Source organism: Solanum tuberosum, unplaced genomic scaffold (genome assembly GCF_000226075.1).
Source record: "Solanum tuberosum cultivar DM 1-3 516 R44 unplaced genomic scaffold, SolTub_3.0 scf00097, whole genome shotgun sequence".
In the NCBI taxonomy this organism is placed as follows: domain Eukaryota; kingdom Viridiplantae; phylum Streptophyta; class Magnoliopsida; order Solanales; family Solanaceae; genus Solanum; species Solanum tuberosum.
Window position 1 is genome coordinate 1,624,936 of NW_006239022.1, and position 54,796 is coordinate 1,679,731.

Sequence of the window (54,796 nt, forward strand, 5' to 3'; positions counted from 1 at the left end):
ACCACTTTTTGCCAGTAAAGACTACTCATGCAGCAGAGGATTATGCCAAGTTATACCTTCAAGAGGTAGTTAAACTTCATGGAGTCCCAGTGTCGATTATTTCAAATAGAGGTGCACAATTTACTGCACAATTCTGGAAGTCTTTCCAAAAAGGTTTGGGTTCGAAAGTGAATTTGAGTACTGCTTTTCATCCTCAAACTGATGGTCAAGCAGAGCGCACCATTCACACTTTAGAAGATAAGTTGAGGTCTTGTGTGATTGATTTCAAGGGTAATTGGGATTATCACCTACCTCTCATTGAGTTTTCTTATAACAATAGTTACCACTCTAGCATCCAAATGGCTCTGTATGAGGATCTTTTTAAGAGAAGATGCAGATCTCCTATTGGATGGTTTGAGGTTGGTGGACCAGACTTAGTTCATCAAGCTATGGAGAAAGTGAAGGTTATTCAAGAGAGGTTGAAAATAGTGTAGAGTCGCCAGAAATCCTATACAAATGTTAGGAGAAGAGACTTAGAGTTTGAAGTAGATGATTGGGTTTATTTGAAGGTTTCACCCATTAAGCATGTTATGAGATTTGGCGAGAAGGAGAAGCTTAGTCCCCGGTATATTGGCCCTTACAGAATATCCAAGAGGATCGGTAATGTGGCTTATGAGTTGGAGCTACCGCAAGAGTTAGTTGCGGTCCATCCGATATTCCACATTTCAATGTTGAAGAAGTGTATGGGTGATCCTTAACTTATCATACCTACTGAAGATATTGGTATTAAGGATAGCTTATCTTATGAGGAGATTCCTGTTCATATTCTAGATCGCCAGATTCGCAAGTTGAGGACCAAAGGAAGTAGCATTAGTCAAGGTTCTGTGGAGAAATCAGTTTGTTAAGGAAGCTACTTGGGAAGCTAAGGAGGACAAGAAGAAGATATACCCACATCTCTTTGAGTCCGGAGAGATTCCAAATTAAGGTAATAATCCTTTCTTGACATTTATTTTAAGTTGACATGTTGTGTTATATATTGCTTGCTGGGTGTTTGAGCTGAATGTTAAATGTTACACCCTTAGCCTACTTAGAGTAATCTCATTCGAGGACAAATGATCCCAAGGGGGAAATATTATAACATCCCGCCTTAGAAAGTACTAGAATTAGAAAGAATAATTTTTGGAAAGAGTAAATTTTGAAATTTTGGCAAGTTATGCTAAGTATAAGTTTTGGGTCAACTTCAAACGACCATTACTTTTAGTACATGATGAGTTAGGTGGGCTATAAGTTATCAAATGAAAGGTCTTGGAATCCTCTTTCCAATGCCACTGAGTTTGCTAATTTTTGAGCTCGTATGAGGGAGATATTCCCGTTTGAAGTTGAACTGTCCGATTAAGGAAAGTTACCCAAATTTAAGAAGGGTATTTTGGTCTTTTCCTTACCGAATTATGTTATTTCGTGTTTAATAATTAATTAGGGGTCTAAACTGATTTGGTTCGGTTTACGCAATCCAAATTAATGCTTAGGGTTTGAGAACAGTTCAAGAAGAGGAGAAGAGGAGAAAAATCAAGGCGTTCTTGGAGATTTCTTGCGGAATCGAAGGTCATTTCGCCAAGGGTTGATCCCTAAAGAGGTATGTGAGTTCACATAGTATTGGTTCATTCACCCACATGTCAATCATGTTAATTTCAGTGTATAAATTGTTCTAGAAAGTTGAAGGTTCGATGTTCTTGAATTGTGTTCTTGAAATTGCCTTTCGTTCTTGAGTTAGAATGGGATTGATGAGTTCTTGAGGAAATTGTGTTGATTTTACAGTCGTTTATGGGTAGATTCTTTTATACATATATTGGTTATCTGAATCTAAAGAGAAATTGAGAAAAAGAATCAAATCTAGTCGAGTTAAGATCATAAAACGAGTTGAAAAATTCGTCAGGTTAACCTGGGAAGAGGCTGGCGCGGCGCTCCCAAGATGCGCCAGAGGGGCTGGGAGGCACACCAGAAGTGTGCCAAAATGTGTTCACTGAACTTCAAGGGCTGGCGCCCCGCACCAGCAGTGCGCCCGAGTCGTCTGGCCCTACTCTTTTTCCGTCATTTAGCACGTCTGAGTCTTTCTAAAGTGTACAAAAACTCCCTATTGATTCTTACTACTGTAAATGACTTCTAAACATCTAGAAATCATCCATAAACATGGATCATAACCGTGAATCCATAAACTCAAATTCAAGGTAGGGCTAAGAGTCAAGTCTTGAGAGTTCTTCGAGTCTTTTCAAAAAGTCTTTTACAATTGTTTTAAACTTGTTTTAAGACTTGAGCATTGAGTTGAGTAAGAGTAAGAGTGAAGTTCATTTTATTTAAAATGTTATATAGAGACTAAGTATTCCCAAAGAGTAAATATTTTGAACATTTAAGATGAGAGGAAACACCGATTTCCAAATGAGTTTTCATGAGCAGTTCTGAGTACCATCTCTTTGAAGAGATAGATTTTTGATTAATAATCTGAAACCACCGAGAAAATCATGTTTGTAAACATATGAGCTGAGTATATTTTTTGGAGTAGTATTGAGCACCGATATGGGGACGAGTTCATACAACTAAAAGTCTTCATAAACCATGTAGCCAACGTGGGTAGAAAGGGTCTTACTTTTTAGATGATTCCTTATTTCTTTTAAGCATAGCTTAGTGGATCCACTTAGTTGAGGCGTTCTATATCTCTACAAGTTATAGGATATTTCTGGCAGTGTGGGTGTAACACCTCAGAAATTAGTAGTTTAAACTAGAGCCTAAAGGTGAGGGTTAACGTCAAGAATGAAGGGCAAGGGCCAAAGGAATTGGGTGAGGACCATGACAAGGGGGCCAAGGCTGCCTAGACACTGCCCACCATAACAACTAACGTCTTCACGACCCGTGGTGTCCACCACGAGTCGTGGTGCTACCCATGGTAGGTGAGGCAGTAGGCTCATGAAACTGCACAAGGAAGGCTCCCCTTCACGAGCTACTTCATGACTCGTGGTGAAGAACACGGACCGTGGAAAGGCTCATGGGGTTGCCTTCACCTCATGGGAGGCTTGTCAAGTTGGGGAGGCTACTGGTCAAGGGACCACGGGCACCACCACGAGTCGTGGTGCCTTGTCGTGGTGCCTGGGAGGGGCTACCTAGTAAGGGTTTTTTGGTAAATTACTAATTAGGTAATTATTAAATGGGGTCGATTTATATTGTTTAAATAACCCTATATAAGCCCTTTTAACTCATTAACCAACCCATTTACTCTATTAATTTCCGAAACCCAAAAAAAATAAACCCAAAAGAGTTCATCTTCTCCAAAATTTGTCTCTAGAAAGTTCCAAGGAAGAAGAAGAACAAGAAGGTAAAGTTAAGGTTGAGGAATCAACATTTTCTCCTCAAATTTCGTGGTAAATCTTCAATAAGGTATGCTAGCTCTTCATATATGGGTAGCTTTCGCCAATAGATCCCTTCCAAACCCCCAATTTCAAAACTAGAAAACCCAAAAGTTAGGATTTGACTTCAATCTCATGGATTCCTTTAAAATTCGTTTTAAATGAGTGAATTATGTTTGTTTATGGATATATTGATGATTTTATGTGATTTTAAGTTGATTTCCTCAAGAATCCATGAATTACCCTATTTTCCCAAATTGGATCTTAAAGTTTGGGTATTGATTGATACAAGTTGAATGTTATAGAATTTATGAATGTTATGAATTGATTACTTGAATCATGTTATTATCCATGCCTAATGTAGTAATTCTCGGTGTGTTGATTAAATGTGATCTATGGTCCTTTGAAGGGAAAATTATGAGAATTATGTATGACCTTGATGTTTATGCACATGCTTTATGAATTCCTTGAGAATGAAGTTTCTATGATTATGATAACGATGATGTGTTGATTCAAAGACTATTCTCAATTATACACTTATGAATGATTATGGCATGTTGTGAAAGGATTTCCTCACCTAAATGAATCGGTAGGCTAAGGGCATCCCTTTCATGTGCGATTAAAAGTTATCTTGATTGATAAACCTTGAATAGGTAGGCTAAGGGAATCATTTTCATGAGTAATTAAAGAACTATCTTGATTTAATGAACCTTGAATCAATAGGCCAATGGCATCCCTCTCATCAGTGACTAATGAAGTATTCTAAGGCTTTGTCTTGAATCGGTAGACCAATGGTATCCCTTTCATGAGGAGTCAATGAACTATAATAATGATGAACCTTGAATCGGTAGACCAATGGTACCCATTTCATGAGGATTCACTGTGTTATTCTAATGATGTACCTTGAATCGGTAGGCCAATGGCATCCCTTTCATGTGTAATGATGTTAAAAGAGATTTAACTACTCCATGGGAATTTAATGCTTAGCACTGTGTCACGACCCAAGCCTACACCCCAGACATGGCACGGCGTACAAGACTCCAAAAAGCCTCATACAAGCCTCATAGCATTCTTAACATAAGACATATGATAAATGGTACGGAATTTAAAACTTTTAATCCATACAATTGAAAATCTTTATGTAAAAACATCGGAAGTCTAGACATAGTCTCACATGGCCATCTACTACAATCGAAGTCTCAAAATAGGGTCACAACCCTTACAATAGGAAATCTGAAAGTCTAATACTATAAAAGAAATGAAACAAAAACATAACACTTGTCCTCGGATCCATGATGACATACCACAAGCTTTGGAGAGAACCAATCCAAGCTTTGAACTAGAAGGAATCGCCTCAAATGCCGAAACCTACACTTGGTAGGAAAATAGAAGAAAATATGGGTTAGCACACAAAAATGTACTAAGTATGATAGCCATGCAAAAATCATGCTTAATAAGGATATTTTGGTTGAAAACCATGATTTATGTCAAGTCTAAGAGTCATCATGCATCTTTAGTATAAATATACACGACATAAGCATATTCATCATGTAAGTCATTTGAACAATAGAGGCATTATTAGAAGTAACCCTAAGTTATACTTGTGCAATGTATGAATGGCATCCCATAATACCATTCATACTAAGTACCATTTTGAGGTCATCATAACATACTTACCATTCTTCATTCTCCTCTTTAGTCAATAATCATAGACAAGGAACATTCATATTCAATAAGGCATGACAAGGAAAGCAACTCATATTAACATTTCCCAAGTTAAAGCATTCATCATTACATTAAGCCTTTTAAGTCAACATTCTCATTAGCTTCATTAAGAGCACATTCATTCATTAGACATTAGGACATTAGAGAAACACACCATAGCCCTCTCAAAGCGTACTCGTGCAATGCATGGATGGCATCCCATACTGCCACCCACACTTCATAGAACCTATTGAGTAACCATAACACATAACTCACATGATGGGAATAAGCATTAACTGACATAGACCATGTGAGCAAGCCATGGAATCCAGTGTCTATCCCAACACCGTAAAGGGTTGGTCTACTTGCCTAAGGTAGGACCGGTAACATTTTAGCTTAAGTGTATTCACTAGCTAATAACCTATGTAGGCACAAAGTTATGGGATAAGAAAGATGTTCATTGAAACCCGACCTAACGTGGGGAGAACTTCCATCTTACCATATCCACTCGGTGCTAAGCTTACATTCCCATTGAGTAGTTCATTTTCATTAACATTATTATACTTGAGAGGGCTACCACCATTAGTTCTACCGACCCAAGGTACATTATTACATATGAAAGGGCCACCACCATTAGGTTTACCGATTCAAAGTACATTATTAGGATAGTTCATAGAATCCTCAAGAAAGGGCCGCCAACATATGTCTACCGATTCAAGGTTCATCATTACATTAGTTCCTAAACTCATCATGAAGGGATACCACCATTAGGTCTACCGGTTCAAGACAAAGCCTTAGAATACTTTATTAATTATTTATGAAAGGGCTACCACCATTAGGTCTACCGATTCAATGTTCATTAAATCAAGATACATTAATTTCACAAGAAGAGGATACCCTAAGCTTACCAATTCAAGGTACATTAATCAAGATCACTTTCAATTACACAAGAATAGGATACCCTAAGCCTACCAATTCAATATGTACCATTACATTGAAGAAACCTTTCCCAATATATCATCATCATTCATAAGTGTAGAATTGAGAATAACCTTTCAATAATTACACAATTGCATTGTAGTCATGATCAATTCATGCATAATAATGTATAAGGGTCTAGGGGAGAATAACCTCTCCAATCAATACCACAATTACACCATAGTCATAGAATCTTCATTCTGAACATAAATCTTGAAGCACATGCATAATTCTTACATTCATGTATAAATTTCCATAATTTACCCATAAAAAATCATAAATTACATTCAACCCAACATCTATAATTTCTACATTAGATATGGGTAATAACACAATTTAATCAATTCAATTAATTCATACAAGACCCATTTACATGCTTCTAAAATCAATTAATTCAATTAAGATCACAATTTAGCAATAGAGGGGATCCATGAGTTCTTGGTGGAATTTCACCAAAATTCAACCATAAATCATCAATTCAATCATAACCTAAAATAATTAAACCATTTAAATCATTTTTAAAGAGAACCCATGAATTTCGAATGAAACACTTGAAATTGGGGAAAATTGAATGTTTTGAAATCAAGTTATGAAGGGGCTCTTTGTGTGGAATCAACCCAAAGATAAAAACTACCATACCTTGATGGTGAATCCTTGAAGAATTTTATGAGAAACCCTTTGATTTCTTGCAGCCCAAGCCTCAATTTTACTCTTCTTCTTCTTGGGTTTTTAGGGAGAGAAATATTGTGAGGAAGATGAACTTTTGATTTTGATTTGGGTCCTTGTGAAAGTGATTTAGTTTGGGTGTTTAATTACTCAAAATACCTTATATATTTATTTAAAAATAATATAAAATATACCTATTTAAAAATAGGACTTAAAAATAATATTTACAAAATTTCCCCTTGCCCACATAGACTTGCCAAAAAACTAAGGCAAAGTCCAAGGGAGCTTCCACGGGCAGTGGACTACTCCACCTTCCGTGGTCCCTCACATGGAGTATGCACTTGGCTTTTAAAGCTAAGGTATTTGTCCACGAGGGCTCCACACGGGCAGTGAGATTGTCTTTTTGTCATGGACCCTTGCGTGGAGTGTGCTCCCTATCTCCTATACGACTAAGGCAAGCTTCACGAGCCTCTCCACGGGCAATGAAGTACTTCACACCTTGTGGATCCTCGTGTGAACTGACTTGCTTGCCTAAAAATGGCTAAGGCATAGTTCACGGGAGCTTCTAACGGCAGTGAAGGCCATTCACGTGCCTTGAAGCCTTCCTTGAACAATGCCTCTTGCCTATACGGCTAAGGCATTGGTTCAAGGGTGCTTCTATAGGCAGTGAAGGCTTTCACCTTCCTTGAATCCGAACTTGAAAATATACATAGTCAAATTTTTGGGCTATTTTACAACTCCTAATTATGCATAAAATTTTAAGACTCAAACGTTAGGCTCTAGTTTCAACTATTAATTTTCCGAGTGTTACACACTGAGTGGATATTGTGAGGTGGAATCTCTCCCTATGTATGGTCAGGTTCCTAGTAAAAACCTCTTTATCCTATAACTATGTGCCCACATAGGTTATTAGCTAGTGGATCCACCTAAGCTAAAATGTTACTAGTTCTACCTTGGGCAAGTAGACCAATTCTTTTCGGTGTGGGACATGATACCGGATTCCATGATTTGCTCACATGATCTATGTCGGCTAAGGGTTATTCCCACTATGAACAAGAATATCATTTATGTACTATGGTTACTCAAGAAGCTCTATAAAGTGTGGGTGGGAGTATGGGACTTCATCCACGCATTGCACGAGTAGGCTTTGAAAGTAGTTATGGTGTGTTCCTTAATGCTATAATGATTTATGAAATAAATATGCTTATGATGATGCTACTAAGTATGTTGATATGAAGGCTAAATGTAATTATGAATGCTTAACTTGAATTGTTGCTATATGTTGCTTTCCTTGATATGACTTAGTAAATGTGAAGGTTTCCTTGTCTATGAATATTAACTAAAGATGAGATCAAAGAATGGTAAGTATGATTATGGTGACATAAAAGTGGTACTTAGTGTAGATGGGATTATGGGGATTTTTATCTATACATTGCACAAGTATAACTTAGTGTTACTTATGAAATGGTTTTATTATGCTATAATGATCTATATGTTGAATATGCTTATGTCTTATGCTTTTACGCTAATGTTCATGATGATTCTCAAACTGGGCATATAGCATGGTTTTCAACTAAAATGTCCTTTTTAGCATGTTTTTAAGGTTTTTTATGCATGGCTATCATACTTAGTGCATTCGTGTACTAACCCATATTTTCTACATTTTTCACAAAGTGTAGGTTCCAGTTCTTAAGATGATCTTCTATTAGTTCAAGCTTGGATCAACTATTCTCCTAGCTTGTGGTGAGTCCTCAAGATTCAAGGACGTAGGAGTCATTAGTAGTTTCTTTCTAGTCATTTTATTTTCAGATTATGTTGAAAGGGCTAGAGCCCATTTTTTATTCAAAGATTGTATTAGATGGCTATTTGAGACAAGTTAGACTTCCACTTGCTTTTCTAAGAGACTTCGATTGTATGGATAAAAATTTTAAATTCCACATCATTTCTTTGTCATGATATGCTAAGGGTCTTGTATGAGACCTTTCGGGGTTGAGTACGCCTTGTCACATCTAGGGGGTACTCCTGGGTAGCGACAAACTTGGTAATCAGAGTACAAGGTTTAGAATGATTTTTGGATGATGTCTCATAAGCCATATCTAGTAGAGTCTTGTTCATACTGTAAAGCGCACCACATTTATGAATGAGAGGCTATAAGATGTTAGGAAGCTACACTTCTTTCATTACTCTTAAGTCATGCCATAGAGTTTAACTCTATAAAGTCCCTCTCCTAATCCATCTTTTGTGTCTTCAGGAAATTAATACATGAAGGGCTAACGCAAGGAGAATGAAGGGTTACAATGTCAATGAAGAAGCTCCTCAAGTGAACCAAGATCCTCAAGCTAATCAAGCTCTGATTTATCTTTCGACTATGTCGGATGTGGAATTTAGGTCAGCTCTTCTAATGTTAGCCAAGTTATGACGGTCCAAGCCAATAGAGATGTTGAGACTCATGTGAACCCTAATGTGAATTCCACAACTTTTAGATTGAGGGATTTTGTTAGAATGAACCCTCCCGAGTTTCTTGGTTCCAAAGGGGGAGAGGATCCTCAAGAATTTATGGATGGGGTCTATAAAATGCATAATGCCATGGTGGTGACTTTGGTAGAAAAACCGGAACTAGCCGCTTACCGATTGAAAGATGTTGCTCAAGTTTGGTATGCTCAATAGAAGAAAAATAGGACGGTAGGAGTGGGTCCCATAGATTGGGAGGTGTTTAAGGAAGCATTTATTGATAGGTTCTTTCCCCGAGAGTTGAGGGAAGCTAAGGTGGAAGAATTCATTAACCTTAGGAAAAGTAGCATTAGTGTTCAAGAGTATGCCTTGAAATTTACCCAACCATCTAAGTATGCTCCATCTATGGTGGCGGATCCGAGGGATGAGATAAGTAGGTTTTTGACGGGTGTGTCTGACTTAGTTGGAGAAGAATGTCGTATGGCAAAACTCCATGATAACATGAATATCTCTAGGCTCAAGGTGTATGCCCAACAAATGGAGAGTCAAAACTCAAGAAAAAGATTAGAGAGGTAAAAAGAGCTACAACCGGTGATGGGAATTTCTCTAATGATAAGTCTGATGGGCAAGGTAGACCTAAGTTTAAACAAAGGTATTATGGTCAAGATCCTTCCAATACCCCTTGGTTTAACCAAGAGAAAGGTAGTGGGTCTCCATTGCCTAAGCCTACTTGCACCAAATGTGAGAAGAAGCACCATGGGAAGTGCCTAGTCGATACGGACGGTTGCTATGGTTGTGGAAAGAGTGATCATAAAGTGAAACATTTCCCTACACTCACGGCAAAAAGAAGAGAAACCAAGCAAGATTCCCTTAAAGATCTGGTCCCCATTCCTCCAAATTATGGTCACTTCTATGCATTCCGGTCTAGAGAGGACAAAGGAGTCTCTCCGTATGAAGGAACTGGTTTATTCATAGTTCCCTATAGATGTAAATGTTTTATTAAGATCCCTATGCTATTTGTTAGATTTTGATGTTAGCCTTAGTAAGGGTTTACTCCCAAGGAGGGGATGGTATGCTTAGATAGCTAGATTGTTGAGAGTTCTGATATCCTCATCTCTTTCGTCTCTTCCTGTTCTAGCTTGAGACAAAGAGTTCTTTGTGACTTTTATTATGATTTGGAGTCATGTGTGTTTTAGAAATTCCATGATCTCCTTATGTTATGCATGTTCTTGAGAAGTTCATGATTGTAAGAAAATGAATTTTCATGATTTATGTTCCTCATGTTGTTGTGTATTTAGTATGAGTTGCCTATATGCTTCGTGAGATGAATTGTCGAACATGTTTTATTGTGATTTAAGAGTAATTGCATAATTGGTTTCATGATAGTGAGTTGAGCATGCTTTTCGTTGGAGAAGGTAGTTCATGTTATGAATATGTTCAAATGTTGAGTTTTCATGCATAATGGGTTGTTAGATGTAGTTCATACTTCCTTGTGTTGCATTGATTATGTTAGATATGGAGTTAATGTATCTTCCTATGAATTGTGTACCATTTTGATGTTGCATGCATGACCGGCTGCTAGTCTCGAGTCTTTACTTCCGTAAGATGTCTAAATGTGTCATTCGAGGATGAATCTTCCCAAGGGGGAGATATTGTAACGCCTCAGAAATTAGTAGGTTAAACTAGAGCCTAAATGTGAGGGTTAACGTCAAGAGTGAGGGCAAGGGCCAAAAGAATTGGGTGAGAACCATGGAAAGGGGGTCAAGTCTGCCAAAACATGCCTAGCCACTTCCCACCATGACCACGAGTGTCTTCACAGCCCGTGGTGGAAACTACGAGTTTTGGTGCCACCCGTAGTAACTGAGGCAGTAGGCTCATGAAACTGCCCAAGGAAGGCTCCCCTTCACGAGCCACTTCACGGCTCGTGGTAAAGACCACGGACCATCGGAAGTCTCGTGGAATTTCCTTCACCTCATGGGAGGCTTTGCAAGTTGGGGAGGCTACTGATCAAGGGACCACGGGTACCACCACGAGCTGTGGTTCCCTTGGCGGGTCGTGGTGCCTGGGAGGGGCTGCCTAGTAAGGGGTTTTTTGGTAAATTCCTAATTAGGTAGTTATTAAATGGAGTCGATTTATATTGCTTTAATACACCTATATAACACCTTTTAAGTCATTACCCAACCCATTTACTCCATTAATTAAAAAACCCAAAAAAATCAAACCCAAAAGAGTTCATCTTCTCCAAAATTTCTCTCTCTAGAGAGTTCCAAGGAGGAAGAATAAGAAGGTGAATATAGAGTTGAGGAATTAACATTTTCTCCTCAAATTTCGTGGTAAATCTTCAATAAGGTATGGTAGCTCTTCATTTATGGGTAGCTTTCACCCATAGATCCCTTCCAAAACCCCCAATTTCAAAACTAGAAAACCCAAAAGTTAGGGTTTGACTTCAAGCTCATGGATTCCTTTAAATTTCGTTTTAAATGATTGAATTATGTTTTTTTATGGATATATTGATGATTTTATATGATTTTAAGATGATTTCTTCAATAATCCAGGAATTACCCTATTTTCCCAAATTATATGTTAAAGTGTGGGTATTGATTGATACAAGTTGAATGTTATAGAATTTATGAATGTTATGAATTGATTACTTGAATCATGCTATTATCGATGCCTAATATGGTAATTCTAGGTGTGTTGATTGAATGTGATCTATGGTCCTTGAAGGGCAAATTATGAGAATTATGTATGATCTTGATGTTTATGCACATGCCTTTTGAATACCTTGAGAATGAAGTTTCTATGATTATGATAACGATGATGTGTTGATTGAAAGACTATTTTCAATTATATACTTATGAATGATGATGGCATGTTGTGAAAGGATTTCCTCACCTAAATGAATCGGTAGGCTAAGGGAATCCCTTTCATGTGTGATTAAAAATTATCCTGATTGATAGACCTTGAATCGGTAGGCTAAGGGCATCATTTCCATGAGTAATTAAAGAACTATCTTGATTTAATGAACCTTGAATGGGTAGGCCAATGGAATCCCTTTCATGAGTGACTAATGAAGTATTCTAAGGCTTTGTCTTGAATCGTTAGACTAATGGTACTCCTTTGATAAGGAGTTAATGAACTATTATAATGATGAACCTTGAATTGGTAGACCGATGGTACCCCTTTCATGAGGATTCAATGAGCTATTCTAATGATGTACCTTGAACCGGTAGGCCAATGGCATCCCTTCCATGTGTAATGATGTTAAAAGAGAATCATAGGAATATAATGGTTAGCACCGAGGGGATATTGTGAGGTGGAAGCTCTCCCTATGTATGCCTGGGTTACTAGTAACAACCTCTTTATCATATAACTATGTGCCCACATAGGTAAATTTCTAGTGGATCCACCTAAGCTAAAATGTTACTGATTCTACCTTAGGCAAGTAGACCAACTCTTTTCGGGGTGGGACATGACAACGGATTCCATGAGTTGCTCTAGTGGTCTATGTCGGTTAAGGGTTATTCCCACTATGAACAAGAATATGAGTTATGTACTATGGTTACTCAAGAAGCTCTATAAAGTGTGGGTGGGGTTATGGGACTTCATCCATGCATTGCACGAGTAGTAGGCTTTGAAAGTAGTTATGGTTAGTTCCTTAATACTATAATGATTTATGAAATGAACATGCTTATGATGATATGCTAAGGGTCTTGTATGAGACCTTTCTGGGTTGAGTACGACTTGTCACATCTAAGGGGTACTCCTGGGTCGCGACAAACTTGGTAATCAGAGTACAAGGTTTAGAATGATTCTAGGATGATGTCTCGTAAGCCAAGTCTAGTAGAGTCTTGTTCAAAGTGTGAAGCGCGCAACATTTATGAATGAGAGGCTATAAGATGTTAGGAAGCTATACTTCTTTCATTACTCTTAAGTCGTGCCATAGAGTTTAACTCTATAAAGTCGCTCTCCTAATCCGTCTTTTGTGTCTTCAGGAAATGAATACACAAAGGGATAACTCAAGGAGAATGGAGGGTGACAATGTCAATGAAGAAGCTCCTCAAGTGAACCAAGCTTCTCAAGCTAATCAAGCTTCGATTAATCCTCCGGCTGTGTCGGATATGGAAGTAGATCGTCTATTTTAATGTTAGCCCAAGTTATGACGGCCCAAGCCAATAGAGATGTTGAGACTCATGTGAACCCTAATGTGAATTCCACGAATTATAGATTGAGGGGTTTTTTTAGAATGATCCCTCCCGAGTTTCTTTGTTCCAAAGTAGGAGAGGATCCTCAAGAATTTATGGATGAGGTTTATAAAATACTTGATGTGATGGGGGTGACTTCGGTAGAAAAAGCAAAACTAGCTGCTTACCAATTGAAGGATGTTGCTCAAGTTTGGTATGCTCAATGGAAGAAAAATAGGCCAGTAGGAGCGGGTACCATAAATTGGGAGGTGTTTAAGAAATAATTTATTGATAGGTTCTTTCCCTGAGAGTTGAGGGAAGCTAAGATGGAAGAATTCATTAACCTTAGGCAAGGTAGCATGAGTGTTCAAGAGTATGCCTTGAATTTTACCCAACCATCAAAGTATGCTCCATCTATGGTGGCGCATCTGAGTGATGAGATGCGTAGGTTTTTGTCAGGTGTGTCCGACTTAGTTGGAGCAGAATATTGTACGACAATGCTCCATGATAACATCAATATTTTGTAGGCTCATGGTGTATGCCCAACAAATGGAGGACTCAAAACTCAAAAAAAAATAATTAGAGAGGTAAAAAGAGCTAGAATCGGTGATGGGAATTTCTCTAATAATAAGTCTGATGGGCAAGGTAGACCTAAGTTTAAACAAAGGTATCCCGATCAATATCCTTCCAATACCCCTATGTTTAACCGAGAGAAAGGTAGTGGGTCTCCATTGCCTAAGCCTACATGCACCAAATATGGGAAAAATCACCATGGGAATTGCCTAGCCTATACGGACGGTTGCTATGGCTGTGGAAAGAGTGATCATCAAGTGAAACATTGCCCTACACTCACGGCAAAAGTAAGAGAGGCCAAGGAAGATTCTCTTAATGGTTCGGTCCCCATTCCTCTAAATTATAATCGCTTTTATGCACTCCGGTCTAGAGAGGATAAAGGAGTCTCTCCGGATGAAGGCTCTGGTATGTTCGTAGTTCCTTATAGATGTAAATGTTTTATTAAGATCCCTATACTATTTGTTAGATTTTGATGTTAGCCTTAGTAGGGGTTTACTCCCAAGGGGGTATGGTATGCTTAGATAGCAAGATTGTTGAGAGTTCTAATATCCTCATGTCTTTCATCTATTCCTATTCTAGCTTGAGACAAAGAGTTCCTTGTGACTTTTTTTACGATTTGGAGTCATGTGTGTTTTAGTAATTCCATTATCTCCTTAAGTTATGCATGTTCTTGGGAAGTTCATGATTGTAAGAAAATAATTTTTCATGATTTATGTTCCTCACGTTGTTATGCATTTAGTATGAGTTGCCTCTATGCTTCGTGAGATGAATTATGGAACATGTTTTATTGTGGTTTAAGAGTAATTGCATAATTGGTTTCGTGATAGTGAGTTGAGCATGCTTTTAGTTGGAGAAGGTAGTTCCTTTTATGAATATGTTGAAATGTTCAGTTTTCATGCATAATGGGTTGTTAGATGTGGTTCCCACTTCCTTGTGTTGCATTGATTATGTTAAAGATGGAGTTAATGTATCCTCCTCTGAATTGTGTACCATTTTGAAGTTGCATGCATGACGAGCTACTAGTCTTGAGTCTTTACTTCCGTAAGCTGTCTAAATGATTCATTCGACGACGAATGTTCCCAGGAGGAGATATTGTAACACCTCGGATATTAGTAGGCTAAACTAGAGCCTAAACGTGAGGGTTAACGTCAAGAGTGAAGGGCAAGGGCCAAAGGAATTGGGTGAGGACCATGGCAAGGGGGTCAAGGATGCCAAAACATGCCTAGCCACTACCCACCATGACCACGAGGGTCTTCACGACCCGTGTTGGCCACCACGAGTCATGGTGCCACCCGTAGTAGGTGAGGCAGTAGGCTCATGAAAGTGCCCAAGGAAGGCTCCCCTTCACGAGTCACTTCACCGTTCGTGGTGAAGACCAAGGACCGTGGGAAGGCTCATGGGGTTGCCTTCACCTCATGGTAAGGCTAGTCAAGTTGGGGAGGCTAATGGTCAAGGGACCACGGGAACCACCAAGAACCGTGGTGCCCTTGACGGGTCGTGGTGCCTGGGAGGGGCTGCCTAGTAAGGGGTTTTTTGGTAAATTTCTAATTAGGTAGTTATAAAATGGGGTCAATTTATATTGTTTTAATACACCTATATAAGACCTTTTAAGTCATTAACCAACCCATTTACTCCATTAATTCCCAAAACCCAAAAAAATCAAACCCAAAAGAGTTCATCTTCTCCAAAATTTCTCTCTCTAGAAAGTTCCAAGGAAGAAGAAGAAGAAGAGAAGAAGAAGAAGAAGAAGGTGAAGCTAGGATTAAGGAATCAACATCTTTCCTTAAATTTAGAGGTAAATCTTCAATAAAGTATGGTATCTCTTCATCTATGGGTAGCTTTCACCCATAGAGCCCTTCCAAAACCCCCAATTTCAAAACTAGAAAACCCAAAAGTTAGGGTTTTGACTTCAATCTCATGGATTCCTTTCAAATTCGTTTTAAATGATTGAATTATTGTTTTTTTATGGATATGCTGATGATTTTATATGATTTTAAGTTGATTTCCTCAAAAATACATGAATTACCCTATTTTCCCCAAAATTGGATCTTAAAGTGTGGGTATTGATTGATACAAGTTGAATGCTATAGTATTTATGAATGTTATGAATTGATTACTTGAATCATGTTATTATCAATGCCTAATTTAGTAATTCTAGGTGGATTGATTGAATGTGATCTATGGTCCTTGAAGGGCAAATTATGAGAATTATGTATGATCTTGATGTTTATGCACATGCTTTATGAATACCTTGAGAATGAAGTTTCTATGATTATGATAACGATGATGTGTTGATTCAAAAACTCTTCTCAATTATACACATATGAATAATGATGGCATGTTGTGAAAGGCTTTCCTCACCTAAATGAATCGGTAGGCTAAGGGCATCCCTTTCATGTGCGATTAAAAGTTATCTTGATTGATATTCCTTGAATCGGTAGGCTAAGGTCATCATTTTCATGAGTAATTAAAGAACTATCTTTATTTATGGAACCTTGAATCGGTAGGCCAATGGAATCCCTTTCATGAGTGACTAATGAAGCATCCTAAGGCTTTATCTTGAATCGGTAGACCAATGGTATCCCTTTCATGAGGAGTAAATGAACTATTATAATGATGAACCATGAATTGGTAGACCAATGGTACCTCTTTCATGAGGATTCAATGATATATTCTAATGATGTGCCTTGAACCTGTAGGCCAATGGCATCCCTTTCATGTGTAATGATGTTAAAAGAGAATTAACTACTCCATGGGAATTTAATGTTTAGCACCGAGTGGATATTGTGAGGTGGAAGCTTTCCCTATGAATGGTCGGGTTCCTAGTAATAACCTCATTATCCTATAACTATGTGCCAACATAGGTTATTAGCTAGTGGATCCACCGAAGCTAAAATGTTACTAGTTCTACCTTAGGCAAGTAGACCAACTCTTTTCAGTGTGGGACATGACATCGGATTCCATGATTTGCTCACATGGTCTATATCGGTTAAGGGTTATTCCCACTATGAACAAGAATATAAGTTATGTACTATGGTTACTCAAAAAGCTCTATAAAATGTGGGTGGGGGTATGGGACTTCATCCATGCATTGCACGAGTAGGCTTTGAAAGTAGTTATGGTGTGTTCCTTAATGCTATAATGATTTATGAAATAAATATGCTTATGATGATGCTACTAAGTATGTTGATATGAAGGCTAAATGTAATTATGAATGCTTAACTTGAATTGTTGCTATATGTTGCTTTCCTTGATATGACTTAGTAAATGTGAAGGTTTCCTTGTCTATGAATATTAACTAAAGATGAGATCAAAGAATGGTAAGTATGATTATGGTGACATAAAAGTGGTACTTAGTGTAGATGGGATTATGGGATTTTTATCTATACATTGCACAAGTATAACTTAGGGTTACTTAAGATCGTTTTATTATGCTATGATGATCTATATGTTGAATATGCTTATGTCTTATGCTTTTATGCCAATGTTCATGATGATTCTCAAACTTGGCATATAGCATGGTTTTCAACTAAAATGTCCTTTTTAGCATGTTTTTATGTTTTTTATGCATGGCTATCATACTTAGTGCATTCTTGTACTAACCCATATTTTCTACATTTTTCACAAAGTGTAGGTTCCGGTTCTTAAGGTGATCTTCTATTGGTTCAAGCTTGGATCGACTATTCTTCTAGCCTGTGGTGAGTCCTCAAGATTCGAGGATGTATGAGTGTTTAGTAGTTTTTTTCTAGTCATTTTATGTTTGGATTATGTTGAACGGGCAATGACCCCATTTTTTATTCAAAGATTGTATTAGATGGCTATTTGAGACAACTTAGACTTCCGCTTGCTTTTATAAAAGACTTCGATTGTATGGATAAAAATTTTAAATTCCGCATCATTTATTTTATATTATGTCATGATATGCTAAGGGGCTTGTATGAGACCTTTCGGAGTTGAGTACGCCTTGTCACATCTAGGGGGTACTCCTGGGTCGTGACAGTAGGCGAGACGTTGTATCATCACACAGCTCATAGTGATGGTTGTCAGTTAGAGAATCTCCCAAACAGAGTTTAATTTTTTATTTTTATATACAACTGAGATATTATTATATTTTCCAGTACTTCGAGATGTTATCTACAGTTCTAAATGTTTTATATAAACTGCATCTTTATTGTTGTTTTATTTCTACATTGAGTTGAGTATCCATAAGTTGAATAAATCTAAGGTAAGTGTTTCTTTTAGATTCCAGTTCAAGCTTACGTATTTTTTAGATTTCCCCTCACATGCTCGTAATTCAATGTACTGACGCCATTTATCCTGCATCATTTTATGATATCTTGTCCCGACATCCCTCATAGTATTAGAGGCTTAATAGTCAAATAGTTATAGTTTATTAGTCTTTTCATTTTCATTCTGTTTATGTTGAGACTTGAGTTGCCTTATTTGCCAGATGAATGTTTCCTTCACAACATTTAAGTTTATTTCATGAATTTATCTTGGTTAAGTTAAGTCTTCCACTGAGTAGTAAACCAGGCCAAGGGTTCGCTTGGGGCCAGCAATGGTTCTCGAGTGCCAGTCCCTCCCAGGGTGTAGGCTCGGGGTGTGACACTTAACCCAAATATCAATATGAATTCTCACTTACTATACTAACTTACAACTTCTAGATACAAATTAAGAAATACTCGCCCACTAAAATATCATTACAAGTGGTAAATCTTTAATTATCTCTTTGTCTACATACTTACGAATTATCGTCACATTCAATTTCACGACTTAAGTACTATTTACTCATTCACTATACATCATTGCCTAATTAGTTCTATAACCCTTTGAATATTATGGGTTTTCCCTTAAAGATCATAAGCGTAGCTTAGAGCTATCACCTCGTGAATACTCCTGCTCTTCTATTCAACACCTACACTTGGTCATTACTAACACAATGACACATCATCATAACCTCCTTTCTAGTTAAAGTATACTCTAATTCATCCTAACTAGTAATTCTTACTCAACTCCTATCATGAAATTTACGTAAACTCATCACTTCTTAGTCTACCCATAAGGGAAAACTACTCATTAATAACTCACTAGGTGCATGACTGTAACGATATAATTTACCTCATCACTATCTTCCTTTCTTAGATTACTATACCTTTTCATGCATTCTTCTAACTTTGGGAACTTTTACTACTACTGCTTATAACCTCGTAACTCATACTATCTTTTCAGGTGAAAAATACTACCCAAGCATTCTAAAACATACTATCCTCTTAAAGGTCTCAGCTGAAACAAGGTTTAGAGATCTGGGAGTACATCTCTCTTTTAGCACGAACACACGATTCATATGAATAAGAGTGCATTTTTTTGAATCTCAACACTTAAGCTCACTCATGGGCTTATATTAAGCCCCTCTGTAGTCTCATGAATTTCTCAAGACTTTTACTGAGAGTAACTCATCGATAATGAACTCACTTTGCTTTTCAACTACCTTGAGTATGAGGGGTAGTCAAATGGATTTGAGAACGCACAAGTTTGAATAAGTTCCTTATGACACATTTCCATTGAACGATATAGAGTATGAAAGAATGGAAACTTTTCTTAAATGTCTGTAGTCCCTTATTTATAGGAGTGAGGCCCTCACAACCATAAATAAGATCCTATAAACATAGCTTCATATACACCCTAGGACACTTGAACTTTGTGCTCTGATATAAAGATTGTCACGATCCGAGCCTATAACCTGAACGTGGCTGGCACTCGAGAACCATTGTTGGCCCTCAAGCGAACCCTCATCTTGGTTGACTACAATCGAAAGACTAACTCAAGTATACATAAGCATCAAATTGAAAGAAACCTTTAAAAATAGTTTACTAAATCTCAAAAGTGAACTGCATATACTGAGTATGAAACATAAGTTTTAAATAAATATCTTGGCTAACTACAAGAGAAAGACTAACTCAAGCATACATAAGCATCAAATTGAAAGAAACGTTTAAAAATAGTTTACTGAATCTCAAAACTGAACTGGATATACTGAGTATGAAATATAAGTTTTAAATAAATATCTGAAATTGAAAGACTCTCCAAAATTGTCTATATATGAAGCCTCTACTATTAAGGAAGGATGTCGGGACAAGAACCAAGACACCTCAAAACTACTAACTGGAAAGTAATTGTGAAGTCCTCTAGAATACAAGGAGGCTCACCAAAGCTAATTGGAGTGTAGAGTGATCTCAATGAAGCGCCTGTTGATAATATTGAACACCGATATCTGCATCATAAAAAGATACAGGTCGAGTGACATTTGTACATGGTATCAGAGTAACTCATTTTTTAGCCTTGTCGATGTGGGTCAGATTTAAACTGAAATTGGGCAAATCCCGATAAAGTAGGGCAAACCTCAGTGCGGAGTCTAGGAAAATCCCGTTCGATGGGGCAAACCTCAGTGAGGACACTGAGTCCATAGATGGGGTGTATGTTATGCCCTAATTTAATATTAGAAGTCCCACATCGGTAAAACATATGAGAGATGTTGGGTATATAAGTAAGTAGGCCTTACCAACTAGTGATGTGTTTTAAAGATGTGCGGGCCTAAGCCCAAAATGGACAATATAAGTAGTGGGTTGGGTGGTTACAACATATCTTCTAGAGACCCACTAGAGAGAGTACTAACATGGCATAATATTTTCGAAGCTGCTAAGGTGCAAGATATAGTGCGAACTTTGGCGACCGCAAGTGTTGTGAATAAAGGCAACTGGGTACCATTGAATAGTGTTGGGTTTTAAAGGTGTGAACAGGAAATGAGGGGTTGTGACTCTCCTGAAGGATTGTGACTATGCTGAAGGGTTGGACCTTTATGAAGGTTGTGTCCTTTCTAAAGGGTTGTGACCGTTTGAAAGGTTGTGCATTTGCCAAAGTGTTGTGACCTTTTTGAAAGGTTGTCTTCTTTCCAAAGAGTTGTGACCTTTACCATTTTTTGGCTATAAATAGAGAGGCTTTCTCTCATTTTACTGCATTGAATTCTTCCCTTCTTTTGCATACATTTATTACAAAACAAAATCGATTGATCGTGTATGTGTGTGTGATTTGTTGCTGTCATTTTGAGTTCGTTGAAATTATCGAAGTTTGAGGTACCGCTACTTCTTTAATGGTTAATACGTTTTATCTTTGGAGGAATTAATATGCAACCTCGTATACTTGAGGGAATTAAATTTCTTAAGGACGCACAGTGGGTTCTGTGGACTCGGATAGTTCTTTGTTTTTCTTTTCATCTTTTATTATTTCTGGTTTGCTAATCTAAATACATAATATCTTTGGAGAACTACTCTCTAGTGGAATTATCATAATTGACTATGTAAAGTCAAAGGATAATGTGTCGGATCCACTTATAAAAGGCCTAACTAAAGAGGGAGTTGATAGATTATCAAAGGGAATGGGAATATGGCTGAGGAGAAGTCATTGTGGTGGTAACTCTACCAAGAAGACTGGAGATCCCAAGATAGGTTCAAGGAGATCAAACAAAGTCATTGATGAGGGTTCAACATTGTCAAAATATTATTTTATGGTCCATTCTCATAATACGACAATGTTCAGTAACAAGGATAAAGGCATTAGGACTTTTTAATGATTTCTAAGTTTGATATAAGGTATATCAAATAGTGTATTTATGAGATAACACATTTAGAAATCACCTATGTAAGTGTGAAGTGTAAGTCGCTTCAAGGAGAATCCGGTAAGGCCGATTCTCTACGCACTTATAAACCAAGACGTGTTCATGGCTGAAACGAACAAAACAATGAGAACCAAAAATAGTTCAAGGGTTGATTGTGTGACTTATGTTGTCTAGGTATACACCAAAGCTCGACGGTTCAAAGATATCAAATCTACCGATTGACCGAGTATATCCGATATATGCTCACTATGGAAAGTTCAAAGGGAAACCCACTTATCCAGATGCAATCAATCCTTACTTATGAATCACACAGTTTTTCATACATATGTTTTAACAATAGCCATTCCATATTCATGTGGGGGATTGTTGGGTTTTAAAGGTGTGAACAGGAAATGAAGGGTTGTGACTCTCCTGAAGGGTTGTGACTATGCCGAAGGGTTGTGACCTTTATGGAAAGGTTGTGTCCTTTCTAAAGGGTTGTGACCGTTTGAAAGGTTGTGCCTTTTCCAAATTTTCCAAAGTGTTGTGACCTTTTTGAAAGGTTGTCTTCTTTCCAAAGAGTTGTGACCTTTACCCTTTGTTGTCTATAAATAGAGAGGCTTTCTCACATTTTACTGCATTGAATTCTTCCCTTCTTTTGCATACATTTATTACAAAACAAAATCGATCGATCGTGTCTGTGTGTGTGATTCGTTGCTGTCATTTTGAGTTCGTTGAAATTATCGAAGTTTGAGGTACCGCTACTTCTCTAAAGGTTAATCTGCTTTATCTTAGGAGGAATTAATCTGCAACTTCGGGTACTTGAGGGGATTAAATTTCTTAAGGACACACAGTGAGTTCTGTAGACTCGGATAGTTCTTTTTTTTTCTTTTCATCTTTTATTATTTCTGGTTTGCTAATCTGAATGCAGGAGATAACAAATAGAGTGTTGGGGGCTCCACCAAAACCATCAATTGAAGTAGCTCTTATATGACGCTTCTAAATGGTAATGGCTGAAAATGAGATATAAGTATTGGTTAAAATGATAAATATAAGGTAAGAACGTAGCTATTATACTTTTTAAATGAAAACAAATACTCACTCAGATGCCATGAGTGATAGAAGTCAATTTTACTTCTAACTTAAATGTTTCTTCAGAAAATACATTTAAGCAAAAAACACTGAAAAATATTTTTTTCAGGAAAGCATTGCCCTCTATACTAAACAAGTAGGGTATGATTTTATTATACCTTGTCTTTATTCAAGAAAGAAAAATATTTAAATAGGTAAAATAATATTATTTGTATCATAAACAAGTCCACTAGAAAATAGAGATACTATATAAAGCACCTACCAAAAGAGTAAGTGTTTCTCTATAAATTTAGTCTTTTATGTAAGAAAAATATTTTCTTGTACCTCCTCCTTGTTATATCTGAAAAGAAAAATTCCCATACAATTGAAGGATTTTTTTTTAATGGCAACTCCCTTTTTTGGCATGATAAAGGCAATTGATGTCTTGTTGGTTGATTCGGACCAAGAGTTCATTACAAATATCACTGATTTGCTGAAGTCTTATGATTACAATGGTAACATCTCTAAAAATTATGTTTAGAACTTGCAATCTTGGATTTTTTTATATAACTAAACTCTGTATGATTTCAATTTATATGAGATTTAACTGATAAGAAGTTTTTTTAATCTCATTTGTATTTTAACATCGATTTTTTTTTTATTTCATTCATACATCTTGTGAATCTTAGATTTCAATATTCCTTGTTGTCCTTGCACTATTTCTATGCCCATATATGATTTTTTACTAATTGATAAATGAGTTTTGTGTTGTTATAAAGAATCAAATTAGATTTTCTATTTTTAGTTCTTGTTATAAGATTGTCACATACTCAATTAGTTTTCTCCATAAAGATATCTATGATTTTCAAAAGAGTTTGCTAATTTCATATCAATATTTGCATTGTTGCAATTTTATTGGATGTCCCGTGAGGCACACAATTTATGGTGATTTTAATTATTTAATCAATTTTAACTTTGAGTTTTAGACTTGATTTTTTTCTGGAAAAGGGGGAAAAGTTTCCTTGTCAATTGGTCTGGAGTGACATAGAGCTGGGGCAGAAATTAATTAAATTCCACAAATTAATTTTTCAAGGTGTAAGTCTTTGATTTTTACCAATCTATCTCTAAATGTCTTAAAATTGATTTTTTGGGTGGTGGAAGCATAAGATTAGGGTAACCGGAGGAAAGAGAAAGAGAAGGACAAGATAAAAACTTATCTATCTATGAATATTTTTTACCTTGAGACTTTTTTTTGTCTATTCTTGGACATAGAATAAATATATTGGGGAGATTTGATTTTCATAAAATAAAAAAACATCTTATTTTTGTTTGTTTAATTAAAAAAAATTCTCTTAATTTCAAAGACTTTTTCCTTTTGTAATTCAACAAAACAAATTAGCATTTTTTTATAAAAAAAATACTATTGCTTTTGGAATTCTCTTAGAGGTTTATTCAATTACCTCCTCTACTTAAATTAGTGAAGACAATACACATTTTTCAAAATATTTGAATAAAATAAGCAATTGCTACAATTATTCTACGTGAAAACTACCTTAAAACGATGATTCTTTTGAACTATTTCACCCTGAAAAGGGGTATATAACTGACAATTTTAGTATCGGATTTCTTTTAGACAATACTACAACAACAAATTCTGTGTAATCCCATTGTTGGAGTCAAGGGAAGTTATTGTACGTGCGCATCTTACCCCTACCTTGAGAAGGCTTAGATATTGTTGTCGATAGATCTTCGATACAAACGAGATGAACAAGACGACAATATCAATAAATAAAAACAACAACTACAAAAGATACAACCGTTGAGACTAAAGAATCAACTAGTAGAAATAGAAATCTAAGATTATGAAAACAGTACCAAAGTAATACTAGTACCCCAGGAAAGAGAAAGTAAAGCACTCGACCACCTACTAAAATCATATGTTAATCCTTGACCTCCACACTCTCTTATCAGGGGTCATGTAGTTAATGAGATAAAGTTGTGTTATGTCCTACCTAATCATCACACCCCAATACTTGATATACCTACCTACCCCTTCTCAAGCCCTTTATGACCAACTTCCCTTACCGGGGTATCCACACATCTTCTCTCTTTACATGTACGAATCATGTCAACCTTACTTCTCGCATTTTGTCATCCATGAGAGTCACTCCGACTTTTGCTTGAATATATTCATTCCTAATATTATCTCTCATGGTACTCCCACTCATCCTTCTTATATTTTCTATAGTCTCATATTTTTGACATGGGAGTTGTTGGCTAGATAACACTCATCGCCATATAACATAGTTGATCTACAAACCACTCTAAAGAACTTACTTTAAGTATTGACGACACATTCTTATCACATTGAACATTAGATGAGAGCCTCTGTTTCATTTACTCCTCCCCAATATGATGTGTGACATCCTGTCATCTACTTTACCTTGAATTACTAACTCAATGTACATGGAAATTTTGATTTTGGGGATAACTACAGTGTTAAGCATCACGTACGCTTCATAGGGCACATCACTAAATTTTTGCTCCAAGTACTTAATTTACATCCTACTCAACATGAAACCTTTTGACTCTAGGATATGTGTCCAAATCCCAGCCTCACATTAATGTCACTTTATGTCTCGTCAATCAATACTATATCATCACAAATAACAAGCATTATGGCACCTCATGAATGTGTCGTGTTAGAAATCTATCACCGATGCAAATAAAAATACACCCTCTTTGTAATCTGTTAAGAACTATTCTACCCCTTCCATTTTAATTTGTTTAACTTATTTTCATTTTTTGTCCTTTTAGAAAAGAATGTCTCTTTCCTTTTTTGACAAATCTTTAATTTGAACTTCCCATATGATACACTTAATACCACAAGATTAAAGCGCATTTTAGTACATTTGACATATCTTTAATTTAAGACCAAGAGATTCAAAAGTCTTATTTACTTTCTTAAACTCCATGCCAAGAGAAAACAAAACAAATAAATAGAAACAAAGGGAGTAATAAGTAATACTTTTTTTACGAAAATGTATTTTGTGTATTGAAACTCAGTTTTCTATATTGATTTATGCCTCTTTTGTTAATTGATTGTCCTTTTGTCATTTATACAATTTAATGCTAAGTATTCTTGAAGTTCGAGTTTTCGATATCAATAATCATTTATTTACTAGATTTCGGCTATTACACTATTTTGTTGTTCCTCATACTCTTTGTTTTAGGCTTTATACTGCTTCTGTTTTTAGTTGTTATGTTGTTTTCATCATTTCTTTTTTCTATATACCTTAAATTGTTGCGTTTGAGAAAATGGTCTTTCAGAAACCTCTGTACGTCCGTTAGGTAGCGATAAGATTTGTGTACACTCTATCCTCTCTAGACTCCAATTATTGAATTTCAAGTATGTTATTATTGTTATTATATCATACATAGCTATGATTTTGAATTCATCTAAACATTAATACATTAATATATTAGACATGCAATTACACATGAATTTCATATAACTTTTTATTATTATCTTAGTATTCTATTGGATTAGTATCTTATAGATGTCAAGACTTAAATTTTATTGCAAGGACAATAGATAAGGCATGAGAATATTATAATTTATTGATATTTAATTTACTCTTTGCTAAATCTTCTAAACCTATTAGTTTCATATTCATGAAATAATAATATCTCAAATCTTTTGATCCTATAATATATGGGTGTCGATAGTTATGTTTATGCAGTATTTGTTTCTGATAAGTCATTTGAACAAACTGAAATCATAAAATTTACAACTGAATTTGTATATGAGACATAAATAAGTCCTCATGATAATTTTGAATACAATTTTCTTTACTTACTTCTCAAGAGCATTGATGCATGCAGTTACAGCGGTTGGTACAACTTCAATAGCAATGTCAATGCTCTCCAAAGGAAAACAAAAAATTGATGTGATGATAATCAATATCCATCCATCAAACATGATTTCTTTTAACCTCTTAACTCAAGCTGTGACATTGGATATCATTTCAATCGGTATGTCTTTTATTCTATTCTTTCACTTATGACATCTATTATGAGTAAAGTCGGTTATTTTAATTACTACATCATAAGAATTTAGATATAAAATGCACCATTATTATTTCATTAAAAATTTCATAGTTAAATGAATGTTCCATTATACATTATTGAATAGGATTAGTAAAGAATTGTGTTTTTTTAGCAATACAAATTGTTGATTACTAATTTTGATTCTTTTAGAATATGATAGATCTATTTTGTAATATTATTGTTATAATGGATAAAATTTAGTTTATATGCTTGAAATTAAGTACTCACATAATGTATAATATAATTCAATTCTAATTGATAGATTTTCAAAATAATCATGCAGTTGTATGTGATGAACATAATGAGCTCATAGCAAAGATGGCTTTGGATGAGGGAGCTTTTCTTTACCTTAAAAAGCCATTTAATGAGGAAATTATGGAATACTTGTGGCAATTTGTATTGAGGGAAAAAAATCAAAGAGAGAAATTGAGAAAAGGATCAGAGAAAAAAAGAGATCATATGAATGGTGATGATATTGGTAAAATTGATATTGTTGGAGAAAATGTAGAACAATCTGGAGAGAAGAAAAATGTAGCAAATGTCGAGGAACAGAAAAATAATACTGATGAAGTTGAAACTGATGTTGAATCAAATGAAAAATACAAGTTGAGGAGAAAGAGAGGTAGAAAAAACACGAAAGAGACTAGGGAAGGAGAAACTCAAAGCAGTGCTACTAATAAGGTTCTTCGGCGAAAGGATTGCAGAGAATGGACAAATGATCTTCATGCCAAATTCGTGAAAACGGTACAACAACTCGGTGAAGGAAGTAAGTTTACTTCACTATTAATTAATTTCTTGACAATTCATTTATATGGAACGATATGAAAAATGAGAATTTATACTTATAGTTAACATCAACTTATTTTACATTAAGCATAGTAATTATTGTATTTATATGTACCTCAGTTGATCTAACAATATTATAGTTATTAAATTTAGTTTATATTCTTATGGAACATGTAGGATGTTACCCAAAGGAGATTCTTGAAGTGATGAAGCATGATGTGCCTGATCTTACCAGGATGCAAGTGGCTAGCTACCTTCAGGTACATCTTTAAAATATATTAAGTGGTAAATTATAATTCATTGAGTGGTTGTTTGGTACACGAAAAGCTCTTTCGCCAAAAAAATAATTTATGAAGTTATTTTTCTCGTATTTGTTTGCTAGAAAATATTTTGCTTGTAAAGATTTTTTATCTTCTAACACTTCTATGAGAAGTTATTTTTCTATAACTATCTAAATTTAAATTTTATATCAAAAGCAAGATAAAAAAATCTAATTTTATTTCACTTCTGTCATTTGTTACATGTTTAGTGATAGAAGCTAATTATTCATTGCTAAGTTCGATTATTTTGTAGATTAATGGAATAATATTACTATCAATCTTTAATTTATAGTATTTCAAAATATTTTTATTCTCCACCAATTACCAAACACCAAAAAAAATTGTAAATAACTTCCATTATTTCAAACACAACTGAATAACAATGAATTTAGATGATAAATACACATGGTCTAACTCTCTTTTTATTTTTTTTCTTTCTTATAACATTACAGAAATGTCGTCGCAAGAATTTGAGATCTCCAGAAGAGAGAAAATATATTTGTTACCCATCCGGTCAAGGATCCTCAAATGATTCTAAGAAAAGAAGTAGTTTTCAAGAATATGGAACAATGCCTCGTCTTCAAACAAATGTACCAATTCTACAACATGAACCTGATCAAACCCAAAGAGGGACATATTTTCCAATTTCAACTCTCAATACCAATAAAAGTTTTTCTAGAGGGGAGAGTTCAACTCAACAACAACTTTATCGCCCACAACTTCAGGTTCAACCCCGCTACCTCAATATTGAAAATCGATTCAATAATTCATTTTTTCCAGCCCAAAGTTATGTTGGTGATAGGCTACAACAACATGAACCATTAGTAGAAATGTTGAATTCACAAGGACTACAAGACTCAATTATTAAGAACACTAGTTATAGTCCTGTCCTAGAGTTTAATAGTGGGGATCATCACAATCAAAGTGATTACAGTTTGGATCTCAATGTGACCCATGGAGAAACATATTCAGGTTGCCGAATAATAATGGGTACAGAAATTGGAAATGCGACAAATAGTGAATATAACTTGAATGTCAATGTAGACAATGTTTCTAATTCTTATGTTGGAAATACGACTGCTAATGAATTGGGAGTAGCAAATGCAAATTTTCAACAATATATTCTTGAACCAAACATGTCTAATCCAAGCAGTATTATTGGGGCATCATATGCGAATGATATTGAAGGAGGTGATTCAAATAAGAAGAAAAAGTGTGATGCGTATTTTGAATTCAATGATATGGGTTATCTCTTCCAGAATCATGGACCTTCAAGTTCTAACCTACCTAATGAACAAGGTACAGAGTTTGATCAAGTTTACTCTGATGATCAGGTTAGTGCTTTCATTTATTTTCATGTTTGATTATTGATATTAGCTAAAATCACTAAAAAATTAAATATATTTTTTTTGTATTAAATATCCATTTTGGGAATAAGATTCAATTCTATTTTCTTCCATTCTCATTGAGATTATAATATCTAATATCCTTGTTTAAAATCTAATGGGTCCTTAGAAAATCAAGTAGTATTTAAGTGACTTTTTTCGTGTGTGTGTATATATATATAGAGAGAGAGAGATTTCTCCTTTTGTTTGAATTTTTTTCCCATAAAGTTATTTTTTATAACTAAATACTAACTTATTTTTTTAAGAAACTATTTTTGGTCACAACCCTAATCCCCTCTTGATTTTATCTTAAACCTACATATGCAGGTAGTAGCGACATCCAGTGTCCAGTTTTCAGGAACATCAAATTATCCTGATAAATCATCAATATGATACTATCAAGACAATTCATGACAACTCTCATAAGGAATCTTTGTAGTGATAAAGTAATCTTTCATATTTTTGGAGCTATTTTTCTTTTGAATGACTTAAATTTCTTGTTTGTTGGTTTTTTTTCCTGTTTGGAACTAATGGACATCATTGAATTACATGCTTGCTTTAATTTCTTGACTTAAGATTATTGTTTTGTTTAGTATCAAACCCATGAATCCTTCTATTACATAACCGTTTGGTTGACTGATACATATTATATATGGGATCAATTATTTGTAGAACTAATTATCTTGCATCTCAATTTAACATAATATTTGATGTAGCCTTAACATCTATGAGATACATTTTTTATTATTGTACTCGGATTAGCTAACATGTAAGCCTCTTGTGGCTTTTCTTCAAAAAAAATCAGTTCATTGTTTAGTTATCACATCTGCAAGTTTAAGTAATATGTACTGTCTGTGTAGTTATAACTTTTATACCAAACCAATCATTTTAATTTGTTATAACAAGTAGTGTATCCTTAGGAGCAATAAATGCTAATTTCCAATAATATATTACATGTGAGTAGTACTGAATGAAGTGATTAAAATGAAGGAAAATTGTGATGCGTATATGGATTTTAATGATATGAATTATTGTTTCAAGAATCTTAGAGTTTAGAAAAATTGAGATATTTTTTGGAAAAAATATAGTTTTTCAGAAGAATTAATATTTTTTATATAAATACTTGTTTGGAGGATGAAATTATTAATAAGGAAAAAATATTTAACATTGATAAAATAATCATAGGGTCATTTGCTTACCTACATAAAATTTAGCATCACATATATCTCTTATTTTATTGATGATATTAGCTACAAAATTAATATAACATTACAATTGAAATTGTTGTATTGTATATTTATATAGGATGTGGGATTATATTCCATCTAATTTTGGTGTCTTATATAGATTATAATTCATATCCTTATTTCGAATCAAATAACTCCTTAGCAAATCAGATAGTGTATGATAAAAAAAAATTCCAGTATTTAGGAAAAAAAAGTTGATATGCTTACATAGTTTAAATGTTGGTTAATATAGTCATATTAAGTTTACAATTGTCAGAATTGCAAAAAAAATAGCTTTTGACTCAATGTGAAAGAAGTTTGTTTTCTCCTTTTGGTGGAAATTTTTTCCATAAAAAGAACTTTTGACAGTCTAACTTACTTTTTCAAGAAAATTTTTTTCATTTTATCAAACACACTCATCATCTCCTATATATATTTACTTTAAACTTACATATGCAAATGCACAAAATGTCCAGTTTCTAGGAATAGCAAATTTTCTAATGAATCATGTGATCAAATACAGTCTAAGAGTTCATTCCGAAGACTATTATTTTCTTTAATTAAAATTGCATCTTTCATTTTTCTAGAAACTGTGTAGTTTCGCGTTTAAAATTTTTATATTACATTGTGGAAGGAGTTGGGAAAGAGAAGAAAATATTAGGAGTATCAAATGAGCGGGTTGAACTAAATTTGGCAAGTTCAAAATGAGTTGAGTCAATAATGACCCACTCAAAAATTACTTGCGTTACATATTAGCCCAACTTTAAATAGGTTGAAATGAGCTAATGACCCACCCAAACTTGACAGGTTATATGAATTACCTATATTTTTAGAGTTTAAGTTATACGCACTGTCGATGTAGAGTTATTTTACACCATCAAGTAGCATTGACCTAATATAGTAGGTTATAATCTTTTTAATTAAATAATTTTTTTCATCTTTAAACTACAATCTTTGCCTTACTTTATTTTTATTCTCTCTTAATCTCTCTCTTCTCACTTCTACAAAACCTCCATATTTCTAGTTCTCTCAAATTATGAGGATTTAATCATCCTTTTTTTTTGCCTTCATATGCCCCATGTGTATTTCACATGAAATCTTGATGTGCTCCATCTGTTATATGATAATTTTTCAATAATGATTTGACAAAATTACATGGCTTAATAATATGATTTAAGTTGGTCCTTTTCTCCAAGCCTCTATACATTCAATTTGCATGATTGATATCTATAAAGCTTTTTGAATTAGATTAACTTGAAAGGACCTTAATTAAAACTAAAAAGGACCTAAAATCAAGAAGTTTCTGGAACTTAATTATATTTTCATGATTAATAAATGATCCAAAACCTTCATAGTGATTTAGACTAAAATATTGAGAATTTGACATGAAATTATCGATAGTAAACAAATTTGGCATTCTGCACAATTTTAGTTAGAGTATAAATGTGATTCTACTTGCCTTTAATATTTTTTTTCTTTTTGTGAACTATAATTATATTTAATTAAAAAGGTAATAATCTTACTTCTACATACTTAACAAAGTTATCATGGTTAATTACCTTTTGAGATTACGTGATGGTGTGAGAAGTTTAGTACACTGATAGTGCACAAAACTTTTTAATTCATATTTTTATGGGCTAATTTTGCCACCCCTAAAAGTATTATACCTCCACCTCATTGCTCAATATAATATAAGTGTTGGTCATGTTGAGAAGGAGTCTCCATCAAATGTCTCGATTCTGGGAGCAAATAATACCCGGATACAATGTAGATGTGGTTAATAAGTTGTTAGCTAATTTGGGACACACACTAGGTGATAATGTTTCTCAAGAATCAAATGGAAATTCAAAGACTTTGGTCATTGCATCACACGTCGATTTGGGAAGCTTTGAAACTAAATAAAACTGTGAAGGCGCCACTGATTCTTGAGGGAAAAGAAATATAAATCAATTTCAAATGCAACTGAGAATTCTGGGCAGCACCTTATTTGTGGAAACGATAGTGTTACATCTGGTTCGATTAGGAAAATGAGTATCGGAAATAATTGCAAGAATTGGACTACGGTGACACACAAAATAGCAATTGGTCAACAAATTGGTTCTTAAATTCGTTCTAAGTTGGAGCACTCTGTGAAAATTTTGAGTAATCAACCTTTGGCTCCAAAGGAAATTGTTTCTCCAAAAATTTGGGGCTATAGACAGTGTAGCACTTTATCTATCATAGTAATCACTTTGAAAAAACATTCCCGACTTTAGTAAAACGTACGTAACCTTTTGTTTGAAGCTCAAATTGGAGAATTGTTTCAAGTGTTGCTTACTAGACATGAATAACTTTAAGTAAGGCATGCAGTTTACCCCAAAACTCATATTTCTAGTGATTAGGATAAATCATATAAAACCAAAAGTGGGAAAGGAGTTAAAATCCTACCACGAATTTACAGAGTATTATATTAACTCCTCAAAGTAAACAGATTGCTTTCAATATTGTGCTCTTAGGACTCTAACTCGTCAAGATGCGGTATGACACGTGAATCAGAGACACATAGTCTACAATATCTCTCCTCATGTGACTCCACTAGTAATGTTGCCTAAAATAGTATGCATCTTCACTATGCCGGGATGAATAGAGTATCTAGAATCATGGACCTTAGAAAGAATCAACTGAATCAAATTTCAAACTCTCAAAACACAAATACAACCATCAAACCTCAAAACACCATCAGAATCTAAGGTGGCTGCCCGGCCTCACCTCTGAAAACATGTTCTTGAATAGCTACCAAGACATCATCCTCCAACTGTCGACCATGAATCCACTCCAAAAGAGATGATTAAACCTAACATAGGTTAAAACCCACCTAGAATCCAAAATATCAAGTTGAATCATACTATTGGCTAAAGAATGAATGTTTGGAGCCAAAGGTCACTCCGTTGCATAAAGGAAATCTAGACTACCTATAGTCACTGCCTTCCAACTCAAGACGTCTGCTACCACATTCCCCTTGCCTAGGTGGAAAAGAATAGAGAGAACATAGCCCTTCAGAAGATCAATCCACCTCCAGTGCCTCAAATTTAGGTCATTATGGCTAATAATATACGGCAAACACATGTGATCAGTGTAGATATCACCACGGACCCATAATGATCCTCCATGTCATTTCCTATTATTGTATTTCTTTATCTACTTATAGCTTTTCTATAGCAAGCCCACGTAATTTATGACTTGTTGGGACTAAAAATTTGATCACTGGATCATTTGTTTGGTTTCTGTGCAAGTTTTTGTATTTTTGAGTTTTTAAAACTAGAGTGGTTGACTTCGATCAAAACCTGAATTAAATGGTCTTAGAATGCAATTCTGACAGTTTTGTGAGCTCCAGAATGTAGAGCTTGGTCTTGATGGACTTTTGGTGCAGATCTCGAGGCTTCTAGGCTCATTTTGATCCACCTCATAGAATTTGTCTTAAGATGAAGTTTGACGACCTCAGTTGGAAGTTTTGACATCTCAGTTAAGTTTGTAATGCCAAATTTAGTGGGATATCATAGTTTTCTTGTGTGCACGGAGTTCTGAACCATTCTCAGGCATCAAGCGAAGTTTGGTGGGACTTGGCTAAAATTTCTAGTGCATTGTCTAGTCCAACCTCTCTAGAAGCCCTAATACTTCTTAAACAGAAGTTGCTTCCAGTCTCTTTAGCAACCCTTGTTTCTCTTAAGTGGTGGTCACTGAAGTGGCTAAGGGACCACTTCAGTGGTAGCCTTCCGTTATGGCCAGGTCTTTTTAGCAGTCAGACCATCACTTTTGTGATGCCGCTTAAGCAGCCAAAGTGACCGTGTTTGTGGTGTATGCAAGTAGTTATACCCATTTTAAGTTCATTTCTCATATCTTTGGATTGAATTTTTACTCTTAGGAGCTCGTTTTAGTGGGAATCGACTTAATATTGGTGAGAGTAATTAGGGATAGTTTTGGGGTGATTGTAGGCTTGATTATCGCACATTTAATCCATAAGTTACCTTCCTTCTTCTCCTTTTTAGATTGAGTGGAAGTTTTGTTGATTGGCTTATTTCATGAACTGTCTTGCTTATTTTCCAAGTTTGGATTGTGCCTATTTTTAGGTCACAAGTTCCTTGAACTAAAAGAACCAATAGACAAAGTCAATTTCAGTATTCCCAGTACGGGTCCCACAATTCCATTTTGACTCAATTTTGGGTTAGTCTTCAATTGTTTCAATTTTAGTGTCTAAATGTCCAGTTTATGTACTTCCTGACTCTTTACTTTTGATAAACAAAATCTTTTTAGTAGTGGATGTTGTAATGACCATCTTGGTCATTTTCTCTTCATTACATTCTTTTTTATATTTAGAGATTTCCTATAGCGACCCCAATTAATTTAGGACTTGTTGGGACTAATTGTTCGGTCACATGGTCATTCATTTGGTTTTAGGAAAGTTTTCATTTTTTGGAGCTTTTGAAACGTGAACAGTTAACTTCGATCAAAACATCAATTAGACGGCCTCATAATGCAATTCTTATGGTTCCATAATCTCTGGAACTTGAGTTTGGCCTAGAAGGACGTTTGGTGTGGATCCTATCACTTCAGGGATCATTCCGAGCTACTTCATGGGTTTTGGCTTAAAATGGAGTTTTGGTGTGGGACCTACTTATTGTCAAGATGACCTCGGTTGGATGTTTAGAGTTGAGCCTTATATTCCAAAATTTTGTGGGGGTAGCATAGTTTTTTTCTGTGCATGGGGTTCCAAACAAATTTTGAGCCCCTATCGGGAATTTTGCACCTTCCAAGTATGGGTTGGTGTAGCATTTGCTAGTGCAGAACCATTGCTTTTCCATTCGCGCATCTCTCACTTTATTCAAGGAGATAAAAAATTTGGTCTCCACATTTGTGAGCTTGGTGCCACATTCGCGAAGAGAGGACTGGCCTTGACCCTTTACATTTGTGAAAAAGGTGCATAGATGATCTGACCATGTTGACCACCATGATCGCGACCTCCGCCCGTGTTTGCAGAAGTCACTTGACTGGTCTTTTAATGAAAGACCAACCTTTATTTCTAGCTCTCGTTCAACATTTGAAAATTTGATAAAGTGAGTTTTAGAGCTCCGTTTGGGGTGATTCATGTTGCTGCTTTTTCGGGCCCACTAAATCCATAAGCATTATTTTCTCCTAGCTATGCTCCACAACTGTTTTAGTATTGCTACTCTATTCCGGAGGCATAAATCCATGATAGTTAGGCCACCACCTGCATGAGGTTTACATATAGTCTCCCAAGACACTAAGGCTTTCTTGGATACAGTCCATAAGAAGTTCTACAAATATGTTCTATGTTTTTCATCACTTTCTTGGGTATTAAGAAAATCCAAGACCAATAATCTTGCACCCCAAAAAAAAGACAAACTTGATCAATTCCACTCTCCCAACATAGGATAGTAGCTTAGCAGACCAACAAGTTATTTTTTATCAAAGGTAAGAATTTATTGACACATAGCCTTTTAGATTATAAAGATACTCCTAAGTATCTAAAACAAAGTACACCTTCAACATATCCTAGTTCCTCAAGAAGCTCTTCTTTAGTGTGGTCAGCAACTCCAGTTATGTATAATGAGCTCTTGTCCAAATTTGCATGCAACCTTGAAGCCTTAGAGAACCTCATGAAAACTTTATTCAACAATTTAACAGAAATAAGGTTTTCCCTAGAGTACATCAATAGGTCATCTACAAAGCATAAATGGATACTATATAATTTCTTGCATCTTAGATAAAAATTGAAGTTGTCATTCAGGGTTAATTGGTTCAACTCTCTCTCCTAGTACTCCATAGCCAATACAAAAAGATAAGAGGACATGGGGTCCCCTAGCCTAATACCTCTTTCAGCTGTGAAAGGAGGGGTCAGCCCCACATTAAGTATCAGGGAGTAGGACACAATAGACACACAAATCATGATCCACTATATAATTTTGTAGGAAATCTCATGCTAATGAGCAACTTCTTCAAAACGCTCCTCTCTAATGTGTCATATGTTTTTCTTAAGTCAACTTTGAGAACAAACCTAGGTGATATCCATTTCCTAGAATAGCATTTGGATATCTCATGACTAAACAAAACATTAACAATAATACTCCTCTCTTCAACAAAATTAGATTGTGAACACCCCACAAGGCCTCCAATCACCTATCTGAGTCTCCTAGTTAACACCTTGGATATGATTTTATAGAGGGTTGTGCAACATGCTATGAGCCTAAAGTCCTTAAACTTTGTAGGAGAAGGAAAATTGGGGATTAGAGTGATATCAATTGTGTTAATTGCAGGAAAGATTATACCAATACGGAAGAACTTCTATACAACATGTACAATCTCATCCTTCACAAGTTCCCAGTTCTCAGTGAAAAATTCAATAGGGAAACCATCTACCATAGTAGTTTTCTCCTTAGGCATGGACATGATAACATCCATAATCTACCCCTAAGAAACCTCCATTATTAGGTCTATTTGTTGTTTCACTGTTAAACACTCCCCAAATCCAACAATCATAGTGTCCACACAGGGCAACTCATTATCACATACTCCCATTAAACCTGAGAAAATATAAATAAACTCACTTTCAATAGCCCGAGGGTCAGTCAGTTTGACTTTGTTCTCAATGTAAATATAAGTAATGGCATTGTGGCTGCTTCTCATCTTCCACTGTGCATGAAAATACTTTGAGTTACCATCACCACTCTCCACCCAAAGAGCCATAGCTTAGTGTCTAAGAACTTGTTCCTCGACCCTACTCCATTTCTCAATATCTTGTAACAACTTTTTCTCCTGAGACCTTGCATCTGGCCCTGAACTATATCCAACTCCTCCCTTGCTAAGTGCAACTTTTGTTGATAGAAATCCATATAAACATTTATGTCTTTGATCTTGGCCTTAAGCTTTTTCAATTTACACCATACATTTTCCATAGCTTGCTCATGATCAGCAGTAGCCCAGACTTGTTGTAGCAAAGATCTAAACTATGGATGCTCCATCACATTGCGAAAAAATTTGAATGGTCGAGGATGTAAATTAGGTTGCTGACAATACATAATAAAATTGGAGAATGGTCTGAGATGGATGGGTGGGGAAAATCAACTTCCACATGGCCATACTCTTGCAACCAATGTATATCTCCTAGTGTCTAATCAATATTACTATAAACCCTTCTTCATATACCTTACTTGTTACACCAAGTATAATTCCAACCTTCTTAAGATGTGCAAGTTGCATAACATCACTCAATCCCTGAAAACTAAGAGTTTTGGTTGGAGTAATAGGTGAGCCAATTCTATCGCTTGAACTAAGCACACTGTTGAAATCTTGACACAACAGCTACAGTTATTGTAGTTGTCTATCTAGATGAACCAATTGGCTTCATATCATGTCTTTATGTTGTAGTTCATTCATAGCAAACACCACTGTAAAAAAAAGACAAACCTCTGGATTCTTGGATCCTCAATAATGCACGGAATATATTGGTCCTTTATTTCAACATTGTGTACATTCAACTGACTCTGCCACAGCAACCAAATTCTCCCATTCATTGTAATCTTGTTCTTAGCAAAAAGGAGCATATGGGTCTGGTTGAGGCCCCTTACATTTCCATGTCGAAATGATCACGGTAGGGTGAATGGCGTGAAGTTTCCAACACTATTAATTTCAAGTAGACCCACAGTAGCACCTTATAAATCTTGCGTACCCTCTCTTCTACAAGCTAGATTATACTCTTGAACAATCTCTGATACCACCAATTGTTCACCCCTACTCATCTCATTTACTCCACCCACATGACTACATTGTTGATGTTGTGCTCCTACACCATCAGGTGGATGGTTCCCTCTTCTGAACACTACATGCCAAACCATTTTAGGAGGTTGAGCCTTCTTGGTTTTCCTCTTCTTAGTTCTTGGCACATCTACATCAACTCTTGGAGCCAGTAGCCTCAGCAGCACCATTTTCTTTGGCTTGTTGTTATACCAACAGTCTCAATAACTGTGCCCATACCTCAAGCACTCATTACAATACCTTGGCTTCCATTTGTACTCAACATGTTTCTCTCAAGACTCTGAAGGGGTTTCAATATTTATCAGCTCAGTCGGCGATTGTGAGAAATCACCTTTGATCAAAATTCTAGTAAATGAGACCTTATCTGCATTAGTAGTGAAATGATCAGTATGCATTGGGTGGCCAACTGCACTAGCAATCTTACTCAAGGCCTTAACGAGCCAATATCCTACATGTAAATCTGGAAATTTCACCCATCGGGGTATCAAGCTAAGGATCTCCTTATAAAATGCAAAATCAAGTTCTCATGGCTTGAGGATAAGAGGTATATTATTGAAATAGTAAGTTCCATAACTGATCACCCTTTCCTTATCCTTCTTAGAGTGAAACTTAAAGATGTAGTACCCATATCATGCAATAGAACCTTAGGCACATTAATAAAGTGTCAAATCTTAGGTGCATACATTTCAATCTATTTCTCACAAGGAGTATAACCAAATAGATACCCAATTAAAAATGACTCACAAGTTTTCACCTAAGCTTGTATATGTTCTTCCTCAATTGTTATGGTTACAATTCCATTTTTCAAACACGGAGGTACAAATGTGAGAGTCTTACCATCAATACAATTATCTTGCCTTGGTGCAACTTGGGTGTTGGACGGGTCGAGGTTTTAGCATCATAAAAATGTAATTGCGGTATCGCTAGCTCCTTACTTTAAATTTTAATGGATTGTAGATGCATCTCCTCCTCAATGCTACTATTTTCTTCCTCTTCCGTAATCACATAAAACCCCGGTGGTAGGTAGCTACCAACCATAAGCGGGGTAAGTTGTTATGGAATTTCAGTTGCCGGTGTGATAAGGTTTTGGTTGGGCATCGTTGATCGAAGCCTGGCCATCATTAATATTTTCAGGCACAATTGCAGCCTTGATATTGTGCACCGAGAGAGAGACTATTGGTGCCTAATGTGCGCTGTTATTATTTTTCTGCAAAGGTAACATTAGATGAATTTGCCAAACTTTTGAGTACTTTTATCATAATGGAGATTATATTCCATGTCTTGAACGGGTCAATTGAATCACTGGTCTTGACACCAAAAAGGAAAAAGTGGCTAAGGAGTTGGATACATTTTTGGACAATGTGATTGAAGAACTCAACAGTGGGAACAGGAAAGGAAAATACAGTACTAAAAACTTCATAGACGTCTTGTTAGAAATTCATAACAGAAAAGAAATTGACTTTCTTCTTGAAAGGGATTTACTGGAAGCTATACTCTTGGTAATTAAGTATCTCTCATACTATTTATTCCCTCCTTGGCACTTTCTTTCGAGGCATTTAATTATAATTCGTTCTACTATATTGTTTCGTTGTTGAAAACTTGGTGACATAAATTATTCTTGATTATGCTTCCACCTAATCATACACGCCTAATCAAGAATAATTATTTTAGTTTTTTTGTCTGTTTCTTTTTAATGGCGTAGGATAATTTTGCTGAAGGTATGGACACAATGTGTAATGGCCCTCTGGTTCATTCTTTTTTCCGATCTTCTCAGTGTTTATAACTTTCTTATAGTGACCCCAAGTCATCTATAACTTTTACGGACTGACAGTTCGGTTGCTGGGTCGTTCGTTTAGATATTTTGCAGTTTTTCATATTTTTGAGCCTATGAAACTTGAACGGTCGACTTTAGTCGAAAGTTTAGAAAGACGGCCTAAAAATGCAAATCTGAAGGTTTTCTCAACTCCGGAAGGGCCATTTTAGGTTAGGGGCATCGTTGGTCTGGACCCCGAGACTTCTGGTGTAAGTTTGTACCGTTAGGCATTTTTACTTTGAAGATTAAGCCAAGGGTTTAATTTTGTCAAAAATCTTCGTAAACATTCGTAGATGAGAATTTTCTTAAAATGTTTAGCTCCAAAATGTGAACGACCTTTCGTGTGATTCTCTAGGCTCTTGGACTCATTTTGAGCCTTCATGTGGTTTTTAGCTTAGAACAAAACTTGGGTGTGGGACTGACTTTTCATCGAAAAGAGCTCAGATGGAAGTTTTGAAGGTTTTATTGAGTTCAGAATGCCGAATTTGATAGGGGTTGTATATTTCATTTGCACGCACGGGGTTCTGAATGAATCCCGGACACCAGATCGGAGAATTTAGAGTTTGAGAAAACCAACTGAAGTGTTGATATCTGGTGCAGGCTTTTAGCGATTAGAATTTAGGCGTTTAACGACCATACATGACTTTTAGTGACCAGTTTCAGGTATTTAAATCCCACAATTTCAGCTTCAGCCCTCATTTTATAAAATGTGATATCTCGAGTTGTGGAGCTCTGATTGAGGTGGTTCAAAGTCGTGGACATCCAAAATATTTGTGGCTATGCATTGGAGTGCTCGGTAACTATTAGAAGCTCTCCATTCCAGGTATATTCAGCCCCAAATGGACTATCAACTCTCTTTTGTTTTTTTCAATTGGTGATTTTGTTGCATGTGGTGGTTTGGGCTGTTTTGGCATGGAATTGAGCCCTGTTTCATGAGACAAACTTGGTTAGTCAATTAAGGCCTTTTGACTGAGTCAATTTTAAGATTTTTGATGTGTGTCCCACATTCCCATTTTGACCCAATTTTCTAGCCCATTTCCAATTGTTGCTAGTGTCTAAACATTTGTAATGATGTCGTTGTCGATAATTTGATAGTTTAGTGATATTTGGAGGCATTTCAGAAGTGGATAGCTTGTGTGTGGTGTTTTGAGAGCACTCCTGATCGGCTTTTAGGTAGGCTTTGGTCTACTTTCTTGATTGAGCTTCTTATATAATACCTAGTATAGACTTCATGTACTTTTAGGTTGTAATTGCCGGTTATTTAGCTTTCCCCTTATTGTTCTGTATCTTCTTGATTCTGTAGGAGCCTTGGGCTTAGTGTGAGTGTAGTGATCCTTAGTTTAGGCTTGTAGATTCAATTGTGGTGTAGATGATCGTGTTTACCCTTGTTAGGATTGGTACTTTGTGGCCTTAGAGTAGGTTGGACCTTTGATGCTTTAGATTGTGTTTTACGGCCCTCGTAGTTATGATTTTCTCCTTATAAGACTTGTATTGGGGTTTTCTCATGGTGTTGCTGCTTGTGACCTTGGTGGCTCGTCGTAGCCATGGTTTCGTCCTAGCTATGATCACTTAGGAACTGGAGCGGTATGATTGGGGTAAGATATCATCCCTTGAGTTGGTTCTCTTTTTTATTGATTTGAGACCTCATTTTTGGTCCCTTAGCTTGGCATTTAGCGCTAGACCTATTATGCTCTTATTGAGCTTGGTTATATTGTTGAGCCCGAGGCTGTATGTAAGGACCAATTAGATCTCATGTTAGTACTTTCCACGTTGGTAGTGTGGTTTGGTTTGCTGTATAATTTATTTGATTGTGAGTGCCTTGTTTGAATGTTGGTGATAGCATGCATTTCATTGTTTTCTCATTCTCATGGATTTTGTGGTACAATCTCGGCCCATGCATTGGCATATTTATCATTCATGATGAGATATTATTTTACTCAGTTTATATTCTAAACTGGTTTTAACAGGAGTCGTACCACCTGGATCACTTGAATAACTAATTTTTAAGATTACGAGGCATTAGAGATATGCTACTTTTTCTACTTGAGATATTAGAGACATCTGGGTTGTGCTCAATTTTTACTTGACTAGTCGGTGTGTTGACTCCCTTTTTTTCATGCTTTTGGTCTTGCTAGTGCCTATGAGAGTTTACTGGCTGGATGGGCGGCCCCATAAGTAGTTACTCATGGTTCGACGTTGTTACTTCTAGTTTGAGGATGATGCTCATGGTTTGAGTTCGTTACTTCTGGTTCGAGGTTAATGCTCATAGTTCAAGGCCGTTACTTCCTATTTAAGGCCGATGTTTTTGTTCGAGGTCGTTACCTATGGTTAGAGGTTTAGATGGTTATTGATGGTCACCCTGCATTCATATGCATTGCCTATCACTTGTATACTTATTTTTTGGTTGCACCCTCTGGTTTATGGGGGGCGGTTGGGTTATGTTTGGTGTTTGTAACTTCCAGACTTATGGGTGCCCGGTTAGGTTATTGTCTAACAATATTTTATTCTTTGTTGTTGTTTATTGTTAACTGATAGGCTCGAACTTTAGAATTGTGATTGTGGGCCCTCTTAACCCTGGGTAGTTGACTTGGTATCTTAATCGCTTGAGATTAGGTTGTTGGCTTGCGTTCCAGGTATATTTTCTACTCAACTTCTTAACCCCTCTTTCATGTTCTTATTATGTATTTCATGTCTACTTTAGTATCTCCTATTAGTTACTTGTGCTATACTTTCCTTATTACTTGTTGTTTTTGCTTGTGTTATCTTTTGAGCTTAATCTGTCGTTGCCTATTAAGTACAATTTTGGTACTCATACTACACTTCTGCTTCCTGGAGATTGTAGTTAAGTTAGCGCCGTTGATTTGGAGTCATGCAGAGCAACTTGGAGGTTCAGAGATTAAGGTAAGCTTATGGCGTCTAGAGATACCAGTTTTTGTCTCTTTTGGCTAGGCTTTGTCTTTATATTGTATTCAGGGACAACCTGTACTTGTCATGTATTGGTAAAGGCCTTCTACTCCTACTTTGGATTAGATTCTTAACTAGTGATTGATGTCAAGTTTTAGAATGGTTCTTATATAGTTTTTGTTGATTATTATTTCTCTACTTTGTTCTAAGATCTTGTTTGTTGTTGTTGTATTCCTCTTGGTAATTTGTTGCTTATGGCTCCAGGCTAAGGGTTATGATTACCTACTGGTGGGGGTGTAGTAGGTGCAATCATGATCTAAGAAATCGAGTCATGACAGTTTGGTATCAGAGGTCTAAGTTGACTGACATTGTTAGGATCAGGGAAAATGCCTAGTAGAGTCTTGTGGATCAGTGTGCAAGCATTTGTATCCAATCTTTGGGTGGATATAGGGCATTCTTAGGAAATTATGTTGTTGACTTCTTATTGTATTCTTTCACTTTGATTAACCTCTAAAATTGCTTTTCTGGATCTACTCTCACCTAGATGGATAACACGAATCATTTGATGTACGTGGACATAGCATTAACATATTCCACCAGAGTTTCAACTCAGGATCGGGATAAAAGGCCTCAATCAGGCATGTACCTTGAGGTTGGAGGCATTTTTTCAACATTCAAAGAGTTTGGGGGAAGTCCAAGCTTTTATAAGTTATTTGACTACCTTGGTTCCTCGAGACTTAGTGTTAGGAGGTTACAGCTTCTTCGAGGGTACACCTTAGGCAGGTATGGTTCTTGGTGCAACAGGTGCTTCTTAAAGAAGAGTTAGGTTAAGTTGTCCCCAACAAGGTTCGCTATCCATTTTAGAGTATGTGATGGGATTTCTACAGTAGGTTGGGCATAGCGCCACATCACATTCTTTAGATCAGGAGTTAAGTTAGGTTTTATCGGAGGGTTGGCCTTTCCACTTCGATTGGTGTTGGAGCATCTGATAGAATCGTGATCTACTTTTCCCTAGGTTGTTAGTCATGTCAAGGCTATGGAGAGGTGTGCCTTGAGAATTATAGAGATAGTGATAAGAGGCCTCGCCATTAGTGCAACGTTGACAATATTCCACTTCGAGGAGGGTACTATTTCATTTAGGATCATCTTCATTCTCAACCTATCAGGCCTATGGTAGTAGCATCTCAGGTTCTAATGGCTTCTGAGATAGGTCGTGGTTCCTATGATAGGAAGAGTGCATACCAAACTTCTCATAGTGGTAATTTTGGACCATCAAGTGTTGGGTTTTAGGTTATTCTAATTAGGTCTTCACAACTAGTTTCTCTCGGTGATGATTGTTATGAGTGTGGCAAGGCAGGATACTATGTAGAGAATGTCGCAAGTCCCCGGTGTAGTTGGTTTGGGTTGGTTTTGAGTATGGTAGAGGTATACAGGACTGATCATCACTTTCTTCACGTTGGGCTTCACACTTTAGAGGTTTCTATGATAATGAAGGGCATGACCACCAGTCTAGAAAAGGCCCAAGGTTGGAATTGATTTTCCAAGTATTGCAGACATCTGATAGTCCCCAAGCTAGGGTGGTTGGACTTGGTTGTACATGTGGGAAGCTTGATCATCAACCTACAACTTGTCCCTAGCATGGGACCATGATGAGAGGTATTCACCTAGATTAGTGTATGGGTTGTCAGCTCTTTTGGTTATAGATAGTGCCTTGGGTTTTGCCATTACTACATCAGGTGTTCAGGCTAAGGTTGGACACGGTCCGTTTTATGCTTCTATAGGCCGGTCAGAGGCCAAGGCTTCTAGTATCCTTTCTTTGGATGTGTTTTGTAGTTTCTCTCTTTAGTTCTTATTTTGTGTGATTTGGGATTTTAATTCATGTTCGAGTTTATTGGGATTGTTATCTATCGTTGGCTTGTTATGGCAGCTAGATTTGAGGATTGTGTATGTGTTTTGCCCCTGTGGTTGATTTATTTTAGTAGTGGATCAAATAGGTTATGTTGCTTTGATTGGGAGTAGTGGTTAAGTAACTCTCCGAGCCTTTTCCATGATATTCCTGTTGTGGTTGGGGCCTTGGGATTATTGGTTTTCCTTTTTGCCACCCCCGTTGTCTGTTTTTACTATGATGCTGGTCCTTTTTTGATAGATGGCTAGACAAGCTTTGCCCGATTTGAGTTTTGTGTGTTGTAGGAACTAGTTTGCTTAGGAGGTTAGCTTAGTTGTGAGTCGTCCCTTTTGAGTAGTAGTTGGGAGATTGTAAATTCTTAGAGTTCTATGTTGAGTAGTTAGCCTTTTTTAGTTGTGGTAGTTCTTTTAGTTGCTTTCTCCCTTTTTGTTAGTTTTTTCTCAATTATGGAGTTGTGTTATTGCTCATTCAATCTTTTTGGAGTCTTCGACTTATTGGGGTTCGAGACTTTTGTTATGGCTAGCCTGAATCTAGAGGTGTGATCCCTTGTTGTGCCTTGTTGTTTTTGGTGTTGGTTCTTTGTTGTTGTGTCGATAACTCTCGAGGCTGGTGTGCAATTTAGAGTTCGAATGGTGGTGCTCGTAGGTGGCTTCAGGCCTTAGCTCTGTTGGAAAATGGAAATTTTCTAAGAAGGTTGATCTTCAGGACGAGGTCAAAGTAATTCATGGGATTTATGAGTTGGCTCTAGTTTAGGATGCATGGTTTGTTTTTTTCATGCTTGGTAACTTGTGTGGTTCGTGATGGGGTCGGTACCCTTGGGATACTACCGTCCCGTTAAGTATGTTGATACGCTACTTGCCGGCTTGGTTTCCCTTAGACTGGGTGGTTAGTTCAGATTTGTAGTGGCAAGTCGCTTGTGGACTCATGGTGTCAATTTTTCCGAAGCACTTTTGCTTGGAGTAGGTCCTTGGAGTTGGACTCAGTGTAGACTTGTCGTCTGTAGGATAGGTGTCCTTTGGTTTAATGTAGTTAGCTTTAGAATGTTGTGTTTCAACTGAATTTGTTGGTCTTTGAGAGCCAAAGGTGGATTTTCGGCCTGGCTTTGGTTGAGTTCCTTGTTTTGGTGGTTGTTATTCCTTAAAATTCAGGTGGAGCCTGTTGTTCTTCTGAGGTTTATGTTGTGTGGGCTTGTAGGCAGGTTTCAATTGGTGCTGGAGATGTTCAGGATAGCTAAGGACTAACAGAACGCTCTTGGTTGTTAGAAGATAGTAGATGTGGAACATAAGGTTAGTTTTATGATTTGGGAGTTAGGTTACATCTCCCATGGTCCTGCGATTGCTCTATTCTGTGGTTTTGGTGTGGTGTTGGTCTACTCAGATGAATCTGGTGCTTTCAGGTAAGTTCGATTCAGTTGGATGAGAGTTGGACCAAAAGATGTGTTACTTTTCTGCTACGCTCGCTAATAACTCATATTGCCATTTGCTATTTAACTATTTGACTTGCTGGAAATATTAGTTGTAGCGTCCCCCATAAGGGGAGTTAATCAGCTCATTAGCCATTAGCTTGCGTTGCTCTCCATATCTTTAACCGTGATCTGTATCATATAAATAATGTTTTTTTACATTAGTTGGCAGTTAGGTTTACAAGAGAGAAATACGCTATGCATCCCCTAAAGGATATCTAGGTTGTGTAAACATGGGATTCATCCATTCTGTGAGGATTCCTGATGATCACACAACTTTGTCGAATAGATAGAGGCGATTTCAATATTCAGGTAAATTGATTTTGGTATGAGTATATAGTATATACTCTATATAGTGCTAGTAGTAGTTGCACTCGTTTTCCCCATCGACTCAAATACAATGACTTTTCTTTTCATCCTATCCTATGACTCCTCAAATATAAGGAAGTTGAGGACTTTGGTAAACCTGAAAAAGGCTATGATTTTTTGGCTTACATAGAAGATCCACATTTACTGACTTTGTTGTAAGCTAATTAATTAGAGGCAACCAATTCACTAAAAGAAAATTTTATGTACAATTGGAAGGGTTGGTAGCTAGGGATAGCCCTCTTCACAAGTCTGATATATATAGTTCATGTATTATAGTCTTTTGTTATCCAACACGGGAAATGAAGTAAGCATTAAACTTCTCTAAAGTAAGAATTATACCTTTGTCTACTAGAGAAAATCATTACTTGACTAACAGATCCCTAAACATGGATTTGCCTTGAATCAGTTAGAAAAGAAAAAAATAATAGTGTTTTCACACAGAAAAATTAGGGAGCTTACCAATATTTCAAAGAGAAACTATTTTCTACTATGCGCTTTTCGGGTGAGTTGTCTCATGAAAAATTCATGTTTTATAAAATAATTTTTTTGTTGATTCATGGTGGGAAATTTTTTAACTTCTAATAGTGATATGTTTAGTTTTGGAGATAAGAGAAGTGTGTGTATGATCAACAACTGATAATAATCATTTTTTTTCATTTGAATGAAACAAATTTGGGAACTGGTGACATGGGGAGTTGTGGAATAAATTGGATTAAATATACATATTTGTGTGCTAGAGTAAATTTCTATGTTATATCCTAGACGAAATTCAGTGAGACTGACACTCAAAAAATCAAAAAGTCACATGAAAGCAAAAACAAATCTGAAATAGAAATGTAGATGGAAAAAGAAAGAGGAATATGACGAAGGATATGTTGTAAAAGAGTACTCAAGTGACACATTTCATAGCCACAAAATCATGAAGGAGCTTTCACAAATGAAATGGTAAGGGATACAAAACTTCTCCTTTTAGTGACCCTAGCAAAAGCAAGATGATATATCTATGGTCCACACTGTTAGCATGATGGAAAACTAAATGATTGTATATATTAATGTAATTATATAGTGATATAAATTAGCATGATCAAATACATTTGTTGTAGAATCAAAGAAATAAATATTGTGATAGAATAGTTGATTTGGAGGGATAGCAAGGCAGATTTAGAGGGATTGAATAGCAGATTTACAGAGATAGAATAGCTGATCTTCAGGGATAGAATGACGGATCTTTAGGGATGTGTAATCTTTATTTTCTCTATATAATGGAAAGACTCTCACTTTGAGAGGCATTCAGCAGAAAATTGACATGGTATTAGAGCCTTCTCTTGGTTGTCTTGTTTCATAGAGTCATTTGTGGTTCCTTCTAAAAAAAAAATTGAAAAATCTTGGTTTTTGGTTGACTGTTCATCGACAATCAGTCCTACCACCTAGGAATTTTGTTCTTGGTCATTCTAGTTGCATTCTTGAGTCTTTGTAATTTTCATAGCTATTCAAAAATATGAATTCACATCACTTTGAATCCTTCAGTGTTCGTTTCACTGGAAAAAAATTATTCTTCTTGGGAGTTTCAGTTTCAGTTATTTGTCACCGATAAAGAACTATGGGGCCATATAGATGGAAGCGATCATGCTCCTACTGATGCAACAAAGCTAGGTGAATGGAAGATTAAAGATGCTCGGGTGATGACATGGATTCTAGGGTCAATTGACCCTCTTATTGTTCTTAATCTTAGGTCGTACAAGACAGCTAAAGCCATGTGGGATTACTTACAAAAGGTTTACAACCAAGATAATAGCGTAAGACGTTTTCAGTTAGAGTATGAAATTGCTAATTACTCTCAAGGAGGTCTTTCTGTTCAGGATTATTTTTTTGAATTTCAGAACTTATGGGCTAAATTTACAGATATTGTATATGCCAAAATACCTACTGAATCTCTATCAGTGATTCAGGCAGTTCATGAGCAAAGCAAGCGAGACCAATTTTTTATGAAATTACGCTCCGACTTTGAGAGTGTTCGCTCTAACTTGATGAATCGTGACCCGTCTACCTCTTTGGATGCTTGCTTTAGGGAATTACTTCGTGAAGAGGAACGTCTTGTCACACAAAATGCTTTCAAGAAAGAAAATGATGTCACTGTTGCATTTGCTGCTCAAGGTAAAGGAAAGGGCAGGGATATGGGTAGAACTCAATGCTACAGTTGCAAGGAATATGGTCATATTGCTAGCAATTGTAGCAAGAAGTTCTGTAATTATTGTAAACAACAAGGACACATTATCAAAGAGTGTCCCACGCGCCCTCAAAATCGTAGGATCAATGCTTTCAAGCTAGGATAAATGGTTCTACTAATGATAACTCATCTTTAGGACAAGTTCTTACTCCTAAAATGGTACAACAAATGATCGTGTTAGCCTTTTCAGCATTAGGATTACAAGGTAATGATGTTACATCTAATTTTTGGATTGTTGATTCAGGTGCTTCCAATTATATGACTAACTCAACGAGCATCCTAAAAAATGTTCGTAAGTATCAAGGTGCATCACAAATACAGATTGCCAATGGTAGTAATTTACCCATTACCAAGGTTGGGGACATTACTCCAACTTTCAAGAATGTTTTTGTTTCACCAAAGCTCTCAACTAGTCTTATTTCAGTTGGACAATTGGTAGATAACAATTGTGATGTGAATTCTTATCGTAATGGTTGTCTTGTGCAGGATCAGGTGTCTGGGATGATAATTGCGAAGGGGCCTAAAGTTGGACGATTGTTTCCTATACACTTTTCCATTCCTCATGTTCTATCTTTTGCTTGTACTTCTACTGCTAGTAAGACTGAGGTTTGGCATAAGCGTCTAGGACATCCAAATTTTGTTGTGTTGTCTCATTTATCAAAGTTTGGTTTATTGGGAAATAAAAATCAATTTTCAACTGCTTCCATTGATTGTTCTACTTGTAAATTAGGCAAAAAGTAAAAACTCTTCCTTTTCCTAATTTTTGGTAGTCGTGCTACAAAGTGTTTTGATGTCATTGTTGACACCCAATTTTGGCCTAACATTTTCAAAAAATTCGTAACTTTTAAGTTTTATTTATTTAATAGTTCAAAATAATTTTTTTTATTTTAAATAAGTTTATCGATTAACTATCCTTATTTATCAAAATTTAGGATTTTTATCAGTTAATTTTAAAATTTGCATTTTTTACATGTTATTAGTTACGTTCATTATATTTATTTTAATTCATTTTTATTTGTTACATTTGTTAATATTGATATTTTGCATAATCTAAAAATTCATTCAAATACATATATTTTACTTGATCGATAATTTTGGGCCACAATCACAAGTCCAAAAATTGAGTCCATTTAACAATTATTACCTATATAAGTTTTAATTAGGTTAAAAAATAAGGGGGGATATTTTTAGGGTTTCAAATTTTCAAATTTTTATCCACAAAAGGGTTCACTAGTCATTAATATTCCGGCCGCCGCCACCCACCACCAGAAAACACCATAGCAGCCACCAGATCTCCACACAACTCAACCCCCATTCCCTCAATCTCCATCCTCCGAAACAACCATCCAACCTGCTAGCAGCTCCGCATCGAGCAACCAACCCAAAACCCCGTTCATTTCTCCTTTAACCGGCGAACTCCACCACGCCAACACAACCAGAAAACACCAGAAACAAACACATCAGCTCAACGCCTACCCCATTTCCTGCTTTTCCGTTTCCGACCAGCAGCTCACGCTGCAAAACCACCACTCACACCACCAGTGCTTAGCCCAAAGCAACCTAAACCTCACCTTTCTCCCTTCGCAGCGGCCACTGGAGTCACAAGACCAAAACCTCTTTTCGTTTATTCTCTTTTTCCGGCGAGCTCAACCTTACCAGTCCCCTATTATCTCCTCTAGCCGGAAAACCTCCCATTTCCCTATTTTCCGACCACCTGCAACAAACCTTAAAACCACCCTTTTCCTCTGCGAAATCGGCTCAGAACCTCGCTTGAAATTAGCTCAAAACAACCACCAAATCTCCACGAATCAAACCCTCAACTTCAAACCCATTTCCAGCGAACACTCAACAACAACAATGCCAACACCGCCGGACAACAACCGGGCGAAATCAAAACTCCGAAACTGGTCCTCCGTTCCTTTCTCTTCGTTGAAATATCAAGGTTTGACTTCTGTTCTTTTTACCTTTTGCTTTGTTTACTGATATTGTCATTTACTAATGTTGTTTTTTAATGTTACTATTTTACTGTTATTTATTATAAAATAGGTATAAAATGTGATGTGTTTGGTGGATTTTTTTTGTTTTTGTTAGCTTTGTTATAAATTCAATATTGAGTGGGTTGTTTATTTTACTATTTTATTCGTTATTTTTGTTTTGTTTAAGATTATAACTTTAATTGTTAATATTTCATTTTGTTTGGTTCATTTGTTGATTGGAGTAGTAGTTATTAATTTTTATTGTCATTGTCTCATACTGTTCATTTTTTTTTATCATTTTTTTTTTGTCTTGTTGATGTTTTCTGAAAGCTTTCTGGATTGAAGTTCATTTAATATTGTTGGTATTTTATTTTATTTTTAGTTGAGATCCATTTATTAATTCTATTTTATTATATATTTTACTCCCTTATTTATTGTTGCTTTATATTGTTCATATTTGGCTGCTTATAGTTTATTAAAATTGATTCTATGCATTTCTAAGAATTTCTATTAAATCGTGTTACTGTTTTGGTTATTATTTCATCAATCTTGTCATATTGTTATTGTTAGCTTTTTGAGTTGCTGTTGATTTTTTTAATTATTATTTATTTTGTCTGCTTTCGTTCCATTTTTGTTATTTAAGTCATTTATGTTGTTATATTTAGTTATTATTATTGTTTTACTGTTTGTTGCCATTTTATTATTTACCTATTATTTTATCTTATTATTGTTAAGTTCATATAATTGTGTTTAGAAACAAGTTAATGGCCAATGAAAAAATCTCTCCGTCGATTTTGGAGGCCTCCACATTTTAAAAGACGGAAATTTAGTTTAAGTTTATATATTTTGTATGTTAAAATGGCCAATGAAGAAATTACCGTCGATTTCCAAGGCCTTCCATTTCAATAAGACGGATTTTTTATTTTGAATTTATTATTTAATTCATTTATTTTTATAAGTATTTATCTACCACTAACACTTTTACTAAGTGTCTTTACAGGTACTCGGAGTTGCTTTCCATTGAAACTATTATAACAAAGTTTGAACAATATTTTTGATTTATTATTGTGCATATTATTGACGATAAGCAAATCTAGCTTCTTCTTTTTTATTATATTTTTATATTTGTTTTTATTTCCTCTTCAAAATTTGAAAAAGTGAATTCAATCGGGAATCACATTTGTGGATTTCGAAGGATGCTTAATACCTTTCCTTCGAAATCACTTGAACCCCTTACCTAGAATCTCTTCATTTCGTAGATCACTTAATGGTTTCCTAGTTTTTTCCTAAAATTAGGTGGCGACTCCTTTAGAATTCCTTTATTCTTTAAATTATTTTGAAATTTAATTAACTGATTATTTTTTTAGTCACCGCGACGTTTCTCCCTATTTGAATAGAGTAGGGATGTAAACAGACTGACGACTCTGCTGGGGATATAGAGGTTCTAACCATTATGAGTTTATTTTTTCAAATTGAGGAGTTATTGTTTTTTGTGTTGTTCATCATATCTTGTATATTTTATTGATTATTTGTATATTATACTTGTTATTTATTCATTATTTGTTTCAATTGTATATAAATTGTCGATGCATTTCATGATATTTCTGTTGTATGTATAGTATATTAAAGGACGGTTTTGCGGAATCGCAGTCGGACTTTTTTATACTCAACTATTTTCCGGAAGGATCGGTGATTTATTGGTACGTCATGCGTCCAATGGTTGTTGTGAATTCCAGCCTAAGTTGTCCACTTGGGTTTCCGGTTTTTCAAAAGCCACTCTTAGTCAACTAGCGTAGAGAGAAACCAAATCCCGATTTCTTGCGTATTTTGAACTAAGTCGACCTAACACCCAAGGCGTGTTAGGCCCATTAGAAGTCTACCTCGTGTCTATTTGGCCAATTGGTCAATAAAAGACAATCATATATATGTGTTAAATTTGTAGGATGTATACGTCATTTGGCAAAATAATGTCCCTTCGAGTAAGGAGTTTAAGAGTTTGTTTGAGTCAAAGTAGGATCAAAGTACAATTGCATCTGAAGACGTTGTCAGTTAAAGATGAGAAGAAATCAAACAAAAGGACCGACCATGGAGGCATAACTTAGGATTGTACCCTTGCGTGAGACTGATTATTTGTATCCTCTTTTTCTTATTATGTATCCTCATTCAGTTTTATTCATAAAGTTTGTATAAATTCAGATTTTGGGACAATGTTGTCAAATGACGTAATACATTCTTCAGATCGATAAGTCTACCCTTGGCACAGAAGGATCACATAATTGTATAGGATGCGCAATAATTGTTTATATGTGTTGACACCCAATTTTGGGCCTCCACAATATAGATTAATCATCGAGCTTCTTAAAATTCCAAACTATTTGAAATAATTAACTTTATAAAATTCAAATTACTTTCAAGTTAGTGTTATGTAATTTTGTCACTTTTGGAATTTTTAAATAATAAATAATTTTTATATAATTAGCATATTTTATAAATATTCAAAAATCATCTCAAAAGATTTTGTTTTGATTAAATATTTGGTTTATTAGTTTAGTTATACAATAGTTTATATTTTTTAAATCATTCAGTTCATAATTAAGTTAATTATTTTATTTCGTTAAGTTTATGAAGCTCCTTAATTAATCTTATTTCAATTCATCTTAGATTTTAGCCGAATTTGCAAATTAAATTCAAATTCGGCAATATTATGAATTCTATATGGCCATTTTATAATTGCAATTTCAACCATTTTTTTTACCTCCTTGTCAATCCTTTGTAAAATAATTTGGGCCATTTTTTCTAACATCCCAAGTCAGATTAGTTGACCCCCATTCCCAGGCCCACCACTAATACAATACCAGCAGCCCATCATTCCTACAATACATACGTTACAACAACATACACCAACAAACGTACAAGAAAACCAGTAACATACGCGCACAATTCACACTAAACCGACCCCACCCCTGTACCGTACATTCTTCTTCTTCTTTCAGAAAAACCCAAAACGCGAAACCCAGTCCAGAATCGTTCCAGCAGCAGCCCATTACGAAACCCAAAAATTGCAATCCAGTCTAGTAAATTGACCCGGAATCGGCAGTCCAAAGGTGTCAACGGCATCTTCCTCACGTCCCTCTCCGTTGTACGATTTGAGCAGAGGAGCAAACACGCGTCTGTCCCCATTTCCTCTTTCGAAATGGGACGAAACTTCAAGAAAAAAAAGGTGTTTATCCTTAATGGTGAAAGGATTTTTGAATTTTGAAATTTTTCGAATGGGCCTTGAACCCATTTTTTTTCATCCGTTTCCCCCATCTCCAAGACCTAGTTTTCCCTCTATATATGTTGCATCTTGGTTCACTGAAAAAGGAGGGAGAGGAGGTTGGCAATTTTTTAAAGGAGGACCCAGAGAAAAGCTTTTAAAAAAAAAAAAAAGTTACAGAACATATACAGAATACATTTAAGAAAAGAAAAAAAAAAGGGGGGGATTTTAGGGAGGATTTTTTTTGGGGAGTTGGAAAAATTTAGGAAAAGAGTTGAGAAAAGTTGGAAGAAATATTGGAAACAATTAGCCTTAGAGCCGAAAGCACTAAAATTTCCAGCTACTGCTATACATAAGTAGTTAAGATAATATCTCGAAGCCATAAAGATTAAGAATCTAGACCCTTGTTTAGTTCTTGTTCTCGCTCGCTCTGTCTTGTTCGTCGAAGTTCTCGAAGTCGTATTCCGGTGGTGAAAGTCGCCGTTCGTTCCAGCTTGCATAGTCCAGTTCGCTGCCCAACAAAAGGTAATATCTCTTCCTTTATTTATGCTTCAGTTCGATTCCGAATGTCATGTGATGAGCCCGTCTCTATTGG

General features: G+C 35.8%; 1 protein-coding gene across 1 annotated transcript; it reads left to right on the forward strand.

Annotated features, from left to right (window-relative positions):
• The first annotated feature begins 27,221 nt into the window (after nt 1-27,221).
• Nucleotides 27,222-29,646, forward strand: LOC107060768 (two-component response regulator ARR10-like). The gene is made up of 4 exons (XM_015309039.1): nt 27,222-27,528; nt 27,726-27,808; nt 28,321-29,202; nt 29,581-29,646. Exons 1-4 carry the CDS (start codon nt 27,222-27,224, stop codon nt 29,644-29,646), a joined length of 1,338 nt encoding a protein of 445 aa, XP_015164525.1.
• Nucleotides 29,647-54,796: the final 25,150 nt, after the last annotated feature.

Coding starts and splice junctions, on each gene's coding strand:
- LOC107060768 (XM_015309039.1), top strand. CDS start 27,222: ATGAATGGTGATGATATTGGTAAAATTGATATTGTTGGAGAAAATGTA. Junction 27,529..27,725: donor ACAACAACTCGGTGAAGGAA/GTAAGTTTACTT, acceptor TGGAACATGTAG/GATGTTACCCAAAGGAGATT. Junction 29,203..29,580: donor AAGTTTACTCTGATGATCAG/GTTAGTGCTTTC, acceptor CTACATATGCAG/GTAGTAGCGACATCCAGTGT.